This window comes from Neolamprologus multifasciatus, chromosome 11, assembly GCF_963576455.1.
Source record: "Neolamprologus multifasciatus chromosome 11, fNeoMul1.2, whole genome shotgun sequence".
NCBI lineage: Eukaryota > Metazoa > Chordata > Actinopteri > Cichliformes > Cichlidae > Neolamprologus > Neolamprologus multifasciatus.
In genome coordinates, this window is record NC_140449.1 from 13,438,813 (window position 1) to 13,510,901 (window position 72,089).

At 43.4% G+C, this 72,089-nt stretch overlaps 2 protein-coding genes across 5 annotated transcripts; one reads left to right on the forward strand and one right to left on the reverse strand.

The window, feature by feature from the left end:
* Positions 1 to 820: 820 nt before the first annotated feature.
* Positions 821 to 18,286, reverse strand: LOC146507956 (prostaglandin reductase 3-like). 3 transcript variants are annotated; one of them, XR_014876858.1, is made up of 4 exons: positions 17,665 to 18,286; positions 14,678 to 15,396; positions 13,157 to 13,318; positions 821 to 5,459 (listed from the first exon to the last, which is right to left on the reverse strand). XR_014876858.1 is itself a non-coding variant. In XM_085177320.1 (3 exons), the coding sequence occupies exons 1-3, from the start codon at positions 17,946 to 17,948 to the stop codon at positions 13,230 to 13,232; spliced, it is 1,092 nt and encodes a 363-aa protein (XP_085033446.1). In that variant the 5' UTR covers positions 17,949 to 18,286; the 3' UTR covers positions 11,961 to 13,229. The 3 variants fall into 3 exon arrangements, 2 of the variants coding, with proteins under 2 accessions (XP_085033446.1, XP_085033445.1); XM_085177320.1 differs by lacking the exon at positions 821 to 5,459 and having other exon boundaries at positions 11,961 to 13,318; XM_085177319.1 differs by lacking the exons at positions 821 to 5,459; positions 13,157 to 13,318 and having other exon boundaries at positions 14,276 to 15,396; positions 17,665 to 18,284.
* Positions 17,147 to 53,075, forward strand: LOC146507957 (teashirt homolog 1-like). Of its 2 annotated transcripts, none has more exons than XM_085177318.1 (3): positions 17,147 to 17,499; positions 19,662 to 20,239; positions 48,150 to 53,075. In XM_085177318.1, the coding sequence occupies exons 2-3, from the start codon at positions 20,200 to 20,202 to the stop codon at positions 51,683 to 51,685; spliced, it is 3,576 nt and encodes a 1,191-aa protein (XP_085033444.1). In that variant the 5' UTR covers positions 17,147 to 17,499; positions 19,662 to 20,199; the 3' UTR covers positions 51,686 to 53,075. The 2 variants fall into 2 exon arrangements, with proteins under 2 accessions (XP_085033444.1, XP_085033443.1); XM_085177317.1 differs by lacking the exon at positions 17,147 to 17,499 and adding an exon at positions 18,868 to 19,442.
* Positions 53,076 to 72,089: the final 19,014 nt, after the last annotated feature.

The window sequence follows — 72,089 nt, forward strand, 5'->3', positions numbered from 1 at the left end:
TTTTATAGGCTACCTTTAAGTAAATTTCTGCTGTAAGTGTGAAAGCAGTAGCAAACGTTAATCCCTTACCTGCACATAAATGTATATGTACATATGGGCGACTTATTAATACCTGTTTTGATGATACGATGCTAAACTAACTACTACTGCAACCAAGTTTTTGGATTGAGCTAAAACTCTAAGCTAAGATTATGCGCTACAGGCAGATGGGAAAAAACAAAACATCTTTGCAAGCATCTGCACAGACAGCATGCTAATGCTAAGCTAGCCAACCCAGAGTAATGATAAAGCCGAGTGTATGCTGATCCCAGCTGAGCAGTAAGACCCTGAGCTTCACCAGGTATTCTCTTTGTGATGGTTTTCAACTTTGTGTTATTGACCTTAAACACTAAAAGATCCTCATTAGATAGGGATTCGTATTGGTGTGTGGGACTGTAGCATAAGATTTATATTGTTTAGTGCATTTCATGTCATTTTACGGAAGACTAAGAAAATAATGAAACAAATTACTTTCTCCAGAGACTAATAAAGTAATGTACCGCATTACTTTTAAGTAAAGTAACAAGTAATGTGTAAAACGTTACTTTTTGCGAGTAACGACCCCAACACTGCTAACAATATAAGACTTGTGGTTCCCTCTGTGTTTTATAGGCTGGCTTTAAATAAATTTCTGTTGTGAGCGTGAAAGCAGTAGCAAACGTTAGTCTCTTAACCGCACGTGAACGGCTAAGGACACAAATCTCGGTGTGCACATCGTGCAGTGAAACGTAAAAACGACTTTCCATTTTTGCACTCAAATGAAAAAAAGAAAAAAAAACACAAATAAAGGGACGGCTCAAATAACGAGAATAATAGGTTTTATTTAAAGTTGGCAACAAGCTTTGACAATATTCCCTGCGACACACACATGCATGAGGTGGGGGTGGGTGAGAAAGAGAGAGAATTACACAGAATACCATTCCATAAAAAGCCAAACAAATAATCTTTGCAGTGCTGGAAGCATAGAGGATCCTGTTACAGTGAAAATATAGTTGAAAAACAAACAACAACACCAAAGCTGCAGGTTGGTGGTAGTGTTGGTAACTCCTATATCCTCTCAGAATTAATAGATGTTATGATATGCCAAAGTTAGGCTGAGGGACTGGAAGTATTCCTGTACTTAAGAAATAAAAATTAGTTTTTAATATATTGAAATTTTAATGTAATTAATTTTATTGGGATGCCATCCTCTCATGAGACCACTTTACCCTTGATAATACCACCCAAAACTGCCCATTTGTCATATGAAGCTGCACTACTGAAATCAGTCTTACAGTTTTAAAGCTTGATGTGAAATGACTAAAAGTCATATCTCTTTGATTTTCTCTTATCTCTCCTCTGCCATGGAAGTGTAAAACGAAACCCCGGAGCTTCGTTTTGTCCTGTTTCTCTGTGTTTGTCATTTATAACAAGGTTGTGATCATAACTAACGGCGCGTGTAATATTTTTCTTTCAACCTTGTGATGCCAGAGAATGTAAATCTGCTGTACATGTAAGGATCAGTAGCAGAGATGCACTTCCTGGTGCCTATCAAAGGAACTTGATTTCCCCGTGGGATGCGGCAACGATGATGAGGGATAGTCGTCAAAAAAACGAGTCACCTGTCAGTCTTTATGTCTGCTTTTCTTCTTCTTACTGTTGATTTCAAAAGCTGATGTGAACACCAACCGGAAATACCAGGCAATGAATGATCAAGTTTGAAAGGAAAGCTCGCTACCAACAGTGTGCAAATTTGGGAAAGCAACACATCCACAAAACTCTTTCATCACATTTTCTTAAATTGAAGTGTAATCACTCACTAATCAGTAAATAGGTCATCACAGAGCATAATAAACATCAAAACAGAGATACATAATAGTTCCTCAGTTGTTGATACTTGACTTTTAGGATCACCTGACTTATCTGTTTTTATTCCCAGGCTGAAAATATGTTGGGTGTTGATGTCCAGGCTGTCGGGATCTCTGAAGAGTTTTCTGTGCGCCCATATGTGTGTGTGTGTGTGTGTGTGGGCTGTGATGAGACCCTGTCTCTGACACAATGTTGCTCTGTTAAGGTCAAGCCCTACAGAATGTCAGGGATGATGACACGCACTGAAAGGTTTCATCTAATCCCTCCATTTCCCCTCTTCTCCTGCGTCCCTCCAATCTGTCTACCCAGCTTCCATCTCCGGCCCCGCTCACTCACAAGACAAGACAGACATACACTGGCCTTCACCTACAGTCTGCATCAAAACTCTTCGTGGGTGTGTTTGTCCGCGCGCGTGCGTGTGTCTGCATGTTTGTATGTGTGTGTGTTTAAATAGCGTCAAGCCATGCCATCCCACTAGTAAGGCCAAATCAGAAATGCCCGAGGCCACTGTCTCTGTGTCTGCATGGCTTGCCTGGTCTTTACAACCCGCTGTCAAACATCTTTGCTTCATTCCTCACCAGCAACACATTTACTTATCTTTTTTAGGTCTTCAGCTTATGCTTTAATATAGTGGAGGGCTGCAGTGGAATAACCGGTGGTGGCAAACAAATAAATGTACTTTCCACGTGAAACACTGAAGATTAAAATAATTACAGAAAATGTTTTGAAGTGAGAGTAGAAATTGAATTTATTCCCCATTTACAAGTCAGCAGAGGGTCGAGATCCTTTTTAATGCCAAATGTTTTGCATTTGGGGGCATTTATGTGATGCTCTCGCACAGATAACAGGTCAGTTCTGACCTCTGACGTGCTGCAAACATTACTGTAGTCCACACTGGTTTCTTTTGCAAAAGGCAGGCAGCACGAGTAATCCTCTGTTATTTCAATTATTCTCATATCTGATCCCTCCAGATGTGTTTGAAATACTAAACTTTAATTCCAATTCGATTCAACTTTACAAAGACCTCCCTGTGACAGTCTTTAGTTTCATGTGAAAGCAAATCTAATTCTGTTATTTCTAAACAGTGTCAAATGAATTCAATTAAGCTGCCATGAAAAAGAATGTTATTTACACCTTATGAGATTACCTGGACTTAATTTCCTGGGGTTTTAAATAATTGACAAACAGCATGCGCGTACTTAACTAAGCCTCATATTATGCGCACAGTTGAACATGTCATCATTTAATCTTAATGCTTTTTACTTCAACATTTTCCCTCCCTTTTTTCTCTCTTTTTTTTCCGCTCCCGCTCGCTTGGCCGCACCATAGTTAACACTTATTAAATTAGCAGTCATCCAGTGATCAAACAACAACCCTTTTCCATCTAGGCGGCTGAATGACGGCTGAGGTCTCCTCAGCATCTGGTGAGACGCCTAGTTTAGTGGAGATAAGCACAGAAGCCGTGCTAATTATGATATTACAATTCCAGCAAACCGTTTTTCTGAAAGCGGCGCGGTTTGGATTTAACACTGGTAAGCAAAGAAACATTGTTGGATTCAAGATGCCTGGCTTCCCCTGCACCTTCTCAAACTGTCATTTATCCTCACATCTCTGCGGATTGGGTCTGGGAAAACGGAGGAATGGCGGAGATGGAGAGAGCCGAGGGAAGGGGGGGAATGAAGGATTATATAAAGAAGAAGCAGCACTTGACGGTAACTGGCTGAGATTAGCGCCTTAGGGGTACAGCAGTGGCTGTGATTTTGATACTGCGCCCCCAGCTAAACGCTGAAGGCCGCTTTGCCTAGAGGAGTCTGCCTTCACCCACAGGCAGTCAAAGATTGTTTTCTTACCAGCATCTCCTCCTCCTCCTCCCCCTCCTCCACTCCACAGACACCTGTCATCTCCGATGTCAAAACTCCACACAGAAAGGAAAAGACAACGCAAAGAATAAACAAAAGAAACATGTTTTTTTTAAAGGCACACTCTGCATACAGATCTGTGAGGGTGAGGCCCAGGCTTCACCTGCAGCAGCCCGAGCCGAACGTCATGAGGATCCTACCGGCTCCACGCGGTGAAGCCTAAATGACGGCATCATTCTTTGTCATCTGCAAGCGCGAGCTGGAAATTAATTTAGCACCAGAAAAACTTTGATGCTTGCACTTCAGTCTGAATTTGCTCGACTTTGTGCTTTGCACTCTGCACAATAGCTGGTAAAGAACAATTCTAGCTGAGGCTTTACTTTCAAATCATGATCTATAACAACATCCCTTCATCTTTTCACAAGACTGCCACTCAAGAGGGCTATAAAATTGTTTATGGTTTAAAACTGTCCTAAAATGTACCTACAGCACAGTTTCCTGCACTTTATAGATTAAATGTGAATGAATTTAGGACTTAAAGCTCAGTTCAGAGTTATAATTTATCCACATTTCTCATCTTTCACTCTAAAAGGATTTTCAACCAAACAAACAAATCTCTCTTTATAAACTGTCCGTTTGTGGACCAGCCGAGCTAATCACGAGGTCAACGTATTGTCATTTGGTTTGTGTGATAAATGTTGTAAAAGTGAGGGTAGCCAGACATCATCAGTTTAGACAGAACATTAAGATGCTCCAATTAGCCTAATGAGATAATCAGACTGAATTGCCATTTCATGAAGAAATCAGATATTTGGCAGCGAGCTAGAGGTCTGGGTCCAGGCTACTGTGAAGCGTTTGAGTGGAATTTTGCGGGTATACTTCCTTTGTTTTCCCCTTCATATAGAGAGAGGGCGAGGAGAAAAAAAAAGGGATAAAATCTAATTTGAACTCATGCTGGCTGAGGAAAATTATTTTTATCAAATCCACTGTGAATGACCTTTGCCACCTTGAGCAAACACGGCTGCCTGAGAAATAGTAAACTGATCCTGGTGTGAAGTGGCCCTTGTTGCCCGTGTAGTTAAGCAGAAGTATGAGATGACGTGACACTGGCAGCAGTGCCAGGCGGTGTTGTTGCAACCAATGGGGGGCAGAGGACACAACAGAGAGTAATGGCTGCTACAAGCCATCAGCCCTCACACAGATAAAAAAACACAAACAAACAAAAAAAAAAACACCGCCACATTTCATCTGCCCTGTTTTTCTCCATTTTAATTCCTTCTGTTTGTTTGTTTGTCGACCTTGCCATGTCAGCTGACCTTCCTCTGTCCAGGACCCTGAAGAGAGAGGGGAAGGGGGGGAAAAAAAGAAAGAGGAAACAATAAGCAAGACGCTGACATTTCTGTACAGAGAAGGAACAAACAGCTCATACAAAATGCCCCCCACTCCCCTCAGACAAATTTACTCAAAAATATGTGTGTGTCTTGAACGTCCGAGGGCTGTCCGGCTCTCAGCCACCATTGCCAAGGAAGTGTCACGGTGTCGTGACAACTTCAGCGACTGCAGTGCGATGGGTGACCCTCGGCCGGCAGAAGGGGGGCGCTGAATCCCCCGCCCACCCTGGATCCTGACAGATGTCATATACCTCCTCCATGGGCACCTTCTGTTTCCTGTTCACCTTTCTCCATCCTGCAGCGTTAGGGCTCCTGTCGCCACCTCGTCAAAGCACACACACACACACACACACACACACAAACAGAGGGGAATCAGACAAAGAAGGAGACATAAACTTGACCGGGATGGATTTTTAAACTATGTTTCTGGATTGACAGCAGATGATTATGACAAGAAGCAGTTTCCATCTCAGTTCCAAGTTACATTCCCATCATCTGTTTGCCCCATCTATTTATGCTTTTTTTTTTTTTAACCATTTGCTTTTTACTTTACGTTAAAAAAAAGGCAAATATGGATTCCACACTTCCTGGCATTCATATCGCCTTCTCAGAGGATGTTTCCTGTTATTTACCAAAGGCTTCTCTCCGAGAACAGTTGGTATTTTAGTCTTAGCACACCCCACTCAAAACCTGTTTGCACAGATTTTCCCCATCATCCTTCAGACCATAGTTTGACAGAAACACTTCAACAAAATGAGATTCTGCCTCGTTACATTGTCTTATACTGTTACATCAAAAGTGTCACCAGCCCACTCCACGAATAACAAGTCTAACAAACCAAAAAGCCTTATGATATTAGATTTCCATAAACCTTCTGCTGGCTGCCTCCTCGCGTGGATTGTGTATCATCCGCTCAAAAATGCTCTCCTAGATGGAAATGTGTGGACTAAATCTGATCATGGCGCTAGATAATGTTCACTTCTCACTGCTGAAACACAGACTTGAGGAGGAAACGGAGGGGATCCTGTGACTAACCCATCAATCACGGTGACGTTTCGCTCAAGTGATGGATATTCTAATTTCCCTTTTATATACAGGTGCGCAGGATGGATGGATGACGATTAATGGACGGGCAAGGCTGTTTCCACAAAACAAAGAAAAAGACGTAGCATGGCCCGCGGCGTCGCTATGGAGGGCAGAGAGCTGCACTTCCCTCTGTTTTGAAGACGATACTTCACATTTGGGATTTGATGTCCCTGTAAACACGCAGAGACAAAGTATACATCCCGAGGTGACAAAGGTGTTGCTAACACAACAATTGCCTTCCCTCTACAGGGACCTACAACAGGTTCTGCAGTCAGTTCTGTGACAGCCCTCGACACCTTCGCCTCACCTCATTTTCACACAACCTGTTTCTCGCTTTCTGTCATTGCTATCACCTCCATAATTATTCCTTAACTTTCACTCCGCCTCAGACTGCTTAAGACTGTAATTTCTTGAAAAACATCCTCCTCCTTCAGCATCTCTTCCAGTGGGGGGCACTTATCTATCAAACTTTTCAAAGTGAAAATTGTGCTAAACGTCCTTTTGGTGAAGTCCTCTTGCATCGTCCTGAAAGTCTCATTCTTACTTTCCAAGCACAGTTTTTTAAAAAAAAAAATTCTTTCACTGTTAGGCTTTTAAGCTTGCACATCTTTCATATCAGACTTGCCGTTTATCTGTTTTCTTAGACCGCACCCACCATGCTGAAGGTGTTTCACTGCACTAATTGGCCAAAGTCATGACTGAAATAGAGTTAAACTAACCAGGAGATTAAAAAAAAAGAAAAGAAAGGAAAATACAAACTCTTAAAATTAAACTTTGCATAAAAAAACAGCAGAACAGCATTTCAGATGTATTACAAATGTTAAAAACTGGTGTTTTCACTGCAATGAGACAAAATAATTTGCATTCATTTCTGCATATCAACTATTTCACTGGGCTATTTTGCACCGACTTTGCTCATTTGATGGCTTTTTGTCGGACGTCAGCTGCGAAGCATTTCCCCGGTGGTTTCTAGTTTTTCCCTTCACAGCTGACATTGAACATGGGCATTCATAAACCATCCAGCACTTGAGACTTTTCCTAAGACTTAACAATCCAGCCTGAGATCTCTCTTCCAGCTCTGTCCTTCTACCTCTAGCTCACTTTATCTCTCGCTCTCCATCCCTCCCTCCCTGTCCAAAGCTGTCCTCCCAGCCATCTGTCATGTGATGTTTATAGGCCCTTTTGCTTTTGTGTCCTGATGACCACTGTCACAGAGAGCTACCCATTACCGATGCGCCCTGATGAACGATGTTACCCAGACGCATCGCTGACACCCTTGTGTCCTTGGCCGCAGAGATGCTGCCTCACTAGCCAACTCGGGCCAGTAAAGAATGAGGACGGGGAGGGACCTGGGGGAGCTGGGCTGAGGACCTGTCCGTCATCACACCGACAGGGTGTTCATATTTCCCCTTGTTCCCAACCGCCATCTTTTCTTTTCCTCTTTATCCAGCCAATAGAAATGTGGGGCTGGTCAGCCTGGTGACGATGTTGCCATTAATCCTGCGGTGGTGAATAGCGCCCTTGCCTTTCACCTGAATGTATATCTACATCTGAACAGACCCAGCGAGGGACCCTCACTCCCCTCCTGAGGCCACAAAAGATGCCCCGAAGGGTCAATGTAGGCAGAAAGACATGATGAATGTTACCGAGTGTGATTTTATCTGTCAAATAGAAACATTAGTGCCTGTTTTGATCTTTTATGCACTATGTTTAAAGGTGGCACAGTGTGTTAGAATAATGTTTTATTACACTGCTATGATGGTTATAAATTAAAACTGTTCAGATGTTTTTTTAGTATTAAATCATCATTGTTAAAAATTTGTGCTTTTTTTTTGAGTTGCTCTTGAACTTGACCACTAGCACACAATTATCATTTGTCAAAAGTTACCTTGGTTACCATGCTTGATCTAAAAGCTTTTGGTTGTCCAACTCGGTGCTCTTTATTTAGGCAAAAATGTTCAGTTCAGGCAAAGCTTTGTGTAAAATATTTGTGCACTTCTAGTTTATGATATAAACATTTTAGCGTGAATTATGTGAATTGAACCTTACAAAGCGCAGTAAATGGAAATCATCTAAATCAGTTCAATGTTTCTGCCTTTTAAATTATTCTACCTGGTGTTTCGAGGCTTTTGGCAGGTACGTTGCTGGAATCCTCTGGGAGAACTTGCAACAGCTCTTATGTGGATTTAGGATGTCTCAAAGTCTCTTCATGTAACTGCACACAGACGATTCTGAGATAAGGGCTCAGTGTGTGGAGTCTGTGCCATGTTTTGCAGGAGGCTGTCATGGTTTGGGGTTTTCATTATGGGTCTGGATCTTGTTTTCATTTTGTTTTTGTGTATTTATAGTCCTGTCGTTTTATCAGTTTGTTTTTTCACTCTTTGTGCCCCGTCTTTGTGCCTCTCCATTTCTACCAGTTTCCTCCTGTGTTGGTGGGTGTTAACTCTTTGCCCCTTTTGCTGCATGCTGTAACACTTCAAATCATCACTCCGCCACCACCGTGCTGGACAGCTGGTATGAGGTGTTTGTGCTGATATGTTGCGTTTGGTTGTAAATTATGGCCAAACATCTCTTCTTTTGTCTCATTTGTCCAAAGGACGTCGTCTAACATATCTTGTGGGTTATTCGTAACTAAGCTGTGTAACCAGCTTCCTTTTTTTAGGGATACAAAAGCTTTCTCTTTCCTCAACCTTTCCAAAAAAGCCACACTTTTTCAGTCTTTTTCTAATTCCTCTAACATGAACTTTTGCATTTGCTGACTGAGGTCTTCAGAGTCAGAGGTGTTGCTCTTGGGTTTTTTGCACTTTCTCATTGCACAGTCTGACCTTGGGGTGAATTTGCTGGGAAGATTGGCAAGTGTCTCAAATGTTTTGGTCTTGTGAAAAATGTTTTTTACTGAAGAATGATGAACTTCAAAATGTTTGAAAATTCCCTTATAACCCTTCATGAACTGCTGGGCTGCAACGATTAGTTTCTTCCTTGGTACTACGTTAACCCACCTGAATGCTGCAGCAAACTACCAAAACCTCTACTCTTATGGAGGTACTCACACTTTCTAACAATCAGTTAATCAAGTATCAAGTATTTGATTATCACCACCTGGCTGCTACTTGACGTTTGCACTTATTTTTTTAACACACTGCTTCTGCCTTTTGGCTTACTTTGTGTTAAATAAAGAATTCTGCAATATAATTTTTTGTAGTTAATCAAAGTTTGTATTTACCTCATTTTAAGACATGCTAAGATTATTTTTATTATGTCGGATTCTTAAAACCTTTAAAGAGGGTTTCCTTTCTCTCTTGTACTACCTCGACTGTAGCAAAAGCTTTATTCTCATCACTAAAGAGACTTCAAGGTGATTCTTTTGAGAGCTGTGGAATATATAATATTGGGTGATTTATAAGAATCTAAACCTCTCAGGTGCACTTATTTTTGTATGGTATTATACAGTATCTTTGACATAAAGTTATATGTTTATAGCTATTGAAACATAAACCAGCAGTTCCCAAATCAAAGATCAGAATCTCAGTGATTGTTGAAAAACTTCTAGTACAGAAAAGAAAGAATTCGTAGGTTTTTTTTTTCTCAGCAGACTTTTGTTTGTTCATTTCATTCTAGGATATTTTAAAAGTCACTTTTCAAAGATTTCATTTCAGAAATATTCAAATAAACAGGATTTTTTATTTGAACTCTTCGGCTGATATATGCCAAGTGTAACTTTTGGTCATTAGAAGACATTGTTCCGTATTAACAAGCCACAGTTAAAATGTCACCTCATTTATCATCTAAAACCCATAAGCTTATTTTTTTATTTATTTTTTCAGGGAGGGTTTGGCATGGAAACCACTGAATCATAGTGACCATACACAAAAAAGATTATCCTTATTAAATGCAGTTGTTTGGAACAGAGGTTAAATGGATAATATGGTACAAAATGGGGAATTCTTAGAGCGGGAAGAAGGCTGCAGATAATCCTTTCACAATAGTGTAACATAATGTGAACAATCTGTTGGACAAAATAAAAACCTCATTTAATCAGTGGGGCCTTCTCTCCTCTTGTGTCACTGCTCCTCCCTTGCTCTCTCTCTCTCTCTGAACGTCTTTATTGGCCGGTGAAGCTGCTGATGAATTCTTAAGCAGATCACACTGATAATTGTATTTCATAACTGTCAGTTGTGCGAAGGCTGCCAGTGTGCCCAGGAGCTATTTGTGTCTCACTATGTCCTCCACAAACCTTCCCCCTCTCCCTCCTCCACACTTTGTCCAGCCCCCCCAATCACCAGGGATGTGCTTACTGTCTCCGGCCCCGAATTACTCAATCAGGAGGACACATTTACGGATGACACCTTTATTACAATTAATCACGGGAACTTGATTAAGAAAGTTATTCCTCCCCTTCATTGAGACTTACACAAGTGGTTCTGCTGCATATTGTAATTTATGTCCCACTGAGCTCTCCCTCCGCTGATAGACAGAGAAGCCGACAGACTGCCAGCCATACTGAGACGCGTGTGGACGCTTGTGGGTCTGTGTGCGAGGCTAGGCGCGGATGCGTGCATGGCTACATATCATGAGACACATGCGCACAGCCACAGCCCTGTCATGCTGTCATGCACAACTCACAGGTTTTGCAAAGAGTTAAAATAAATGACTTTAATTGGCTGTAGAGACGTGCTCGCTAAAGGAGACTTGAATATTCCATTTCCCTTTCCTCTTGTCTTTTCTTTTCACTCTCCCTCTCTTTAACACATCCCCCCCCCCCACCACCACCACCACCACACACACCAACACACACACACACACTTGAATGAAGCCATCTCTTTACCTTTACTCACAGTTCCTGGGTCTGCTGTGGCTAATTAGTTGAGTGGGGTTTTAGGTTTGGTAATTAGGCGGAGGTAGGAGTGATGGGGGCTCAGGGAGTTGGGGAGTTGAGAGGGCCTGACTGACTTGCAGAGAAAGAAACTGGACTGTCTAGATCCTGGCAGCACCGAGCAGCCAGCCAGTGTCCCTTAGGTGCCTGGAGGTAGACTACCATCCCACACTAAAGAGGGTGATGTCTTTGTTATGTGCCACATATTCCAGCAAGAAGAAACTGTGAAAAAAAGAGGATTTAGCAGGGAAAAAAAGGAACAAGAGGGAGACCTTTGAGAATTTTCCTACCCTGAATGTCAGCGTACAACAATAAAATCCGGCACCGCGCTGTTGTCTTGGATGGCAAATTAAAGTGGACCTGAGAGCTACAAAAAAGTTGTGATCACCGCTAATTAACGTAAAGGTGGAAAAAAGAAGCAACGACTGAACATTTTTATTTCAAACGTAGAGTACATTTAACTTTGCTGAGCTTGTGGCCACCATGGTCACAAGTGACAATTACTCCATAATTGCTGCATCAAAGTGAAACTAAAGCACAAATAGCGAGGAAATATAACATAAGGAGACTGAGTGCACAGTGTTATACACTAAAGACTATATTTGGTTTTCTGCCATTAGCTTAAAGAAGTCACACCAGAGTAAATATGACTGTAGTAGCAAAAATAGCCCTCAGTGTGCTTAATTTTCATGGATTCAGCTTTTTATTTCTGAATGTTTTCTCCTTTACTGTTACATAGTAACTGTTGTAGTAAATGTAAAATAAAACTACAATCTTATGCCATCTGAAATGCTACACAGTAGCTAGTACACAAGGTAAATTCCTGGGAATAGATGGCGATCCAATGGAGGCAACACATTCAACTTTTTCCAATGTTATAAATTCCTATGCAATCAGTTTGATAATACTTGCGATAATCAGTGCATTACATTTGCATTGCATGCATTACAATGTCATCCACATTCACATTAAAGGGAAAATGAAGTTTACCCTTCATTCCTTCCATGTACATCTCCTATTTAAGTTTGTGTGTTAATGTTTGTCCCTTCTGAGGAGCAGCAACAAAACTAAAATGAGAGAGACACTTAGCATGATTTCTAATTTCTTGATTTTTTTCTCCTTTCTTTCACCACCTCACAGCAGCCGGTGAATACTTTTCTAGAAGACCTTCACCATCTTTAATGTCTTGTTTACACTCTGCAGTTCCAGGTTGCTTCAATGCGATGCCAGTTAGCAGCCTAGGACTGCAACACAATCCAATTAAATAAAGAGTGTTGTCTCTCCAGGTTCCTGTGTTCTCTAATTGGGGCTGTGACTGCTCACTAATCAGTGGAGGTACAGGTAGGCCCCGGAGGACGGCGAGACAGGGCCTCTCCTGTTAATTGAAGAGATGCTACACCCGGCCTCCTCCTTCTCGCAGTCCAACATGGATGCACAGGAGTACTGACGCATGCTAAATTCGTCTACGCACCCACGTGCATTATCACTCCTCTCACCTTTTGTGTGGCCGGCATGTAAGAGCTTGCTTTTCTTTTTTCATTTTAACTCCTGAGCAAGCAGTGGTGTTAAGAGGTGACTGGCAGTCATTTAAAGTGTGTTTGCTCTCTTGGTCACTTACGCCTATGCAATTCCCAGTACTTCCATTTCTGCTTTAATTACTGTCCATAAAAAAAAAATCTTTAAAAACAATTTTTTAAATTGTGCAATTAAAGTTGAACTGTCATGGGTAAAAAAAAAATTATTCTGACCCGAGAGGCTTTAGATCACAGATGTGGTGCTTTAAATACTGAATAAATGAGTGCAAAAACGTCACATCCGTGATTTAAGTAAATAATTTTTAACCTAAATTTGTAAGAGCAAGCTACGCAAAAAATTGGCAAGCATCGACTAGCGTGAGTCATCCAACTCCAACAGTAACAGAAACAATGATTAACATGCACACATTTTTAAGCAGCTAAAAATAGTTTAAAAAAAAAAAAAAAACCTAACAGCTACTCGGAAAATTAAAAATAACCGTGCACGTAAGACATTATGGGCCTGACTCAAAGCAACAAACATACCTACGGTGTCTCTTGTTGACACAGGCTGTGCCGTACGTGTGAGTGACTTTGAGAGGTGTTCTGACTTGCTCCACTACGGATTCAGAACCGCCTTGGCCTGGTGTGTTTCTGATTTCCTGCACCGTCTGGTGAAGGTAGCAGCTTTGCATGCTGGGGTCACACCTGTAACGTATTTCACACTGGGTTATATTTTGAGTAGCCACCTGGATGAGGAAATAACGTGTTCACGGTGCATGAAGACTACAGCCATTCCTGCCAGGTAGGAACAGGTGTTTGTTTAAAATGACACACAGTACAGTAATCCAACACGGACTGTTATAAGCATCTCTTGTCCATTTCCTGCTTTTGGAGTGGTTTAACAGTACACTGCTGAAGTTGGGACTCTGAAAACTTTTTTTTTTTTTTTAAAAGCTCAATAAGGTTTTCAAAGTTGAAAGAAACACTAAAGTTTTATCTTTGGGTTTTATAAAAATGAGTGCAATGTGATTAAACTTTAAATGGTATTTTTTAAGGCTTTGTTGTTTCAAAAAGACAAATTAAATTCAAAAAAATGGAAATGGAAAAAAAAAAACGTGTCAAATGGTATATCGCAGAGCATTCACTAGGAGTGATTTTTTTTTTTACTCACGGTGGAAGAAAATAATGACATTTTCTAGCTGAACTCCTGGTTAGCTGGACTAATTTTTTTTTATTATGTGCAGCTTCGGGGCATGTGAATGAAAAGATTGATTGTGTGAATGCCGTTTCTGTCAGCCACAAACAGGCAATGAAATGCCAAGCACACCTGGAGCAGCACTCACTTTTGACAAGCACATACCAATGTAAGGCCCTATTAGAAAAACAATGAAGTCTATCATAAAACATTTATGGTAGATAAAGTGCTCGAGAGCGCCAAAAGCAAGCGCATTATGGCAGCAGGTCTAACATGATTTCGGAGGTGGACGGAAGGTGTGGGGGGAGGCAAAAAAAACCTTAGCTTTTGTTTCTGAGTTTCAATATGTGGTGACTTTTGATTAGCACACACTTATTTAAAACTTTAAATATTTTATATTAAATTCTTTGCTGTATATATTCATGACTGAGTGCATGTGCACACAAAAAAGCAAAAACAACCCCAAATCACTTTCCAAAGTTGCTGTATGTTTATTCATGACATTATTTTTAGTTACTGGGCTGTATCATCAGTCATTTTACAAAAATAAAGAGCTTTTCTGTGGTTAAAAATCCTTCCTTAAACTATAAATATACATATATTACTGATTGAATCATTGTAATTTTAAGTGTGATTTCTTAAGTGCATCTACAATCAGTTAAATCACAGCTTGCTATTACTAACAGACGCCACTTCAACCACGACTTTGCCCAGGTTTCTCCCTGCGTACATGTAGTCCACTGCCCGGAAAACCGCATCCAAGCCTACAAATTTCCCCTCCTCTGCCAAATCACCGCAATCCACCTCACACACTAGCTTCCCTTTGGCAAACATCTGAATCATGCTACTCAGAGCCTCCCTGTAGTCACCTAAGAAGTGGGGCAAGAAGAAACCCCGAATGCTGGCCGACTTCTGGAGTAGCTTGACTGGTAGCGTTCCTCCTTTGAAAGGTGGGATCCCTGAAGCGCTCTGGTACCCTGAGATGAAGCCAATCACTATCAGCCGGCCTTTATTGGCCAGACTGTTTACTGCGAGCTCTAAGACGCTCCCTCCGACTGACTCATAGACCACGTCTATGCCTTGTGGATACTCTTTCCTCAGGGTCTTAGCCAAGTCTTCAGCGGTGTAGTTGATTGGCCTGTCACAGCCGATGGATTTGAGGAAACCGGCTTTCTCGTTGGTCGAGCAGGTCCCAATGACATGGCAACCAGCCTGCTTGGCAAACTGCACAGCGAACTGTCCCGTTCCTCCTGCGGCCGCCGTGACCAGGACAGTCTCACCTTTAGCCAGGTCGCCCAGACGTTTTAAGGCAATATAAGCCGTGGCGCCGCTGACCAAAAGGGTGAGGAACTCTGGCTTCACCGCAGGAACAGGCACAGCTTCCTTGGCTGGGACCACCGTGTACTCGGCAAACGCGCCACTGCCGAAGTAGGCCACAGTATCCCCGACGGTGTAGCGGGAGCTCGCGCTAAGGCCAAGGCCGACAACCTCCCCAATGCCCTCAAAACCTGCATCAAAGGGAGGCTTCACCGAAGGGTCGTAACGGCCCGCTGAGTAATTAATGTCTGAGGCGTTGATTCCCACAAAACTGAAACACAAGAGAAAAATAATTGAGGATTAAAAGTTGGGGAAATAAACCTGCTACATCAGCATGTGCTGAGCAAAATGGATACATTAACATTGCATTTCAGTTAACGGGGTTTCATGCGGTTATTAGCGTAAGCACATATTTCCTGAAATCCTGTATGAAGGTCAACTTCCTTGTTGTGCAGACGGGCGCGCACAGGGCCCAAACGCTTTGGTTTGTTTTGGCAATGAGTTATTTTTTCTCTTTTCCTTCTCTTTGCTCGGAAAGTCCTGCACTGACAGGGAAAGGTTTGTATCACAAAACGCATTGCATGATGTCATGATTCATTGTCTTCAGAGACACCCACAACAAACTGCACTTTAAAAAAAAAAAAAAAAAATTCAGATAGCTGCTTCTTGCCTCAACATGAAGACGGTTGTTTTCATCTTACTTTTGTAACATGCTGGAAACAAATATGTGAGAAAGGAACGTATAAATAAATCATTTACTGTCTTTTAGAGCGGCACGCATGCTGTGCCTCATTACCGTGCATGTCACACGTGTACTTTGAGCTCCCAGATAATGCTTCTGTGGTTTATAGATGGGTGGCGACGATATAACACAACGCCTTGGTTTGACTTCTTCACATCTATGGAATCAGTTTCCTCGCAGCGACGTATTATTTTATTATCAAAAAGGTACAAACTGTTTGCATGTGCATAAACTAGCAAGGCTTCTGAGTTTAAAATAACACTCCAAATTAGCAGGGGATCTGTAACAACAAAGTCTCAGTCTGTGCAAGCCTAAGCCCTGGAAAAACTTTTCAAACAGGTAACACAGGTTTGGCCAAAATGCTCTGTTAAATGATAGCGAGCCTAATAATTTGACACTGGTTCCACTGAAATTACAAAATAAGATACAGCGTATTGATAAACGCTACACTTGGGGATAAAAAAATAAATCTCTCTTATTTATGTCTCTCAAGAATTAATGAAAGTCCAGAAAACTACAAAAACTCACATCTTGCAATTTTATACGACTTGTGTCCTTTGCATGTGCGTGACCAGATTTTTGTGCACATGTGGCTCAGATAAGATGCTGAGGGACACATGGACTCGTGGAAGTGAAGGGTTTTAGTACACGTAAAAAATGTCTGCACGCATTTTTTTTTTTATTTACTCATATAATATATATATATATTAAACCTGAGTCTCCTCTTTTCACTGCAGCTATGATTTTTTTTTTTAAATAAAAACCGCTCACACTCTTCTGTATTTTATATTCTTTTAAAATTTCTCTTACACCGTGCAAAACGGGACAAAGTGTCCTCTGGTTTACTTTCCCCTGTCAGTTAAAACATTTTCCCATGACTGTGATGCATCACTGACACAGACGACCCAGACGGTCAAGGGTCTCGGTGCACCAAGCGACTGTCTTACAAGCTAATAAGATCCTAATGTTGTATGTTTTACACTCAGTCTCGGGGAGGACTGTATTTTATTGGCAGTAAATACAACAGTAAACCCCGAGGTGGACTGATGTAAAGCTGACTTAACATTAAAAACCACATAAGGCGCACACAGCCAGCAATGTTGTAGGAACCTGAAAGCAGAGTGAGGTGGAATCAGAAATTTATGCAGAAATCCAACTATTAAAAAAAAGCATTAATGTATGTTTTTTTGGCTTTAATTTCATTTATCTGTTACTGTAATAATGTCGACTCTGTTCAAGCACAACAGAGCCCGTACAACAGACTCCTGGATACACTCTGCCTTCTGCTGCTGTGAATGAAAGAAATGATGCTGCAATTCCAGCGCCGTGTAGCACTCCCATCGCCTTCTCCATCATCTCCATCTCTTGATGCCAGCCTGAGCCCCCCCATGACTTTCTGTTTGCAGGTTGGTGACGTAGAGAGACAGGACAGAGAGAGAGAGAGAGAGCAGGGGAGAGAGAGCGATAGAAGAGAGAGAGAGATGCCGAGATGGATTGATAGACAAATGCAGAGAGGGCGGAACTTGGAATTACAGTACAGCGCTTATTCCTCACGTATTTTTCCATCTTGTGGCGATGATGATGATGATAATGATGAGGGTGATCGCAGGTGCTGGACATGGGTGATTCGAGGTAAGCGGAGCCGTTTAATAACTTCTCAACAATCTCCTGACAGATCGGCATTTTAAAAAAAGAAAAAGAAAGAAAAGAAAGAAGACGCTTCGGGTCACCTAACGCTTTTCCGACCGACAGAAAAACAGAGTCCGTGTGTTCCCACCGTCACCAAAATTAACTTACCGATTTCTGACCAGCAAGTCCGCGTCTCCGGGTGTCGGAACGGCCACGGTTTGCGTAGAAACGGCCTCTCTGAAATTCGGGCTAAGCTTGGTGACTACCAGCTTTTTCATACTGCTCGCTACGGAGGATCCTTTAAAATCCATGAAGTGCGCCGAGTAGGACATATCTACGATGAACCGCCTCGCAGCCAGATGAACTCCTGAAAGTGTGTCGGTGCCTCTGCGCCCCCCGTAGATTAGCGGTAGTGCTCTCCTGCCGTTTCTCGCCAACAGCACCCTGGACATGATTCCGAAATGTGACAAAGTTCACGACCAAACTTGACGTGTGCTCGTGCCTGTGATTAGGTCGATCAGGTGCCATTAGCCTGCACCACAAGCCTCCCCTCTGCACACGCACGGCGTGCAGGCCAGGCCCGGGCCAGGCTGAGCCGGGCCAAACGAGCTTTTAGACCAAAAATTAAAAAAACAAAACAGGGGGGGAGAAAAAAAGCGCGATGCGTCGTAGCGTGACTCTTACGCAAAGCAAACAAGCGGGGGATCGAGTTTAGGATTAAAACATTGCACTGGTGCAGCCCCAGCGTGGAGCACAGCAGCGCCTCAGACTTGTCGTCGGGAGTCCCTCCCCTTCCCGGACACAACACTCACTTCCTACTAAGGTGAAACAAATCAATCCTCGTCTCCCCACACAGGCTATCCTCAGCCGTTTCACTCCCACGAAAAGAACGCCAACCCATCGGATCTTTTTCCAACACCTACAAATAACAACAAAAATCACGGTCCGAGCGTGCACTACGAATGCGCTCCCGTTTGACTGGCGCCTTTCCCCCCTTTTCTTCCTAATACTAAATGTTGTGAGCGTCATAGGGAGATGTTTCTGCCCACACTACACCTGTAACCAAAAAGCTCCCACAGGCGATTTGTGAAAGTGTCTTGTTTTCATCTCATTCCATTATTTGTTTCTTTATTTATTTTGCCTGCTCCTTCCATGCAGCTGTGTTATCGTCTGTTGTCATCTGACTGTCATTTTTCTGGAAGGATCTATTCTTAACAGAGCTGCCGGAGCGCACTGGGGGATATTAAAACGTCAGCGGGAGCAAGAGTCGTGCCCTAACTCGTGCCGTGTCACTACCAGGCGATCTTAAGATGTCACCTGAGTTGCAAAAAGCTCAGACTTAAGTAGTGAGCCTTGTTGTTTTTGATAGTTTGCAAGAGGCGTTGGGATAAGTTTGGTTTTGTTAGCTGATTTCGCATTAAGTTTTGAGAGGATCACATCCTTTTGTCGGAGGTTTGGCTTCTTTTTTAAGCAAAGGGAGAAGGAGAGAGAGAGAGAGAGGGGGGGAAAACAAGACAATTAAAAAGATTGACAGGTAGGCTCCTCTGTCAGGGGTGACGCTTGTGGAGAGGGGAGGAGTAAAAATGTAGCAGGAAAAGCCACTCGATGCGTCTGTCTATCAGTTGAGACTGTCTGAAACAGCTTCTGGATCCGCCGCGTTCCCATTTTTTTCTTTTTTTTTGAGAGACCGCGGATCAGTCCCTGGAGTTTTTTCCCCCCGTCTTGTTTTTTTTGGTGGCTTTTTCAAGAGACAAATATTTTAGTCCATGTCGATCTGATCTGTTGTTGGCGAAGCTTGGATGCGCCTGCGTCTTGTTTCCCCTCTCTCTCAAGTGATATCCTCTCCACCGCATCAACCACCCCTCCAAAAAAAAAAAAAAAAAAAACGACTCTGTCCAACATGCGATCAGATGAGCGGTGAAAATCATTTTCGCGACTCTTAAAACGTAAGTACGAGAGAAAGCCTACTCGTCTCCATTTATTTTATTTAATTATTTTCCCCTTCTGTGGGAGAGAAAGAGGGCAGAAGGGGAGGGAGGAAAAAAGTCTCCGCCGGACTGGTGAGGCTGGATCCGGGCTGAGGTGGCGTGGTGGTGACGGGATTGACATTAACCCATCTAATGCCTGTCTATCTCTCTTCTCCTTTCCCATTCTCTCTCTTTCAGGTCTGTGGCAAAAGAACGGAAGGAAACACAAGGATACATTACTTATCAGAGGTGTGCACTCGGGACTTATTTGTTTGGTTACCGCCAGAAATCTCTTTCTTTTCTTTTTCTTTTTAGTTTTGGTGTGCGTAAAAGGCGCAGCAAACTATCGTCCCCCTCCAAACAGCACTGGAGATTAGAGGGATTTTTATTTTTTTTTTTCCCCCAAAGGGAGTGAACCGAAAACTTGGGTTTCAAGGTGCTGATTTTTTTTTGCTTCTTTTCGTACTCTGCCACGAGAGAGATGAAGGAAGATGATTTTTAATGGACGTGAAGGTGTCAGGAGCTGGCCGAATCCCTTCGTAATTTTTGAGCTCAGTCTCGCTGAAGCCGACCCAGCTATCACATCCAAAAAAGAGCAGCCGGTTTGAAGAGACATTCTCAGCTCAGAGATCAACAACACCCCTCCCCCGAAAAACGGGATGATTTTTCAAAACTGATAAGACTCCATTTGTTTGTAATTCCTGCATGAGAAGCACCGTGGAACGCGACGGTCACTATGCCGAGGAGAAAGCAGCAAGAGCCGCGGCGATCAGCAGGTATAACCCGCCCCTCCATTACGACCATTTCCCATCCCAGTAACCAACTAGTTTTTATTTCCACGTGCCAATTGGAAGTCTCTCCTTCCACCTTTTTTTTCTTTAGCAGTACTGCATGCTGCGATTTATTACTATTATTATTTTACAACTTATGGTTTAAATCAATTTATTTGTGTTAATAACACAGCGCACAACTCACCCCTGGACACACTGTTGTGTTTAAAATGTATCTAATTGCGCAAATGACGCACGTATCTGCGCAATGCCACTTTGAGATTTTTTTTAAAATCCTCCGGTGCCAGGAAAGTTCTATTAAGAATGGTGAGATAAACTAAATGGCATGTTATGGGGATAAAAGGGAGTTTTTGAGGTTCAAGAGTGAGTAATGATGAATAATTGACTGGGAAAGAAAGGGGGGAGAAAAACGGGCGAGAGCTGGTTTTTCCTTTCTTTTTTATTTTATTAGAGGATTGCCACCCTTGATTTGATGCGTGATTGATCGTCTGTCATGTGGCAGTCTTTGATCTATTCATCCCTGATAAACATCAATAAATCCCTCCATGAAGACAAGCATGCTTCTGGTAGCCACTCAAATGCACAACCCTGCTTTTAACCAGGAACTGAAAAGCAAAGAAAAAAAGGAAGAAAAAGAAAAAAGGATAAAGAAAAAAGTTGGGAATTGTGGTTGAAAAAATCACCTTATTTCTTCAAATGTGTTTGCACAGAAAGCAGATGAAAGCACCGTGTGTATGTTCAATTGCAAGAAATTCCCCAACATTCTTTAAAAAGAACAGGTATTTGAATTCTCCTCCTCTTCCTATATATTCTTAGATGAAAATATAGAAGGTTCTGGCCGTCCTCGTCCGAAATATTCCTCCCTTATTCGCTGCAAGAATCAGCCCACAGTTGAGGTCCACTGCTGGATATGATTTTTATAATGTGACCAACTGATAAAACCAGGTGTTGTCAGAGGACCGACAAGGTTGACTTCTAGTGGTTTGGATGTGGACTCCCCCTTTTTCCTCTTGTCTCCCTGCAGCCTTTAAACAAATGTAAATGAGTGACAGGGGTTTCTACCTCTGTGCTAATGAGGCCGAGCCTTTGAAGTTAGGCATTAACAACTGGAGTGAACAAAAGACAGTTACAGAATTTTAAAGAGATTTTGAAATATGAGGTGCAAAGCGGGTCGAACAGGAGGGCCAGCCGACGAAGACTTTGAACTCAGCAGGTTTTATCATTTTAAACAGAGAGCTGGCGATGATGAAGATGATGGTGGTGGTGATGATGAGGATGAGGAGGAGGATGAGAAGGAGTGTAGGACGGATGAACATTCAACCGGTGCTCGCTGTTAACTTCGCCTTTTCTCGTTTGCCTTTGTGGCAACCAGTAATATGTTTTCTGGCACACACTGCGAAGCAAGAATCGAGTTTTATATACTGAGTCTCGCTGTACCTTTCTGCATTTGTGTGTGTGAGACGGAGAGAACAGTCACCGCTGTTGTTTTGGCAAAATATCCCCCTGGAAAAGGTTGGCCACGATGGGAGCAGAGGGACTCCCGTTAGGTTTCTGCATGTAGATGGAGGCATGAAAAACATGACATCTCTGTGACCCCTCCCTTCCCCTCCTTTCTCCTGCCACACACACACCACACACACATACACACAAACCATTGATCCATTACAACGTCCACTGAGTGCCATGCACATCATGGGTTGTAATGGTCAATCACAGCTTGGCAAACGGGATGTTTTCCATTCTTTCACGAACACGATGGCCGGTTAGAGATAACGCCCTCCACTCCACGCTTCCAGAAGCGACTGACTAACACGCAATCACGCTGATACGCGTGCACACACCGACTTACACACCAGGCTAGCCCGATGCTCCACTGGGAGCTCGTACTGACCTGTGGCTTCCTCTGTGTGCTACTGCTCAAAGAGGAAATAGCTCATAGTGGGACTAGGCATGGAAATCAGGAGTCAGACAATTAAAACAACAATAGCAGACTTGTTTGGACGGCCTATTTTTTTCGTTCTCACTTTGTAAAGCTTGTGGAGACTTTTATTAGGTGCGTTATGTTTCGAGGCCGCACCATGCAAAGTTCTATTTTGCAAATCAGAAACAGCAAAAGATTTTCTTAACAGTTTCATTTTTTTTAGTTACATAATCAGATGTGCACATTTCCATGTTAATTTTCATACACAGTGCACTTCTTAGGCAGCTTCTTGGCAAAGAGCTGAATTTTCGGGTTGCTTGAGCTTCCCATGTTAAAACTTTTCTTTGATCAGGCTGTTAATCGATTGCTTTATTTTGCAGTAAATTTTACAGTTTCCGCAAATGTTTTTTTAAACAATAATTCTTTTGTTTTGTTTTTTTTCTTTTTTTAAAGAAATTTATCACAGGATTTCTTAGGATCATTTTGAAGTATCTGCATGTGTGTGTGTGTGTGTGTGTGTGAGACACTGCTGTTTAGATAACAAAAAAACCCCATTAATGACATATTCCACCGATGCAATGAAAACGCAGCACTCGTTGTTACGCTTCCTGTTGCTTTATAATTTTCATCAGGAAATTCACACACAGGAATTCCAGAACATGGAAACCAAAACGCGAAGAAACTTTGCAAACCTGAATCAGCAAGTTTGTGAAAATATATATATACACACACACCCTGGTGTTCTTGTTTGTGCAAAGATGGATGCTCCTGTTGTGCATTACTACGTGCACCTCGTACAGTCGATGCCTCGATTTAAAGGTAAAGAGGCCAGGAGGAAAAACCAAAAAAAAGTAAAGGACAGAAAGCAGTGACGCCGCCTTTCATGGTAGGCAGGCTTGCATAGTCTTACATGAGGAAGACGAGGGAAAAGAGACGACGAGATAGTCGCTCTTGTTCCGTTGCATGATGGTTAATTATAAGAGAAACGGTGAGTGTGTATAGAGTGGGGAAGGGGTGGTGTTGGTGGTGGGGGTAAGGTTGCATCCCGTTGGCTTCATTAGAGAGAGCCCTAATTATCTGTGGAGCTGATGGATTTGTGACAGGCCCTAACGATTAATGCTGACAAATTCAGTAAGGTGTCAAGTCCACAGCTGCCTTGATGTAATCAAGTTGATATTATACAGTCCCCATAGCCCCTAGTGCAGCACCAACTCAATTTGCCTGTGCAGGTGACAAATGGACTTTGCTACCTGACTAATCACATCAGGAGACAATGCCAGTTAATGACCTCAGTAAGCCCCCCCCCCATACACACACACACACACACACACACACACGCCCCCATCCTCACCACCTCCTATAACCTTGCAATAAGGGAGCCAGACCAGCCACAGCACATTGCAGCCTATCCCTCTGTTCTCTGCTAATTTTCTGCTTGTCCCATTGTTTTTATTTTCATTTGAATTCTTTCGGTTACGCCGAAAATCGTTTTCGGGTTGTTTTTTTTTAAAAAAAGTACTATTATTATCATTAATGCAGTGCATTTTTCGTGAAGTTTCCTCTTATTTTCTGCTGTAATTTCCTCAGTGGAAATTTCTCAACTCTTGCGAGAGCTTTATTTATTTTTGTATTAATGACACGGCTGAGGCCTGTTCTAACCGCCTGATGCATCAGCGCTCCAGAGTAATCCCGGGAACCATTTTTAAAAATCTCGACGTTCTGTTGAAGTTTTTACACTTTCGCGTGTGTTGCGGCCCCACCAGCCCCACCACCCCCACCCTTGCCAGTAAATCACTGCCACTTCATAGAACGGCCTCCTCGTATTTTGGCTGAACGTTCTCCCAGCTCGGTGTTGTAGCCGCCCGCCTCGCTGAAGGCCTCCAGTTTATTCCGAGCTGGAGAATCACAGTGCCCGGGGATTAATGATTTTGCATGCCCGGGGTAGCTAAGATTACACAGCGACCTTTGTGCTCTTACTTGACGATGCTGTTATGTGATATTCTCCCCTCGAAATAATCAGCACGCTGAGATTTATGTGACACCCCCCTCCACACACACACACACACACGCACAAACACACACACACACACACACACACACACACACACACACACACACACACACACACACACACACACACACATCAACTCACCCTTCTGTCTGTCCTGAGGAATACTGCACTGCATAGGCTCAAGGTGTGTGTGTGTGTGTGTGCATTTTATTGAAAAAACTCAGTGTTGCCAGATTTGAATCCCCCCCCCCCCCGAGAATTAGAACAGTCTTGTTTTGATGAAAAGTTTATTTTTTTCAAGAAAGGAACTAGTATCTCGCTTGAAAGTTGGAAGACTTAACTTCCGATGGCTCAAAGGCTGCACAGCTTCTGAGAAATGAGAAGTTTATGTTAGATTTGGATGAAAAAAAGAGGAAAAAAAAAGAAGTGTGTGCATGTTTGTGTGAGTGTGTAAGAGGAGGAAAGGGAGAGAGATGAGGTGAGAGTGTGTGTGTGTGAGCTTGTAGCTTAGCACTGACCGGTGTTAGTTTTCCTGGAATGAATAACTCCAACGAGTGTAACGGCAACCACGCCATGTTAGTCATCCTTTTTAGCGTGGCCTGCCCCTCTGCCCCCCCCCCCCAACCCCCCACATCACTGCAAGAGCAGGAAAACAAGCTCCAAGAGCAGTGCCATGTTTCTCATATCTCAACTGTTATATCTCTGCACTATTCCCAGTCAAAAAGGAGGGATATCAGACAGAGCGGGAACACTTATCGATCAACCGCAGCCTTGTTTCATCTCAGCCCCAACACCCCCCAACACACACACACACACACACCTCGCATGTACTGTATGTTTTCTGGCCATTCTATTTAGCCCGGTGTGTGCGGACTCAGCTAGAGGTTACACTAATTGGAGCGGTGGCGTCGTTAGCAGGTGGCATCGATCGACTTCGTCAATAGCCACTTTTGCTCCTGCGCCACCCTCCCAAACTAGCAGTTAAATTTACATCTGGGATTTGAGCCAGTCAGAGGTCAAACTTGCTCAGCTCGCTCTTCTAATGCCTCGAGTCACCACGAGTGCCCCTGGTGTTTGTGTGTGTGTCTGTGTGTGGTATTAGTTTCTTACATGGTTTAGTTTCATTTATCATCCTTGTAATTCTTTGCATGAATGTGCAAATATTAGTTGTGTAAGCATTACCAAAACGGTTTCAAGATCAACAGGTTTTTTGAATGTTTAAAAAAAAAAAAAAAAGGATTATCAGGAATAACTAATTACAAGATAGATGATATTAGCAAACTTGTAATCATGTATTTTTTTTGGTTCACATGGATAAAAGATAGATTTCACGCCATACCGCTAATGTCCCTCCTTGTCTTTTTCCTCTTTTTGATTCTTTTCGGGGCATTCGCAGCAAAAACCTGCCCTCGGGGCACGCCGCTACCATCACTAGCAGTGTGTTGCCCTCGCTGCACTTTAAACACACACATGCACACCGTCTACCATAAACACAGACAGTCAGACAGACGCGCGCACGTACACACACAAAAACGCACGTACACACCTACACCTAATGCTTAAGTGCAGCCAGCATGTCTCTGTGGGAGGTCATAATGGAGGTGGCTTAGTATGATGGGAAATCATATCATTAAAGAAGCCAGATGTGCTTTGTTGCCTGCCTTGCAGCACATAAAAACAGCAGCAAGTCATGGGATCCAAAAAAGAAGGAGGAAAAAAAAAAACGCTAGTCTGAGAAAATCAAGTCTGAAACAGATAGAAAGCAGCCCTCTGGGACTGGGCTGACAAGCAGTCTTATTCCTGACTGCCATAGAAAAACAATTTCCCCCCAAATAAAGAATTTTTGTTCTCATTTTTCAATGTTGCAGCAGCATAACAAACTCGTTTTCTTAACTTTCATGAAATTTCAGAAAGGACTCAAAGCTTTGATAAACGACTTGCTGTCGCCATTATCAGCTCTCTGTTAAGTGTGCTTAATTACTATGTAATATTTGTGTTGTGCTGAGTAATTACAGTTTGTTAAGGTTCCACAGTAGGGATGTAAGACCTCCGAGCTCATTAATGAAAAAAAAAACTGTTGATATTTTGTGTGTGTGTGTTTTTTATTTATTTATTTTTTGCTTTCCTCTGGCACATAATTTGAGACATGAGGAGGATAAGAGGGGAAACGTTCAAGAGAAGTAGTCATGCAACATTTACAGCACAAAAATTGACATCTTAAATTTTCTTAAGTAAAGTATTACATTTGCCGAGGGTAAATTTGCTCTCTTGATCAGTGCTGTGCCTCCTCGAGAGGCTATGGGAAAGTCTGCTAGAGCCAAATTTAACATGTTACTACTATCAATAAAAGATGAGCAATTACAGAATATTTTGTTTAATAAGTATTTGAATTCCTCGGCGCAGGAAAAAAACAAAAAAAAAAAAAACATGTAGCTTACCCACTCATTACATCAGTTAGCAGGGGGAGTGAGAGGCAGCTCTTTGATGCCAACAAACAAACAAGACAAACGAGATGGGCCCACTACAGAAGAGCAAAAACCCCATCCAGGGACACCCAACCCCTGTACACTCCTCCCTCTCCTCCCTCTCTTCTTCTCTATCTCCCTCTACCTCTCTCGCTCTCTCTCTTTGACTCTTTCACATATCTCCTCTCTCATTTTGCAGCACTATGTCTCCCTTTATTTCTTCCTCTTTTACCCTCTCCAGCATGTTTCTCATCTCAACCCTGTCCCACCCACCCCTTTCACTTCTGGATAAATACTCTTCTTTTTTTCTTCTTCTTCTTCTTCTTCTTTTGCCAATCAAAAGCAAAGAGAAAAAAGGAATTCTGGTGTTGGGGCTAAACAAAAACAAAAAAACAAAAATGAGGCTGGCTAAAAAAATATGTTTTTCTTCTTTTTTTAACTCCTCATTTTTCCCGTTGGTTGTACCTCGGCGGACAAACTTAGGTGGAGATTGTCAGGGTTAGGGTTAGGCTTAAAAGGAGGCAGCTGGGGGAGTGAAAGAGTTGAAAAGTTTTTTGGGTTTTTTTTTTCTCGTCTTTTAACAAATACTAAATTATCTCAGCATGGCTTAAATCCATACAGCAATGTAATGATTAAGTGTGGGGGTTTTTCCCCCCTCTGTTATGGAGTGTGTGTGTGTGTGTGGGGGGGGGGGGATGGATGTGTGATGGTGTGATGACAGCGGTGGGCACCGATGTTTAACCAAGCAGCAGCACCAAAGAAGATTGGCCGTGTGGGTGAAGCTCAAGAGAGGTGGATATTTAGGATAGGGAAGGGAGATGAAATCTGTGCGTGTGTGTTTGTGTATTTGCTGCATGGGGTGGAGTGGTGGGTGGTGGGTGGGGTGTAGCTTTTAGGATGGGCATTAAAGCTGACAGATGAACGGGACGATGGACAAATTCTCCCACAACAGCTGTGACTGCCGCCATTATCCTGACAGGTGTCAATTAAGAATTACTGCCTGGCCGGCCGAATTGCCCCTCCCGACTCACGCACATGTCCCTCCATCCCTACAACATTCCCCTCCAACGCTCTCCACTGCTCCCCACCCCTTGTCCAGCTGTCGGTGTGTGAGAGAAATAACACTTTACCCTTGTCAGGGTTGTCACAGGCCCTGCAGCCCCTGTTCTCTCCCCCTTTGAAACAGCAGCCAGCGGCAGGCACTCATTGATCAATAGCTCGCTGTATTAGCAATCACGGTAAAGCGAGTGTTGGGCAGATGGGTGGAAGGTTTGGGAGGTCCGGTATTTTCCCCATTTTAACCTCGATCTGTAGGCCGGTTCGCACTCTGGTAGTTGAATAATATCAGAACGATGCAAAGACGGTAGGCGAAAGCAAAACTCTAGATCAAGCTCACTATGCAGTTTGTTCCACAGGTTTAAAAAAAAGCATCTTCATTTCGTCCCTGGTGTGTGTCATACATACACAGTGTATGTTAAGTTCACCTTCTGCAAAACAGCAGCAGCTGCAGACTAACCTAACCGCTGGTTCTTCCCTCCGTGTTCCTCGCGCTGTTGGCTAACACGGGCCCATTTTTTATTCCACATTGTAAAGTGGGGAGCTGAGGTCAGCGAGTGAGAAAATGAACAGTTGCCATTGCCCATCTTGAGGGCTTCCTTCCAGTAAACTCATTGGCTGACAAACACGTTTGAGTCGACAGGCTTCTGGCATTAAAGTGGAAAAAAAACAAACAACACCCCCTCTCCAAAAAAAACCCTCAAATTTAAGTGGCGTGTGTTCCACATTTGCCATATTTTCTCAATTTTTAAGGGTTTAAATCAGTGCAGCGGCATGTAGGTCATTTCCCTCGGTAATTGGTAAAGTTTAATCGAAAGCATTATGTGCACAGGCTTCAGGCAGCCAAGTGGTGACTGCGCACAGTAAGTAGCAGAGCAGGAAACGCAAAGTTCAGTTTTACATTTGCCATTATTTCTAATTGCATATCACCTAATTTACCGTTACATGCATATATATGAAGTTATTATACGCCTATGCGTAACACTGTTGACACTGCGTAGTTTACTGCTCGGCTTCTGTAATGTGCAGTTTTCGGCACCGGTGCAGAATAAACATGGGAAACTTCAGTCGGTTAAAGGAGGGAAGCAAAAACAGCAACGCGCAAGAAGCAACATGAGAGCGAATGGCGAAGGCTCCCCAGGAATACGCAGATGGATTTGCATGTTCACTTGGGAGTTACAGTTTTGGATTTCCTCCCTAGAAATAATTTGCCACAGAAAATAACCGGGGAAGATAATATCAGTGTTATTTTGCTACTCCTAGCCGTATTTGCATATCTCTTGTTTTAAATAAGGCAACCCCCTCGGAGTGAAACTCTGTTAGTTTTTTTTGTTTTGTTTTTCCTAAGCTTCATTCAGCATCACCTCTTTTTCCTCCCCTCATCCTCACAGATCTAACACCTCTCCCTCTCTCTCTCCTTCTTTCTCTGTTTATTTCGCTCTTTCTTTCAGGCCTACCTCCTCTCTGCTGTCTCACACTGGCACTAGACTGCTCTGAGCGATTATCAAACCTGAGAATATTTTTCCATCCCCATGCAAATCACCCCACCATGCTCTCTCTTATCGTTCCTGCTTTGCCCCCGCTACCTCCTCCCCGCCCCGGCCCCAGCCCCAGCCACCCCCAAATGGCTGTGTGTAATCAAAGTAAACGGCAGCTAAAGCTAAAAGGGAAACGCTCTTTGTGGAGATGGATGGAGGGATTAAATATTAACCGGATGCGGCTGACTTAAGGCAAGTGTTTTACATAGCTGCTCCCGCCATGGATGCCGCACATTGATCCCTTCGCCCTGGTGCTTTTACTTGTTTGGCTGCCTGCCGTTAATTTTTCACCATCATCTCGCTGGCCGGGCCTTTAGAATGGGAACGGGGGTGGGGAGGAAGCCAACAAATGGTTCAGCCATCTATACCCCCCCCCCACACACACACACACTCACACACTCATACACAGTCTCCCCCCCCCCCCCCCCCTTTGGTGTGTGCTTTTAACAGGGGCAGGTGAGATGGATGATAGCAATTTGAAATTTTGTTTGTGCGTGTGATCATGGAGATTGTTTTCAGTATTACCATGGTGTAACAATTCCAGTGATTAATTGAGGTGAATGCTTGGCTCAGATTAGAAGGATCAGGGAAACTAGAGTTTTTTTTTTTTTTTTTTGCCCCCCCCCCCCCCCCCCCCCCCCCCGTCCTTGCTCCTGACTTGTCAATGTCGTGTTTATCAACTGACCTCAGAGTCCAAAGTTGCTAGCTTTTTATACGCGCTTGCAACAACACACTCTCCCGGATTCTTGCCTCCACACACACACTGCCCCTCTTGTCATATCCCTTACTTCATTTCCTCGTGCCTCTTTCTTCCTGTCCCCCAGCTGTGATTAACAGACAAAATCAAACCACTCAGGCCGAACTTTGTCCAAAGAGGAGACTAAACAAAAACAAAATGGCTTACAGTGGCTGCACTATTCCAGGGGTAGGGATTTTCTTCCAGTGGCAACAGCGCGGTGTTTTCATGTGTTTGTTGTCTGCATGTGTATAGCAATATCCTGTGGGGGTCACAGAGTCGGCCTGTTAACGTGGAAGGAGGGGGGGGGGGGGGTTATACCAGTGGTCCTTCATCCCACCCCTCCTGCACTGGTGCTGTTGACAGCGTCATGAAGGCCTTCTGGCATTTATAAATGTGTGTCCGTGCTCCAGCTTAGCTGCCCCCCCCCCCCCAACTCCTCTCCAAACACTTCTGCTGCACACACTCCCACCCCAGCCAGAGTGCACATCCGACGGGGTCGCAGGCAGGTCGTGACCCCCAGGTGGCCACGGTCCGAACGAAGCAGGTTCTTATTTGCTCTCTTTTCTCTCTTTTCAGCCGGCTTCATATTCTATTTAAGTTCAAAGAGATATGAACCTTTTTATGCAGGATATCAGTGTTTCGCTGCTGGGAAGAACAGATAGCTGGTATTTAAAATGCTTCATGGTATTAATTTGACGATTTTCATGCCACCGAAAAAAAAATGTAAATAATTTTGTGGTTCAACCAGAATTACACATTATTAAAATGCTCTAAGCCAATAAGCCAATATTAATAGCAACGATAATAATAAGAACGCTAAAAATATTGTTGCTCTGTTGTGTAATCCAATCAGAACGCTACATTAAGTTAAATCCGGCTACCTTTCATGACACCATTGTGTTTGATTTCCCCAATAAGCACATGATGATGAAATTGGTACACAGTGTTAGACCTGCCTTATGGGTCATCCTCTAATATGTGGCAAGGAAATCTATTAAATATGTCTGACTCTACTCTTTATTCCCCTCCTTTGTCTATTGGATCCTCACCAACGTCTTCCTTTTCATGCTGTTTTCTTTCTCTTTCTCATCTCCCTGTCTTTCGGTGTTTCAGGCTCTTTTGCTCTCCTTTAGTCAAAGTAGCCCTAGTCCCCATAGCAACACACAGTGAACTCTTACTCATTAGTGTGTGTTGCAGCCCAATGAATGGCCTGGATCCTGCTCCTCATTCCTGTGATTTCGTACTAACACAACCATCACCTCATCGTGATTTGTATTTTCTTTTTTTGTACCTGACTGCAAGGAGTAAATGCTAGTGAAGACATTTGGATGATTTCAAGTCAGTAGTGGGTGAATATGTGTGTGTGTGTGTGAGAAAGAGAGAAAGCACATGAAGATTGAGAAGCGACACTGGGAAATGTCCCTCCGCCACGCCTGACTCGCGCTCGGCTGTTTTCTTTTTTTTGGCCGTTAAATCTCCAGTGTACTGATAACAGGTCAGCCGTTGAGAGAGAAATGAAAGGGAGGAGGAGTGTAAAGAGAGAGAGAGAGAGAAACTGGAAGGGGGGAGAGTGAGGAAGAGGAAGACTGGGATATGATTAGAGAGTGTGTGAGTAAGGGAGTGTGTATGCAAGAGGGGGGAAAAAGTGAAAGAGAGAGATTGGTCTTTATGCTGGCTCACCCATTGCGTGGGCGGTGCATGGAGTAGAGAGGTCAATAGGATGCCGTGATAGGCTAATCTGCCAGGAAGGGAGGGCTAGGGCAGGCCTCACGGGAGCAGCTCATTGGCTAGACTCATTTGCCCTGTGAAATAAAATCTCATCATGTCTTTGTTTTCTTTTTCTTTTTTTTCTCTCCACCATTTCAAGATTGATAGTGCGAGCATTTGCTCTGAAAAGTCTTTTGGCGTGTGTGAATATTTATCTGTTTGCATATAAACTGTATGCATCTGTATAACGCTGCGTGTGTGTGTGTGTGGCAGACCTCTCTCAGTTCATCCCAGTTCCTGTGGGAGTGTGCGTGCATGCGCAACATTTCCTGAGCTGTGTGTGCTCGTACTCCCAGTCAGACACATGGATGACAGATGACCCAGTGGGAGACACCAGCCATCCTGCCCAACCGGAATCTTGCTACCCCCCACCCCCCCACCCCCACCCCCTTGCCTATTAAAAAGTGCGCACTTTGTTTACTTCCTCGGCTTTTAGCCATAAATCCTGGATCTACCTCCAATGTGGCGTTGCCCTCTTTTCCTCAGGTTACGGCTTTGAACACGATCATAATAGCTGCGTCACCGCTTGTGTGTCTCTGGGTGTGTGTGTGTCTGCGTGAGAACAAACCAGCCGCAACCTGGCTGCATGCATGCCTGTCTGTCGCTGCGTATGTGTGTGTGTTGGGGGGTGGCGGTGGGGGCTTACTGGACCAGAGGAAACCTAAATCCTCATATAAAAGGGCCATGCACTCAGGCTGGGCTGAGGAAAGGAGGGAGGGAGACAGAAGGAAAGAGAGAGAGAGAGCGAGGGAGAGAGAAGGGGAAAAAAGTTGATTTCCTTTTTCAGCAGAGCCATACATCACAGGGCCTCCCAGCTGCAGTGTCACAAGCTGACAGAATGACATGTGTCATTTATCAAAGGGGCCAGGCGGGGGCCTTGGGAAACGTGCACCACAAAGCCTGAGAGAGTTCATTCCAACGCTCAACCCACCCTCCTTCCCTTCCTCCCTCCCTTCCTCCCTCATCTCTACTCCTTCAGCCCGCCCCCGCTGTTCACTCTCCTCCTCGTTTTCTCTTCTCCCTGCCTCCCCTCCCGACCACCTCCACCCTCCTTACTCACTTTGCCTGGTTCCAAAAAAACGGGCCCTGTAATGTTTCTGTCTTCCCTCTACTCTCACACAGCCGCTTTGTGTGTGTTTGTTTGTGTGTTTGTGTGTGTATACAATTGTGTGTTTGTGTATGCAGGGCTACCCCATTGAGTACAGGCACTGGCTATATCTTCAAAGCCAACTTTTGAAAAAAAAAATCTGAAAGAATAATTAAAATATTCAATAAGTTGGGACGGCATTCAGAAGCACTTACAAGCGGTTTGACAACATCTACCGATATTTTTATACATTCATTCACAAATTTCTCACTAAATGATGCTATTAATATTTACCTTTGTTTTTCTGACGTGTTTAAAACCCGCCTTATCTTTCTGAAGGTCATTATTGCACCCTCCGTACGGAATAGCTGGTTCCCCCGTGTCATTCTTTTGCTGTCGTTTTTAAATTCACTGTGTCGATGCAGTCTGGAAACATTTATATGCACAAACACAATCCATACTTGCCACTGAAGAGTTGTTTGACAGAGAGATTACAGCTTTTTTGGCTGTTCGGGACCCAGTCGGAGGTCCGCGGGGGTCACGGCACTGAACGCTCTTGGCCTGTTTAAGAGCACATTACTCTGCAGAACAGCTCGTACATAGGAAAGCCCGTTGTAGCTGATGTGTCAGTTACTATAGCAAACAGTGTCGGTCCAGTTGTGGCATGCCTATCTACTACTACTTTCTTCCATTAATGTCTTACCTCACTGCATGCATTCCTTTTTCTTGCTTCCTCTCATCAATCATCATCTCACCTTTCATCCCAAACCTTCATCCACCCCCATCATAACCTCAGCTAGGGTTAACTCCATTGCAGCCACTTCCCGAATCAATGAACTATCTTACCTGGGTGCCCTTCCCTTCCTCCAATCAGGTTATATTATGTATTTAGAGAGGCCAGAGCCTGATTATCATCATCTGTTTAGATGCCCTAGAGTTTCATGTGTTTTTATGTGGTATATTAAACTTTTTCTTTGAAGAGAAGAAATATGGTAAAATCAACATTAAATCATCGAATGAGTAAAAGTTTTTTTCTTTGGTTAGTAAGTGACAGGAATTTATACAGGATATTTTTAAGGCATGCTAAGGTGTCCGGATAAATACAGTTTTGATGCATTTGGCAGCACGTGTCTACTTTGAAAGCCGTGCCCGTGCGCTTACTTTCGCTTTCCAACAACCAGACTAAACAGGGTATATGGCGCTAACTGTGCAGACTCCAGCCAGGTCCTGGCAGATCATATAGCCTGAAAAAGAGCTGAACAACTCTCTGGCTGGAATTCTCTGTTTAATAATTAAAAATCCAACTCTGGGTCGTACAACTTGGTGAGCAAAACGGCGAGAGTGAATGAGAGGGGAAAAAGATGGGGCGGGGAGGGAGGAAGAAGACGTGGGGGAGCCCTCCTGACGGTGTAATGTTTCCTTACTTTGTCTGCTGGGGTTAAAAGACGTGGTACATCATTAAGAAGAATATTGAGTGGCAGTGTCACCGACAGATGACCCTTCTAACAGGTCATGGATAGTTCACTCTTAAAAGCCCCCCAGCCCGCTAAATACTTCCCCTCCCCCCGCCTCTGTATCCTCAGCCATAGGTGTGAGTTCAGGGCTGAGAATTTGCACTCACACAGTGGCCGTTTTAATTTCTTTGTTTTCCCTTTTTTTTTTAGTGCAAAGAGCGCAGTCAAGTTTAGCTACTGTATGATAAAACAATCATTTCAGGCAGCATACGCTACACCACCATAGCTTTTTTGGCACCCATGGATCACTCAGCTCATACTAAAGCAGCATATGCATTCATCGACACCAGAACTTCATCACTATCCTTGTGAGGTCATTACATCGGTGAATACACTCGGTCTCTTCTCAGCTCTTCTGTTTTGCTTCTTCCTCTGTCTTCTTTGTCTTTTTGCCCTTTTTTCATTCCTCTCTGTGCATTTCTTGTCTGTCTGAGTTTGAGTGTGCGTCAGGGCGGTGGGGTGGGGGGGACTGGGGAGACAGCCCCTTTTCATTTGTCTTCATAAGCCTCATTTATTTTTGCAGCCAGATGTGAACTGACACACATCACTCAGTGCAGCCCTCCCAACCTGACTCCCCTTCTTCCTTCCATCAGCACCCTCGAGCCCCACCCACCCTCCTTCTGGGAGGTCAGGCAAGCACCCAACCACCTCCTACAACCCCCCCCCCACCCTCTCATCTGCATCCCCCACCCCACCCCCACCCCTAAATCCATTCAGCATTGCACAAGATGAATGTGTCTTTAAAGCAGAGATTGATTGTGGATATCAGAGTTATGGCGCCATTCATCACAGCAGATATTATTCAGACGAGCAGGATTGAACAAGGAGGTGGGACTCTTGAGCCCACGGGTGAGTTCTTGGGGGAAGATGGGCTTTAAACTTAGAGGGAGTTTAATAGATTTTAGATGAGTATGTGTGTGTGTATGTGTGTCATTTTGTGTGTTTGGAAATGAATGGGTGTGTTTATTCTCATGTACTTGCTTTTACCTTCATAAGTCTGCCACACTTGGGAACGCTGGCATGTGTTTGCGTCTGGCTTTTTCTCATCTCTATTCTCGTCAGTGTGCGTGCATGTGTGTGTGTAGCTGTCTGCATTGATCTCCACTGATGTGATCCTCCTTCAGAGTCTGTTCTCATCAGACTCTGATTTACGGCTTCATTAGGATCCTTGCGCTACCTCCCCTTCTTTTTGTCTCCCTCCTTTCGCCAGGTCACTCTTAGAGACACACACAAATACACTCGGCCACAGTCAACACACACTCTGTGAACGGAAAGCTGTAGCTAAAGGACTTTTCATCGCAACACTTTGTATAGTTGGTTTCTGTTCTGTTTGTCATCTTTATGAATAATCTCTCATTATTCATCAAGGCTTAGCACTTCATTGTGCCTTGAGAGTTGAAGTGCTGTGGCGGTTTTGGAGGTGCTTCCCTACCCCCAGGCAGCCCCACTCTGCTGAAAAGAGCCCTCATTGTGTGTGTCGTCTTTTATGGTGCTGTCTGAAAGAGAGGGATGCACTCCAGTCGGCATTCAAATGCACGCGGTAAAGCAGCCAGTAGAGCAGGACAAACACCACAGGTTGTAAACGCATTGAAAAGAAGTGTGTGTGTGTGTGCGTGTGTGTGTGTGTCTTCGAGTCTGTAAGGGTGTGTGCGTGCATGAGGATGTGTTAACGTGAATGTGAGCGTGTGTGAGTCTGGGCAGGCTCTTGACTGAAAGGTTTTCACTCTCTTTACCTCCACTTTTTCTCTCCTGATACAGTTTGCCACTTACTTTTACTCTATTTTTTCTGCCCACCTGTCTTCTGTAGAAATGACTTTCTTCTTCCACCACGAAGAAAAGAACCTCAAAGTTTCTACTTCTCGTGTTTTCACCCCTCCCCACCTCCCTACCGAACTATTATCAGGAGTCAAGTCATGCAGAAATGTAAAAAAAATAAGAAGGTAATCACACTTTGTGCTGGTGCTTTTGTCGTCAGTCCGTGATGGAAATGGGTCTAAATATGAGATTAGAACCTGCCGGTGACTGATGCTATTAGGCAGATATGCCATAGACTTTACTATCTCCCATGAAGGATTAGCGCAAATTATACTGGGAGACAGGCTTGATTTCTCCTCTGCCTGGGTGGATGTGGGCATTTGAGGCACTCTAAGTTGACAGCGTCTGTCTCTGCTTAGTTCTCTGAGACAGGTTGTGTGACAGCTGATGCCAGGCAAGGGCTTAAAAAGTGTGTATGTGTGGGTGTCTATTTGTGTGTTGGCCGATGTTTGGTCTGTATGTATGTGTGTGTGTGTGAGTGCGTGAGAGTAGGAGACTTATAAACTGACAGGCGAGTGTGTTTGAATGTGATTGCACGTCAATGACTTCTTTTTTTTTCAGAAAACAGGTTCTCTTTGAGTAGGGTGACAATTGGGATAGGCTAATTTTAAGCCTGGTGGCTTCCTCTTTAATTCTACACACACTCTTATCTGGCATTATATTAAATAATTAAACTGTCTGTTAGATTGTCCAGGTGAAGCTGCTGTTTTTGTAGATTTAAAGGAAGAAACGTGGGTCAGACACCAGACCAAGTGCTAGTTTCAGTGTTTAAATCCACCTTTAGGGAGGCTGATTAAAAACAGAAGCTAGATAAATATTTCTGTCTTTACTTTCATTCAGAATGGTGTGTCGTGACAGAAAGCTAGTTGACTCCTTCATGTTGTGCGTATCTCAAATTGTATGAGCAATCTTTAACTGCAGGATATAACAAAAAGAAAGTGGTCAAGCACTTTGTTGAGCTCTTAGGAATGTTTTACTGAACATGCAAATGCTCCCCATTTTAGCCCGTCTGTCTCCTCTTGGTGATCTGATTTAGGAGGGTGACATGTCCTTTAATGTTGGGCAGTAAACTGGAGGGTTGGATTTATAGCCTGAAGCCTTGTTTTTCCTCTGGCTGTCTCTGCCTGTTGGCTCCCATGACGACAATTCAAGTTTCTGTTACTGCATTTAAGGTGGTTTCAAAGGTGCAACCGTTCATTTCTACCTTAAATCCTGCGTCTGCGTATGTCAGGACATTGCCCGACACGAGAGAAGTTTCACAAATGACTTTCTGTCAAATATTACCTGATTCTGAACAATTACAGCAAGCTGAGATCATTTTGGGGTTAAACTTAAACACAAAATGTTCTTGTTGCTCTTGTTCATTGAGAATAACTAATTTTAAATTCAATCAGTGCAACACATAAATGCAGCAAAGTAGTAATTCAACAGTTGGACCCAAAAAAAGCTGTCTCTACTGCAACCATTCACATCCTCGTCCTCAGATTTCTGCTCCGTCTCCCAACTCATCAGATTTCTCTCTTCTCTATCCCCCTGTTTAGTTTGTGTGGTGTGATGCAGAGTGGTGCTCTGCTGTGTCAGCAGGACTGAAACAGGTCAAAATCTGCCTCCGATTGGTGTCGAGTTAGACCATTATGTACTGTAGAGCTTGTAATGGAGTCCTCTTTTAATATAACGTGACTAACATACCTCAAATTTACTCCTGTGAGTTTCTGAACGGTCTGCCTCTGAACTGTACTTTAGAATCATGTGAAAATGTTGGTGTTTCTAAAAAAGAAAGCATTTTTATTTTGCAAAGGAAACTTTTTTTGCATTAAAAGTCACGTCAGCGCCAGCTTTGGTATAAGAAGCCATTATTGGTCTCCTCTACAGGCGGATGTTCCAAATCAGTCTCATCCTCACGGCACAGTTTGAGTGATCAGTCCGAGGCCTAGTTTGCTGCTGCCAGCATGGGACACGATGTTCTATTCTTTATTTATTTCCACGGCCCATGCATTTTTCCCATATAAAGACAGTCTATGTCCGACCGTGTCAACGTGTGATGGATTGCATAGTCCTCTTCTCTAAGGAAGAGAAAAGGGGGGGATGGTGGAAAGAAGGGAAGAAAAGAAGGAGTGAGAGAAGGAGGAAACGGAGTGGTGCGGTGCAGCAGTGAAGGACATGGCAGCTTAGTGCTGGCCAAAAAGACTGTGCTGAACACCTGCTCCTGTCTCCAACGCCCCTTCAACCTCCTCATTACCTGTCAATCTATCACAAGGCAGCCAGATCAAATGTCTGCAGCAGCCAGGACTCGCACAGGGAGGGAGTCGGGGAATGAGGGAAGGAGGGGAGAATAGCAAGGAAAGAAAGAAGGGAGAGAGAGAAGGACAGATTGCATGTCTGGGAGAGCTGAAAATGATGGGGAAGTAAATGGAGCAGCTGCGTGTGCATATCGAAGATCTGTTGATAATTTGGAGTAAACTTTGTTCTTCTGGAGGTAGTTTGTCATGTTGCTATATTTAGAATTCATGGAATACAGACTGCATGTCAGTAGTTGGATGTGACATTATGTAAATCTGCTTTATCATTGTCGGTAGGGGGTTTAAAAAAATAGGAATGATTCTCAAATCAGACATTCGCTTCCAAATAAAAGAAAAAAAGAGCATGTTTGGAGAACTTTTTGGCATCCATCTGGTCAATATCTTAAATCAAACACTTCTCAAACAAATCAAAGGCAATCATGTTGTCAGAGTTTCTAAGCAGCAGCCTGCTGTTTCCATTCCTAACTTTGCTCTAGAGCACTGCGCAGACTCACCGTACAGCACCCTCTGGCCTTTGATAGGCACCTTTGTGCAAAAAGATGGGAACCTGTGACAGACAAACTCCTCTATAGGAAGGTGGGGCCTGTGGTTTCAGATTACAGCCACAGCGCTGACACTGTGTGACTGTGTTTGTGTGCTGCACACACACACGTTTATGTATACGGTGAGCACCTTTGCATGTGTGTAGGAGAGCATGCTGTCTGAATTAAATGTATACGTGTGTGTGTGTGTGTTTGTGTGTGTGTGTGCTTTAAAAAGCAGATGAATTTGAGCTCATCAATGTGCATTAGTGCACACATGACCAGCCCCAAGCCCTCGAGTTCTGATCCCTCTCAATCCCCGCTCATTCCCTCTCTCTTACATTTTCAGTCTTTCTTAAGCTCCCTTGCCCCTCTCTCTCCTTTAGTGTGTGAGCTGTGGTGATTTACGGTAATTATCCATCGTTGGGTCATCTATCAGGCTGGCTGTTGCTAGGAGATGGAAGCAGCTGCTGCTGGCTGTTGTCTTGTCAGGGACAGTGCATGTGTGTGTGCGTGCGTGTGTGTTTGTACATACTTGCGTTTGTGTGTGTTTCCTGGGATCTGGGTAAGGACGTGTAGGTACTTCTGTGTGTGTTTACTGGCAGTGTGTGTGTTTGTTCAGGTAAAATGGGCCATCCTGATGTAGGGATTTAAAAGCGCAGGTGTTGCAAAAGAAAGACGGAAGCAATGAAGTCAATGGATGGAGAGAAGGATTATAAGAAGGAGTGAGGGTGGGGTCAGAGGTTGAAAGAGTCCAGGTGGAAACTTAGTGTGTGTGCATGTTTGGGGAGGGTGGGCAGCTTAAAAGGCACAGGTGTGTGTGTGTGTGTGATAGACAGGGGAACTGAATGATAAATTTATCTAGGCAGATGGAAGTTAGAAGAAGTCGGGCCTTGGGGAGTAGTTTTAGTGGCTGTGAAAATTGCAAGATTGCATGTGAGTGTGTGGCTTGTGAATAAAGTACATTTTCTATTGGCAGGTGATCATCCACAGATGGGTGCCGGTTCAGATCCCCACCGAGGGTCCTATTTCTCTTTATTTTGTCCTTGTAATCCACCTTAACCCATTGTGTTGACACCGTTTCAGGTTTCATGTTCTGTGCGCGCCATTCATGCTGAAGCTGAGGGAACCAATCCTCACACGCAGGGAAAGGTCAAACTGCAAATAGTGTAGTCTTAACAGTAGGCTTTCAATAGACATATGAGAGGGAGTTTTCAAAAGTACTATCCCCACAGGTAAAGTGGGACATGTTTCTCTTTCACAGAGACTGCAAAAAAAGCAGCACTTAAAACAATTTACTGCCAGTTGTAATAATAATTCAGGATGCAGTGTTCCACATTTAGAGGCGCCAGTGGCCTGTAGTTATCCGTTGTGTCCCACCAATTTTGCACAGTGTTGTATTGAACAATTTTACTCTCTTTCTGCAAATAAGTAAATATTCACATTCTAATATAAGTGAGCTATTCAAATATGTATTAGTTACTCTTGCGCACAGAAAATACCATAAATGTACCATGCATACTGAGGCCACCTCGCACTGCGGCCTAAAAAGGCTGCTGATGAAGCTGTCTTCACTACCTCTTAGCCTCCTCGTACTTTCACTAAAGTTTTATTTGCTTTAACCTGTTGGCAGGTCTGAAAGAGGCAGCTGGATACAAGCCACACATCCATATGAGCCACGGTAACTGTAAATACAGCCTCCACTCTCAGCTCTCCATACCAGCCTAATTAGTGCCAGTTAGCATTTGTCATTGCATTTAGGGGTGAAGATTAGGAACACCTCTCAATTAATCTGCAATCAGCCTGTTTGTTAATTAGCTAACCTGTTCTAAGTGGCCTTCAGGGCTCTTGTGTAATTAGCTAAGCTGCTGAGAAACAGGTCTGTGTGTTGACATTGACCTAAAGCTTACACACGTGTGCACAATACACACACAAACACACACATTTGTATATGCTGTATGCTGTTGAAGACCGTATAGGTGTCTCCAGTCATACTCAAGAAACTTGGTTTCCCCGTAAACTACATATAAACACGAGCGTACCATCTGCATCTTCTGTGTGTTCATGGGAAAAATAGGCTTAAAAAAGGCACAAACACACACACACACACACCCAAAACACCCACTCCATTACTCAGTTTATTAGTAGTCGCAAGTGTACTGTGCTCATCCAGACATACATATTTGCACGTCGTCATGCTTGCAGCAATGTGCTGATTGTTTCTTCCTTCACTCTGAGACAAAACTGCGTCCCTCAAAAGTATTCCTAGAAAAGGCAGGAGGGAGGAAAAAAAATACATACTGTACTCCCCGAGCACGTACACTCTTTTTAACATTTCATCCTTTTCAAGTGCAACAACATTCTCACCAAAATGAACAGCTTCTCCATTGCTGTGTCGAACCTTTTTTTTTTTCCCTCGCTCACTTCAAAGCCATTTGTTTACCCTGCTGCCTCCTGACATTGTCTGTGGTAATTAAAGGAGCGCAGTGAAATTTATGGTTTAATTATACAGGCCTTGTTATGCAGAGAGGACCAGGATGGGCTGATATGCTCAATAAAAATAAATAAATTCCATACGGGTTTATTGAACACGCTTTTGCAAGGGGCCGGGGGGGGGGGGGGGGGGGCATCATTCCAGCGGCTCAGGTGTGTGTGTGTGTGTGTGTTCTTCTGTATGCAAATGTGTGTATGTTTATTTATGTATTGCCTCGCAGGGTTGCTGCTCAGCGTGCAGTGTGAGTGGGTGAGAATGAAATGTAAAAAAAAAAAAAAAATAGCCAGATGAATTGCAATCGATTGGCGCTGGTTCACTGTATTGATCCCTGAGCATGTTAAAGCCTGCTGTACTCCATGAAGAACACTCAGTCAGTCAGTGTGGGCTCACCCCCGTGCACCCCCACCCTCTCCCCTTCCTCATCCACCCCTTTGTGAACGAATGCATTTGTGTACCGTATACGCACTAAATCACTTTGTTTTGTTACTGTGTGTATACGTACAAAGCAGATATGATGGCAACCGCAGCCCCACCTCGCATATAGGCGAGAGTGTACGTGCGTGTGTGTGTGTTTTGGTGTTAAGCATGCACCGTAATGGAGAGTGATCTTGGCTGTGGCCCACAAGCAAGCTTCTCTGAACTGATCTTTGAGTTGGGTATAAATAGCGCTGGCTCTATAAATAAAACAGCAGCACCTTTCGCACTCACTCTCTCTCATTTGCGCACACATTCAGCCCCTCTACTTAGACATTACACCTGCCCAGGCACTTACATGGCACTCGTGTGCATAAACACTCCAACACGAGCTGCCCATTAATCCATATATCATTCTTTTTAAGGTCGTATAGAAGGAAGTCTGCGGGACACATTTACACGAGAGTGTGACCTGTAGCAGGTTAGCGCCTCTTCAGCCCCACATTTATAGGACAGTAATCTCATCAGGTGAACAGAATTTAGGCAACTAAGTGGACGCTTTGTATGCATTTTTATTCTTTCAAAACACACTGAACCTGAGCTCCTTTCTCTCAAAGACCAAAAGGAAACTCTTACAACTTCCAGCTAGCATATGCTTTGCTTTCAGTAGCTGTCGACCAAGAACTTAAACAGACAGACTGGCAAATAAAGGTCCAGCGTTGATATGTATACACTCAGCTCACTGAACACACAACACTATCTAAAGCATCACTGCAGTGAGTTTAAATAATGCTACTAGCTCACCGTAACGCAACACGACTTGAGGTATTTGCCGGTGCAAAATGATCGCTAAGAAGGCCAGTGAATATCTGCCAATAAAACTGGATTTCAACACTAGTACCGTGCGCACGACGCTTAATCACTTTTACACCACTTTCTGTGTCAGTCCATTATGTTGCTATGTGTCTGAAGAACAACATGTCCCATCCGCTGCTGTCTGCTGAGCTCAACTCAAGCTAGAAGTGTTTTGAAATGGGGTGCAAAGAGGAAGGGGGGTGGGAGGGGGGGGAGAGAGATAAATTGGTACAGCGAGCTGGAATGCTGCAGCAGTTATTTAAGGCCCTGTAGGTGCTGCCTAGGCCATATGCTCCCATTATTCCGCTTGGGAGGGGCCCATGTGGGCGTGTGAGCAAAGCCGGAGAGGGGAGGAGGAAGAGGAGGAGGGTGGGAGAAAAAGAGAAAGAAGGGGTAATGGATGAGAGTTAAAGGAGAAAGGTAGCTGAGGAATTATTTTAAGGAGAGAACCCCTATCAAGCGCGGGAGGAATTTTTAAGAACGGGATACCGTGGAGAAGCCTGAGATGAGATGAGAACGAATTCGCTTCTAAAGTAAATGATCGCCTTCACCCTCAATATCCGGCTCTTTCACCGTCACCTTTGCATAATTCATCTCGTCAAATTTTAAGGTGTGACAGAATATAATTCATGAACTTTTTGGGTCGATAACTTCGCTCGGGCATCTCTATCATTTTCACATCACCAAGCTGAACTTAATAAGATTCTGTATGACACACCTCCTCACTGGTGTTTATTTTGTTACTTTCTACACCTCGTTGAAAGTGAACTATTTGAAAGTGAATAGATGACTCTAGGTCCTCAATCCATCCAGGTGTATTAATATTTATCTATTAAGAAAACAAGGCCCTACCCCTCTCGCTTTCTCTCTGCCTTGGCCCTCGCTATTTCTTGTTCTTCCTATCTGTTCAGTATCTTGTCAAACTGAGGCCTGTGTTCCTGATCAGGGCATTGCTCTCATGTTAGCCGCTTCACAGGAAGCACATCCCAGCATTCCCTCTGACACGCTGGCAGCAGCATTACCATAATTGGCTTTTCTACATGACGGGACAGAGGAAATAATAATGTCATTTTATTTACAGCCCTCTTGTCCCGGTCCGAGAGCTATCACCCCCCCTCTTTCTCCAGCTCTGCACCACGCACTGACATACACCCCTCCTTCTCCTCTTCTGTCTCATCTTCTCTTCTCCCTGCGCAGGACGTGAGTCTCGTTCTGCCACGGCGTGTAGGTCAAGCGATGGCTTTTTGATCAGCTCCTGTCCAAAGCCATCAGGCTTGGGAGGCACGTAATGGAGAGCGGGGTGACAAACAGAATCTGGGGAAGGAATAAGACTGCCAGTTTCCTATTAGGGGCCGGCCTAAACGGCCTCTGCCCCCCACCTCACCGCCGCCTTCTACACCCTCCCAGCACCATTCTGCGCCGCGAACCCCACTCCTGCACTGCCTAAATCACATGAGTGAAGGGCCCCATGATTGGACATTAGTGCCGCAAATGACTGCCGTGATTGCCCCCTCTTCCCAAACTCACATCAAATAAATAAAGAAATGTGTGTAAATAAATAGAAGGAGGGGTTGCTGGTGAAACGGAGGTGGTGGCGAGGGGAGGCTGACTGGTTTCATCCCCTTCTTCCCCCCCCTCTCTGCCTCTCTCTCGCTCGTTTCATCGCCTTTCTGCCTTTCTTATCTGGTTTGTTTGGCTTTGACAGCGGCCAAATGGTGAAGCTCTGCGAGCCTGACAGAGAGTTTTATTGATTTAACAACCAGCAGACTCGCAGCAAAGAAAAAGGAGAAAGCAAAAAAAAAAGGAAAAAATGGGTAGGGCGGAGAAAGATACAAAGTTTTGAAAAGGAGTGATATGTTTCTGTTCTGCTCCTCGCCAAAAAAGCTGACGTATCCCGCTGGTTGTATTTCATTTGCTATCATTTACAAAAGTCATGCACGCACACACACACAAAAGTTACGCTGCGTGTAGACGGAGAAAATGTTTAAGAGATGATCTGTACATAGGTCCATCGCTCTGTCTCGCTGTGAGGCCCAGTGTTGTGTTGAGGCAGCAGGCAGGGCGTTCACCGCAGACTTTTCATCAGAAAACATGATATCAAACATAACAGGGCACTGCACAGACTCGTCTGGTGTGGTCCCTGAGTGCTTGCGTTAAACGCACAAACTTGATCACGGATTGCGATAGCAAACATCTGTAATGGCGCACGGCGCTCTGCAATCTTTACATATTAGGCAGAAGTTAGAATCAAGGGTGCTTCATGGGTGCATTAGTTTGGGTAGTCCTTCAGGAACTATCTCATTTAAATATGAATAATAATAAATGAGGCAGATGGGAACAAAACACATACTTGAGCTCTTTTAAAGCTCTTATCTCTAATCAAATAAGGGTCTGTGTTCCAAAGTGTATTTGGTAACCAGAGACATGAAAACCTTTGATAATGCATGCATTACAGCTCTATTAAGTGTGTATGTCAATCTATTTGTGCATTATGCATTTTTAAAAGAGCTCTTTACAACACTTAAAGGGGCTTCTACAAACCCATTTTGCTACTTTACAAATTTTACAAGCCTTTTTGTTAGTGCTACATTAACCCTCTGAGCAGGTACCAGGAGATCAGAGACACTGGGTGGATAAGTCTTGCTTCCTTTCCCCGTGTTGTTGCTGTTGTTGTTGTTGCTGGTGATCTGGCGTGGCTGGTGGCGGGCTTGATTGCTGCTGCTTGTGACAGTGAGTCTGCAGTCCTATCCTGGCCGCACTGCCGCCTGTCTCCTTGATGCCGGCACGTCCCCGAGCAAAAGTGACAGGCGCTTTGGCGCCCGTGCAGATGGCCCTGCTCACAGCCATCACCCACTCGGCAAACCAAACCGCCAGGGACGGCACGCCAGCCCTTCCCGGGCCCGCCCCTTGCTGCTGGTGTTGCTCTGCATATGTGCATCCAGGAGAAGAGAAGGGGCTTAATCTGGCCGCCAGTCACAATCGCACTTCTTCAAGTTGCGGGTGATTGAGTTGATGCGTAGCTTCTAATATTTGTTGGGTTTTAGCATCCTGTCAGAATTCATGCGGCATCTCAAAACAGATGGAGAGATCATTTATTTCAGACTCAAGTTTCATCACGAACGTTGTACGTTTATGGCTTGCGAAGCCGTCCACTTGCTGCCTGTGATTTTTACAGATGTCTGTCTCTGCCAGTCTTTTGTCTGTGGGCTTTTGATATCTCCCTCTTTGTTGTTTCCATGACAACATGGCAGGACAGGAATTGATTGACAGGGATCGTCAAAGGGTTCCCTGGCGACCTGCTCATCGTTCGAAGCCCCTCCCTGCTGCAGTCTGTGTTTTGTCACTCACCCAGGGATATTTCTGATCTGCTGCTTCTCATTCCTGCTGTCTGTGTATCTGCGTGTCTACTTATTAAACACTGCCAGCTATTGGGGTTTAGCTGGTTTTTTTGGCTGCAGCTGATGTGAGTGACTCACATAGGTAATTCCTACTGTATGCTTGCGCCGTTCCTGTGTGCTTGAGAAGAATGGATAGCCGTTCTGCAGGATGCTTTGTATATTAAAAAGGCTGATATGTATTGATAGCCTCCTCTTTTGGAAGCGGGTTAGTGAGAGGGAAGGCACTGTAGCAGAAGACACTCTGCAGATGTGTTGTAGAGAGTACAGCACATAATGCTAATCTGCTGTGTTAGGGATTTTCAGGAGTTTTAGAAACTGTCTCGGTCTCAGTCTGTCAGTGGGATTGAAGCGCAGCCAGGTTCTCCTGTAGTGCTCTCATTTCACAGAAATCCTGTCAGGCGTTAGGGGAGTATGTTGCTCATTTGGAGAAGGGTGTATCAGTAGCACACAGCGAACTCAGACTTATAGGCAATATTATGGTCGGTGGGTTTAGCTTTGCGCTGTAAGAGCAAATGTGTACGAGTGGGGGGAAAAAATGCATAAAGTACACACATGGGCACGGAAGGTGAGCATGCGTGCGGAGTCGCAATCGCAAACAGGCACTTACGGAGGCACTCACACGTACGCACATGCACATCATCACATACTCACAGTTGATGGTGCAGCTGCTCACCTCCTCCCCGCCGCCACCCACCACCCTCCACCCTCCACCCATCTCCTCTCAGGCAGCAGTAAATGGTGCCAGTGTATATATATCAGGTATTATGTCCACTTAGATTATGATATGACAGGTTAGCGTGCCGTTTGAAGTTGACAGCACATCTGTTTCATCGGGAGAGACTGATACTGGCATGTAGGACACACATCTCACCATGCAGGAAGGAGATAAAGGAAGAAGCTAGGGGGCCGTCTTTCCTGTCTCCCTGCCTCACTCACCCTCTTCTTTCTCCCTTTTTTTCCCTCTCATTCCGCCTCTCCCCACCTAACAAACCCACCGCCTCCTGCTCACTTTTTCTTTCTCTCCCACGTCTTCTTCTCATTCACTTATTCTCCCCCTAACCATCTCCTGTCTGCGCAACTTGCTAATGCTTACTGTGCCTTTCTTTGCATGCACACACACTCTGCACTCCTCCAAATGCACATAGTCTGTCTTTCAATCTCGTTTGTCTTTACGTTTTTTTTCTTCCTTAAAACCTGTTACATCTTAGTTCTGTTTCCACTTGGCTTTTTTTCTTTGATCGAGTGTTTGCCTTCCTGTTTTAATTAGTCTTTTTAAGACATTGTCCGTGTTGTCGTGGATCATCGAACAGCTGGAGTGCAAATATATAAACTGGTTGCATTTGTATCGCTCTCAAACCAGAGAGCATTGTTTTTCCAGTTCCTGCATAGTAGCACAGTTGAAAATGGCCGTCAGCTAATTGGAGTGGGTTAGGAAAACTGTGATATCTCCAAAGTGGTAATTTTTTTCTTCTGTCCCTCTCCAGTCGAATAACTTGAATGGGAGAGGAGCTAGGCTTCATGGAGTAGATGAGTGAGATGCAGTACAGGCTTGGAAAAGTGAGAAAGAAAGAGAAGGGAGGGAGCTGAACATGTAAGCATGCAACTGGCTAACAAGGCCAAACAGCCAGTCATTTCCTGGGGAACATGAGGCATGTGTGGAGGAATAGATAGATGGGAAGGAAAAGGACAACTGTCAGAAGCTCAGTGATTTATTTTTCCCTTGGAGGTTTTTTTTCACCACTGGCTTTCAGAGACACATGTGTGCAAAGTACACACAAAGTCATGCATGCATGCATGCAAACATATACGCACACTCACATTGGGTGAGAATAAAAGCCTGCCTTTCCCACCATTGAGCATTCATTCCATGTTATTTTGACAGTGGTCCTGTTAGTGTGCTGTAAATCTTTAATTTCACTGAGCTGACCTCTTTTCTTCTCTCCCCCCCCCCCCCCCCTCCATTTTTATCTCCTCTCTCTTGCTGTCTCTCTGTACTCCAGCGTACATGCCCGAGGACGAGCTTAAGGCAGCTGCTCACGATGAGGAAGAGCACCTGCAAGATGACGGCCTCTCATTAGACGGCCAGGACACTGAGTTCCTCTGCAACGAGGAAGAAGAAGACGTGGATGGGGGCCGACCACCTAGCTACAGAGACTCCCCACTCAGCAATGGCACTAACCCTGACGCTGGATACGGGTCTCCGCTTAGTGATGCTAGCGACCGACTTGCAGACTTCAAGAGCACCTCTTCTAGGGATGGTCAGGAAAGGGAGGGCTCAGCTTTTCCCTTCCGTCCCAACAACGGCCTCTCTTTCCAGGACAGCCTGGCACAGATGAAGGCCGTCTATGCAAACCTCATCTCAGATGCCTCTTGGTCTAGCATCACAATGGACATCATGAAATCTAAGCCTGCTGCAGCTGGCAGTGTCAACAGTGCCCTCACTAGCCCAGAACCTGCCTCTACTGCCTCTGTGGCCACAACTACAACCATAAATAAGAGCAGTGGGGTCAACATGGCTAGCAGTCACCATAACGGCAAGACCTCCAGCACCACTGTCAACCACACAGGGAGCACAAGTGGCAGTACAAATGGCACAGCAGCTAGCTCTGTTAGCAGCCACAGTGCAACCAGCAGCAGTGGGAGCAGCAGTGCTGCTGCCAGTAATGGTAGTGGTGTAGCCTATGACTGGCATCAGGCAGCACTTGCCAAAACACTTCAGCAGACCCCCTATCACCTTTTACCAGAGCCTAGCCTCTTCAGCACAGTGCAGCTCTACCGACAGAACAACAAGCTGTATGGCTCTGTTTTTACTGGTGCGAGCAAGTTCCGCTGCAAAGACTGCAGTGCTGCCTATGACACACTGGTGGGTTTGACGGTCCACATGAATGAGACGGGCCACTATCGAGATGACAACAAAGACAAAGAGGAAGATCAGGGAAAGCGCTGGTCCAAACCACGTAAGCGTTCCTTGATGGAAATGGAGGGGAAAGAGGACGCCCAGAAAGTTCTGAAATGCATGTACTGTGGCCACTCATTTGAATCTCTGCAAGATCTCAGCGTTCATATGATCAAGACCAAGCATTACCAGAAAGTGCCTCTCAAAGAACCAGTGCCAGCCTTGGCCACTAAACTGGTGCCCACTTCAGCTAAAAAACGTGCTATCCAAGATGCTATAGTCTCTCCATGCTCCCCAGACTCTATCCATGCTGGTAGTGGTGGTGGCAGTGTCTCTCTTGGGGATGTTGGCAAAGACACAAAAGCTGCAGCTAACCCCTATGTTACGCCAAACAACCGCTATGGCTACCAGAATGGTGCCAGCTACACATGGCAGTTTGAAGCTCGCAAAGCACAGATTCTAAAATGCATGGAATGCGGGAGCTCCCATGATACATTGCAGCAGCTGACTGCCCACATGATGGTTACAGGTCACTTTTTGAAGGTCACAAATTCTGCTTCCAAAAAGGGCAAGCAGCTTGTCTTTGATCCAGTTGTGGAAGAAAAGATTCAGTCTATCCCATTACCGCCAACCACCACCAGACTCCCTGTTCCCAGTACGGTTAAGTCCCAGCCAGTGTCTCCTGCACTATCCTCTGGCTCAGAGGAAAAGAGGGAAGCGGGTGAGGATGAAAAAGTCGAAGGAGGCGAGCAAGTGGAGAAAAAAATCAAGGAAGAGAAAGACGACTCAGGTGAGAAATCTGAGACTGACACCACGTCGTATAAATACCTTAGAGAAGAAGACCTGGAGGAGACCCCTAAAGAGGGTTTAGATATTCTCAAATCCCTTGAGAACACAGTATCTAGTGCTATCAGCAAGGCTCAGACAGGCACGCCCACATGGGGTGGCTACCCTAGCATTCATGCGGCCTACCAGCTGCAGGGTGCCGTGAAAAGCTCAGCTACTGTTCTACCCCCGACTGTCCAGAGTGTTCAGATGCAGCCAATGTTTAACAGTGGTCTACGAAGTCTTGTGAGCGACCCCAACTCAGTCATCCACTCACCTCGGAGCCCTTCCTCTCCTACTCCCCTAAGGAGCAATGTCACCGCCATGGAGGAGCTCGTGGAGAAAGTGACAGGAAAAGCTGCCACTGTGAAGAAAGAAAAGGAGGAGAAGATGGTGAGCCTGGAAAGATGCCGACAACCATCGCTGGGAAAATCCCCTTCCCCTGCACTGAGAGAACAGCGAGAGCATTTGGCATCTCCAAATGACTTTTCCGTAGGTAAACCATCTGGTATGAGAAGTAGCAGCCCGGGCAGTGTAGATTCAGAGCTTATCTGCAAGAAGGAGCCCAAAGAGAGCCTAGTAGATAGCCACAGCAACCATTCAAAGAATGGCTCTGAGACGTGCCAATCCCCAGTAACTAACGGAAACAGTCTTGGCATCATCACCGATCACTCACCTGAAAGTCCTTTCATCAACCCTCTTAGCGCACTCCAATCAATCATGAACACACACCTGGGGAAAGCCTCAAAACCAGTAAGTCCCGCAGCAGATCCACTGTCTATGCTTTACAAAATCAGCAACAGCATGATGGAAAAGCCAGCTTTCAACCCAACTCCTCAGGGCAAGTCAGCTGAGCCCGTCAACCACTACCAGCTGTATGAAAATAATGACCAGCCCATAGACCTGAGTAAAAATAAGTCCGCCACTAATAGCAACAACAACAACAACAAAAGCAGCAGTGCACTTTTGACCAACAGTAGCGTAAATGGTAACAAACCCCTTATTTCCCTCCCTGACACAGTCTCCTCACCCCTGAGAGAGAACGCTCTGATGGACATTTCAGACATGGTAAAGAACCTCACCGGGAGACTTACGCCCAAATCTTCAACTCCCTCCTCCATCTCAGAGAAGTCGGACGCTGATGGCAGCGCGTTTGAGGATGCCCTCGAGGACCTCTCCCCAGTGCAGAAGAGGAAAGGGAGACAGTCAAACTGGAATCCCCAGCATCTCCTCATTCTGCAGGCACAGTTTGCGTCTAGCCTGAGGGAGACCCCAGAGGGCCGCTACGCCATGACCGACCTGGGCCCTCAGGAAAGGGTCCACATCTGTAAATTCACGGGCCTCTCCATGACTACCATATCCCACTGGCTGGCTAATGTCAAGTACCAGCTGAGACGAACTGGGGGCACCAAGTTTCTCAAGAACATGGACTCGTGCCAGCCCGTGTTCCTCTGTGGTGACTGTGCCTCTCAGTTCAGGACTCCCTCCTCCTACATCAGCCACCTGGAGTCTCACCTGGGCTTCAGCTTGAAGGACCTGTCCAAACTGTCAGCTGAGCACCTACGGGAGCAGCAGGCTGCCTCGAAGGTGATCACAGACAAAATGACATTCGGCAGCCCCCTGTCAGCCTTGACCACGCCAGAGGACGACACAGGCTCCGTGTACCAGTGCAGACTTTGCAATCGGACATTCGTCAGCAAACACGCAGTCAAACTGCACCTCAGCAAGACCCATGGCAAGTCTCCAGAGGACCACCTGGTATTTGTCACCGCTTTGGAGAAACTGGAGAAGCTAGACAAAATGGAGAAGGTTTAAACAATGTCTCGAGCTGAGAGTAAAGACTGACAGCTGTGGAAGTGACTCGATTTTCATTGCACTAAAAATGACGTTGTTCACAGTTACTGCACTGGGCCGAACTGAGCCGCCAGAAAAATAAAAATAAAAATCAAGTCTTATTATTATTAATTTTTTTTTTTGTGATAACTGCCTGACTGGACCATGTCTTTTCATGTCAATTTGTTTTTGTTTTGCCAAGCTTTTTTACACTTATTTTGTAATATATTTATATGCTATTTGTCTGATCTGTGCATGTATTTTAGTGAATCAAGGTTAAACACGAGATTTTAATCTTTTCATGGCAAAAATACAACTACTGCTTCAACGGTAAAAGTGGCGAGTGGACAGAATTGGTGGAAAAGATAACTGTATATTACTTGATATGAAGAAGGTGGAAAATTCAATGTATACACCAAAAGAATGAAAGAATACCCCGAAAGACTGAAGTAGCACCTTAGACAGTTGAATTTGTAAAGAGAACATGTTTTGAAATATCTTGCATTTGTCAAAATCAGATTTTAAAAGATCAAGGATTATCAACCCCCCCCCCACCCCACCCCGCCCCTCTTTCCTTCTTGGGTTTCTGTCACGGCAATGTTTTTGATGATGAATGGCCTGCTCATAAATCTGTCAGTGTAAAAAAGAGAAAAAAAAAAGATCACATGAACATTTGGAAAAACTGAAATGCTGCTTCTGGTTCTGAGTCAATCAGTGGAAATGAACGGCCATCGGTATGCAAGTTTGCTGAAGAAACTTTTTCCTTGTTGTGAAGTATCACCTCATAGCAATTTTCCAGGTGTATGGTTTGTTACAACTTTTCTCTTTCTAAACTGTGTCGCTTTATTCAGCTGTAAAGAGAACAGTCCGTCACGTGTAAATGATTACCAGTGAAATGTCAGTACTCCATGAGACATATCTTACCATTTGAAAAACGGCTCAAAATTGTTTGTATCTTAAGGTGTGTGCATTCTTGAACTTTTATATTGTCATTTTTATATACAAAAAGAAAAAGCTAAAAAATAAAAACAGATGGTGTACATAGATATATGCTGTAGAGCTACGAAATGACCTTTTTTTTAAAGAAAAATACAAATTTAGCTTCTTTGGCTTGGTTTACAGAAATGATTTTAATTATTACTTGCATCCAACTTGATGCATGAAATGGTGTGGAAAATAAATAAGCGATGCACAATGACTATACATTTCAATGTTTTATCGACAATATTGTAAAGAAAGAAAAAAAAAACACGACTTTTTAGCACCGATTAGTTTGTTTCATTTTTCTTTTCTCTCTCTCTCTCTCTCTCTCTCTCTCTCTCTCTCTCTCTCTGAATTGTAAAATAAACCCCAAAGCAGTTGTTAACAGTCAGATTTTTGTGGTTGTGTGTTCTTTTGTCATGGCGGTGCACCAAACTCAAAATGTAAAAACTCGGCTTTGTAGAATTTGCTCTCGAGCAAAGTCAAGTGTGTACACCCATGTCAAATCCTAACCCAGTGTAACAGGATTTCCTCTAGTGGCTATTCTTAGCAAACTGGAGGTGAGATTCGAAACGTCTCGCTGCTGGTACATATTCTGTGTTCTGTAACAGGCCTGCTTTTATGTTTTTCCCAAATTGTTAGACAAAATAAAAGTCACTGGTGTCATACTTACAACTGATGACTGAGCCGCATCATACCACCAATGATTATAATGATGAAGATGACGGGGATGATAAGCCTGTAAGGGTGCCTATTGTACAGCAAGAAACCCATGCTAGGCTTGTGACTGGCCTTCGGAGGGCCGTTCTGAAAGAATCAGTGTTGTATTAATGACGGCAGTGTATTTTTTGCATGTCTACTTGGAGCAAAATCAGATGGCTGTCTGTTCTGCTTAAGTTTAAAAAAAATGGGGCAATAGGGAGTCTATAATCAAAACTGAATAATACCTTTTATGCGATTCTTGAGACGCTACGGGTGAATCTGCGGCCTGCGTCACATTAATCACAACCAAATTGAATACATGTGTGTGATAAATGCTACTATTTTAGCACATTTTTTGGTTGATTTGTCCAACTGTATTCTTTTTTTGATAAAGTGTCACTTATCACTGAATACAGGCTTTTTTGTGTGTGTGTCAGTCAGATATAGTGGAAGTTGTTGCAGTTTCTCGTTCCACTTTACTGATCGTTTTCAGATATTTCGTAATATCTACTGTAATATATTACTGTTTTGGACAAATCACACAGCTTCTGTGTCATCAGGGCTCCTTTAGTTTTGTTTTGTTTTTGTATGTGTGTGTGTGTGTGTGCGCGCAGTTAACTTTTGTTATGTTTCACATCCAGCTTTATTAAATTTATAGAACTGCCTCAGTATTCAGCCAGTGTGAAAGCTGAAAGGAGATTTATTAGGGGCCACGACCTCTGCGTGACCCCCAGCCAAAGGTATCAACAAGCTTTGGGGTTTTCTTCTCCGGGCAGTTCCGCAGGTGAAGCGTCTGCATCAGGAATCCGATCTCTCATCTCGCCCTCATGTCTCAGGTTTCTGATAGAGTACTTACAGTACCAGCCTTTGTATGGATGAAGCCATGCTGCAGTGTTATGACTTCCATTCCTCACACTCACAACATGTCTTGTGTCAGCTGAGTCAGTCACACATACTCAGTCTCCCAGCTATATTAGCACGAGTGTCTTTGTGCAATTACACACCTCCTCAATCTGACTGCACCTCACTGTGTTGATACATGGATTCAGTGACAAAGGAAACACAGGCAGAGGGCAGATTAGCCCTGGCTGAAGATGCAGCTTTCTCAGAGAGGGGACTGCTAGAGTTGGGTTATAAAACAAACAAGGCAGATAAACAAGCAACATTTGGAGGAGATAGTGTTCCCTGCACACCAGAAATAAAAAACACCTTGTAGGTTTAATACCCCACAGCTAAACCTGTAATTTTGCTGCACCGTCAGATAGCTCCTGAGCCGATAGAGACTCTTTCTTGCTTTGTTAGAGATCAGTGCACTGTTTCCTGTGCGTATTCTATGTAAATTACATGCGATAATCGCCACGCACAGCACAATGCTGGTTCCCGCGGTGCAAACGGAAACCGAGGGTAGATAAACGCAGGCTGGGCAGATTTGCATAGCCTTTGTGTTTTGGGCGCTCCTGAACGTGAGCCCTGAGGATTGGTAGGGATTTCCTCAAGGTTTTGTATAAGTAAATGCCTGCTTCCTCCCAGGGCTTGGACCATTATGTACAGCAGACAGGGGTGGGTGTAGACAGAGGGCGCAAACGGAATAACAAAATTACCTGGGCTGGTGGGAACATGGGGAGGGAGTATTAACCTACACACACACACACACACACACACACACACACACACACACACACACACACACATATATATATATATATATATATATATATATATATATATGTGTGTATGTATATATGGGATAGCATGGGAATGTGTACTCAGCTTTACACTCTTATCCAGCACATTGCATAAAGCACACTGTTATCTGTTAAAGGCAGTCATAGAGAGGTGTCACTCTAGGGTTAGGGATCACAGAGAAATGAAGCCGAATGAGACAGGGTATGTTGATCCAAGTGCTCGTGCCGTTTGATCTCTTCTCAGAGGTTCACCTCTAAAGTTCCGAGGCGTGTTATTACTTCAATATGTGCGCATGCTCAGCGGAAACAACACCTGTGGTTTTCCCTGACAAGTCCTTTTGAACAGCTTCGCATGTTCCTGGTCGTCGTTCCAGGTTTTGTGTGTGATAGCGACGCGGAGATCATCGTCAACCACGAAACAAAGACAAATCTCCCGCTGAGGATCCCGGCATACGTCTGCAGTGTGCAAAACCTCTAACTTTTTGCACACAACTCTGACGTATGGTTTAATACCCTTCCAAAATACCTCAAACCAAACAAACAATGTCTGACAGAGAATCAGCAAACAAAGCAACAACGACTGAGAGCCTTTGTACGGGATCAGAAACTAAAGTCGGAGAAATCTGTTCGGATCCTGATAAGAGGCTTCATTGTGGAAATTGCATTCGGGAAGAAGTTATCAGTATTCACGTTTAGCTGAGGATACCTGCCTCTGTCTATTTTTATGTTCATCTAAGTCACTTCGTGGACTTGATTCATTTTTGTTGCTAGGCTTCTCATTGTAAAATGTGAGGCAACTGTTACACGGATTTAAGAACCTTAAGTCATATTTTTGTCAGTCAGCTCTTGGAGCAACTTTCACTTTATATTTTGAGACACTTTGGAGTGTCTATTATTATTATTACTGTTTAACTTTTCACCTGTAACCTTCCTCATATCGTTCATAGCTCACTAATAAGATTTTAAATGTATTAAAATGTGTTGATTTTATTCATTAAAGCTCACATGCTACACTGCTGCTCATGTGCAATACCCCAGCTGGTTTGAGTAGCAGTGTATTTGTGCACACATATATTTTTTTTCTTTGATGGACATGCAACAGTCTTTCATCAAGGTGAGTTTATTTTGCGGTGGGAGGGTTGATGTGACAGAGTTGTCTTTAGAGAATGATGTTGTTTGACAGTAGCAGGCTAACGGATGTAGGAGATCATCTCAGTCTGCCAAGCCTTTAGTTATGATTTGGTGGTGGATGAGATCTGCAGGTGTGTGTCGCCAGGCCCTTCATCCATCACAAGCCCGGACAAAACACAAAGCATGGTGGGGGTGGGGGTGAAATGTTTCCTCCAGCTTGGTGGATGAAGGATGTGGTTTTACAAAACAAGATACGATACCTATCCATTCTGTTCTCACTGTGTCAATTTTTTCCTGCCCTTTTTGGTCAGGAGCGGGTCTGTTTTGTTGTAAGTCTCTGCCGTTTTCAGTTTCATTAAGGTGTACGTTAAAAGGCAGGCATCTTTCCATAAAATATGCATTTGAATTGTTAATCCCTAGGATATAAACATGCCCTGTGCCCGGTACGTGTTTTTCTATGCACACCTTCTCCATGTAGCAGCTAATAACTATCTGTGTTTGGCTGTTCACCTGGGAACTTGTCTATAGCTGTAATAATAATCTATATATGAAAGATTAATGACATATTTCCCCTCATCCATTGTGTGTATGTATGATTTAATCACTGACCTCTCAGGGTTTTTCTTTTCTTTTTTTTTTAACACGAGAACTACCATGTTCCTGTCGTTTCCTATTTCAAATCAAAGAGGTCAACATAGAAAATGTCTCAAAACCAATTTGTGTTTCAAAAAGACCCTTGAGAAATAGTGGCTTGTGCCGTGTTTGATATGCACAAAGACACTTATCCCTTATCTATCTTTTCAGAGAGGAAAGAGAGGGAGATGGAGGGTGAAGTGCTCCAGGAATCAGTGCTGCCTCCATGAGATATGATGCTGCTTGATTTTGATCATTGACATTTGCTTTTTCATGCATCCTGAAAAACAAGGCCTTCCTTCCATTAAGGAATTATTCAAATGACCTTCAACAGTGCATGTTTTCCTACAGTTTTGTTGTGGGAATATGAGAACACATACTGACATCTCAATTACTTATGCAAGGCTCAGAGTGGGCCCAGTGGATGCAATCACCGTGTGTGCAATCCTCAGTCACTCCGAATCACAGAAGCTCCCGGACAGACACACATAATTCAGACAAGTCAGACAGGATTTGCATACAAAGACCACAAAAAAAGGGCATAAATAAAAAATGCACCAAGAGAAGGTAGAGATTTGAGAGGAGGGGAGAGGATGAGGACGGGGGTGGGGAGGAAGGGGAGTCCGGTAAATTGTTTTAAAAAGGTCTTGCATGTCATGCTGTGTATATCAAAGGATGTACAGAACTGATACCAACACTTGGCATTTGGTTTAGTGCTGCACACCACTTAATAACAACAAAGGACAAAAGTCTTTGTGTCGATTATGATTTTTATTGTTTATTTATTATTGTTTATTGTGTCAGTTTATGACGGTTGACTATTTTATAATATTTCTCGATATCCGTGGACTCTACACGAATCCAAACACATTAAACACTTACTTTCACTGCTTTTTAACCAAAAATCCAAATTGATAAAACACTGGACCAAACATCGTTGTCCATCTTTATCCCCTTAAAAACATTTTTTTTTAAACATCCACCCTCACAGAGGTGACACACTGTCTCATCGCTGGTGATGAGTGGGTGGTGGGGGTGGGTGGTGGTGGTAGGGGAGTGGTTGAAGGGGTAGAAGGTGGTTGGGGGCAGGCGGAGGGGTGGCGTGCATCGGAGGCTAACCCGGCATCCCGTCATTAGCGTTGTGCAGCGGAGACGCAGGGGCACCCTGACACATGTCACGGACAGCCAGCCGAGAGCCCACGTATGAGGCTGACACGCTGCGCATAATTTATCCCGTGACACGATCTGCATGTCGAGTTGTTGATCTGTTGTGTTTGGTTTGGACATGGGCGCTCTGGCAGGAAAGACAGAAGGGGGGTGTGGGGGTGAGGGTGCGGGGGTTTATTATGCAGGTGGGGTGCGGGGGTGTGGGGCACGAGGAGAAGAGCGAGGGCGAAGAGGTGGCAGAGTGTATGTGTGTGTTTGTGTGTTAGTGTGCTTGCTTGTGATGGGCGGTGGAAGGCGGCATCTCGTTGTAGCACACACTGAAGGGGGCGACACATTTGTCATGTCCACTGAGAAGCAACATATACATAAACAAGTGCATTCAAATTCACTAATGCAGACACCCCGACTATCTCTTTCTTTCTTTGTCGCACACAAACACACACACACACACACACACACACACACACACACACACACACACACACACACACACACACACACAAGCACATTCACACTGTAGTGATATGAATGTTGAGTCACAGTGAAATCACAGCCATAATCTCGTCCCTTAAGACATCTGCTCGTGAGTGAAAATGACTAATATTGTTGAAATGACCCCGTGTCACACCGTTGGATGTGATTGTTTTCCGGGCTTCAGCTGCAGTGTGTTGTTAAAGCACGGATGACACCACATCTCATCAGCCTCACATAATTTTTGCTTCACTGACTCAATAAAGCATTTCAGGGTGAACATGTAGGTGTGTTTGTATTTTCCTTTAAAGCCGAGCAGTGCAATGAAAGAAAAGTTTAATTAATCTAATTTCAAAGTCTGCAGCAAATACGGCTTCATTATGATTTACCTCGAATATGTAGACTTAATGTGTTGCATGTACATCAACACTGCAAGGAGGTATCCATGAGATAGTGGTTAATTACATGTGTATATGTCTAAGTGTGTGTGTGTGTGTGTGTGTTCTATATATTCTCATCAACCATCAACTTCTCATGCTTTCCTCCTAGCCTGGCACGCTTACATGAATTATGCATATGACCAGACTCGTTAGAGGAGCCCCTCCCTTATCACACTCCTAATCCCTGCTGTTGCTGCGGTAACCAGATTAGACATGACCGTGAGATACAGTAGGCCCTCGAGGCCTCTTTCTGGACAGGCCTCATCCCAGGCAGACATGAATGAGGGTTGAGACATGTTATAGGCCTGCAGGTCACCTGTCCAGTGGTATTACCAGACTGAAGCTGGTGGTTAATGGGATATATTCACTTCAGTTAGGTTAAGACAGTTGCCATGTAACCCACGGGCTATCTTCCAGCGGGAGATGAGAATTGGAGTGTTTAAATTCCTTCACCATGTAAGGAAACAATCTCGGTAATCTTTACTTGTCAGTGTAACCAAATGATGGTTGAGATTTAAAAATTCAAGCCGTAAATTTTATTTTTGTGTCACTGCATACATGTGTGTCAGCTGCGGGTTATTAAAAAAAACACACAACAGATTTGACCAGTGCTCTCTGCTTAAGACGAGCTAGCTCGTTTCCAAACCTTCCTCACACTGTGGTTGCCATGGAGAGATACTACAGAAAGAAAAAAAAAGTTTTCATTGGGTGTTAAAAAAAAAAGACGACTTTGTCAAATGTATCCCAATGACCAATATAAAGACCTCATCTGGTAATAAAGTCCATTTCCTCCACAGGACACTAAAAATAATCTTTCACCATGTACGTGAACTCATATGCAAAAGAAACTTACACTCTTCTAATCACACTAAATTTAAATATTTGGGGGTTAAAGACAAAGAGCTTGACAAATATCAAAGTTGTAAATGTGGCCCTGTCTGACTGTAGTTTACATGATCACCCAGTCACTAAACTAGGAGGGAGATTTTACCATTTGCATTACAAATCTGCTTTCAGTCCTAAAAATATACTCTTTTCACAAAAAACGGTTAAAATGGAATGATTACGCACACACACACACACACACACAAATATGTATATGACTAGCAGTGATGGAAAAGCAGAGATATCCATATTGTTAATCGGGAGGTTGTTCTATTGGAGTGGATGGAATTTGGAAAATTAGCCGTAGGCTTTTTATAGGCCACAAACTGGGCAATGTGTACAAAGCTGCTGTTGTTCCTCGAGCAGATAAATGCGGTGCCAACGGAATAAAAGTTTGCTTGTGCTGAATACAAAAACACAGTAAGACAGCTCGATATCCATTTAATGCAAGATCTTTATTGCACAGGACAAGATATATATACTGAGACAGGACAGGACACAGAAGATCTAACCTCTCGTGCCCTGATGGTGGTTTCTCCCCTGACCACAACTTGTCAATATGTTTTTGTTAATATTGCTTCAAAGAAAGTATGACCACAGAAATATTTCCAGTGTGGCATGGGATTTTTTTTCAGTCTGGAAACCCTGCAATGAACACTTTTTATATAGATTTTTAATGGAGATTTTTTTGTGTCCTGTAAAAGACTAAATCATGTTTCCAAGACTTGTATAAACTGATCACTTCCCAGAGGATTTGAAGCTCAGGGGCATGTGTTGCACATTCTTCCCCTTTCTTTAAAGGACTACAATGTGTTTGCTTGGAAGCAGTTTCCCCTGCAAACCCCACACCCAGCTCAATCGCTGCTCCCATGTGATCCCCCATTAATATTATTGGTTCAAGTTTTTGTAGCCAGAGGTTGCCAGCAGGGTTTTCGGGAGGGGGTTGCAAAGATGAAAGAAGGGAGAAACAAGAGAGGCGTATCTGTTGCTGTGTGTGAGTTTTTGCTTGGCATAAATACTGTGATTGTTCCATCTGATTCCATGTGTCAACCATAAATGAGTACTAATTTGTAAGTAAAATTTAAATCCAAGCGAGCACAACACTGTTGTGTAAAGCACTGATCAATTGCTGTTAATGTGCAGGGGTTTTTTTTTATTAATGATTACCACTATTTGCTGAGGTTATGTCATGTGAACCCCCTTGACTACACTAGGTAATTTTGTGGAGGACCACCTAAGAGCTTCTAGTGGCCTGGAGCCCTAAATAAGACGAGCCCAGACCACTTTGGTATCAGTTTGAAGGAACAAAAGTAAAATTAAGGGAAAAAGAAACAGACTGGCATTGTAGGCAGCTTGCATGTAATCGTACTGTTGTTATTTCAAGCCTTTTAATTTCACAGCACCAGTTGGAGTTGTCCATCTGTTTATTAAAGGTTAACTGCCTCCACACTTACGAAGCGCACGTTTCTCATGCTCCTCAGAGTGTACAACATGCGGTGGCTTGTCTCTGACGCATCTGAAAAGTTTGTCTTCTTTGCTGATAAAAGAATAAATGACAATCTTTGTCACAGTTAATCTGGCATAAATAACTCAGGGAGGCGACTCTAAATTCAACCCGAAAATACACAGAAACTGAAGCAGGTGAATGAGAGGTAAGGAAGTATTAAACAAAATACACTTTATGTATATATAAATACATACCTTTTATATTTTGAGTTTACTGTTAATATGAAAACAATGATCAGGACAGACAATCAGCAAACACTAAGTCCTTGTGAGCTACTACTCACTTCTTTCCCCATGAAGAAGTCTCCAGGTGAGATGGGCAGACAGTCTAGTTAATAGTCACATAACCTTAGTGCTACTAAGATAGGAAGCTGGAATTCCTGGGTGTTGACTTAATGGACAGCCTGTCTCTTCATTTTCATTTCATCGAGATAATTTACTTCAGCCATTGTGTGTGCGTGGACTGTATGTGCAATGAACTGGACTAGTTTCAAAGTATGCCAAGGCCAACCTCACTGGGAGCTTTTGTTCCTAGATCTTAAAGAGGAAATATTTCCATTATGAATCCTACTTTGGTTTAACTTTTCATATATAAATAAGGTAATAACTAGGAAAGAAAGAGGCTTTTTGGAGCATTTCCAAAGCAGCCTTAGACAGAAAAAATCATGTGATCTGTCTCCTTGAAATTTCGCCCCTGATGACTTAAGGCAAGTTATTACAAAAGCCCTTCCCCTTATCAAAAATCTAACCAGAAAATGAAATGACTCCTTTCACAGGAAACTTTTTGATGTTGTCAGATTGGATAATTTTTTTTTCTGCTTCCTTTTACAAAACCAGTACAAAGTAAAACCAGAGCTGTTATAAGGGACATGGTACTCAAAGAATCCCAGATAGAAATCTGTGGGATTGTTTTGTGAGACTGATGTTGTAATAGCCAATCATCTGCTTACAAAAGCTGAACCAGGAAACATACAAGCCAGTCTTTTAGATTTGACACTAATGCACAGCCATATCTGATCATTTTCGCAGTGTAAGTACTCAATTACTGACTTTCTGTATATGAACTAGCACGGTATTTGTTGGGATGAGCCAGAGATCGTGCTACGAAATACTGTGCTTCTGTAGCAGTCTTTGCCTCTCTCTGCTCACATCCAACTGGTCATGGCAGATGGACAGCCCTTCCTGAGCCTGGTTCTGACGGAGGTTTTTTTCTGTTAAAAAGGAAGTTTTTCCTTCCTACTGTCACAAAATCCTTGCTCATAGGTCTCATGTGATTGTTGGGATTTCTTTCTAATATATTAGAGTCTTTACTTTCCAACACACACCCAACACACCTTACCACAAGATAAACTCCAAGGGTTGCAAACCTTCACCAAGGCAATTCACTCTCTGGGCAGTATTTACTTTTAAGGGAATAGTATTGTATTTTGCATGTATTCAATTAATTTTCTTTGTAATTTCTAAATGCTTTTTAAGTTTGCTGTTCACTAAAAATCAGATAAGGGTAGCATGACAGATGTTTACTTTGATTATACAAATGTTATGTAGAAGTAGATAATAATAGATTATATTCTATATATTATATCATTATATAATATTATACTACAGTGTTTCTAACTAACTAAGCAGCTCATTCTCTTTTTGTTGACATTACTTTTTTTTAAAGACATAACACATTTGGGATCAACTTGAAGGGCAGATGTGAAAAGTAAAAGGTCACAGGTCGGATGTGACATAACATCTGGATGTACATGTATAATTTACATATATTATTCCCTATATATATCTGTATGTGGACAATAAACAATGACAGTAAGAAAAATAGTTTTAAAGAGCTCTGTAGAGTATTATTATTATCACTTTGACCTTTAAATCAATATACTGACCTTGAAGGAGGGGTCAGAGGTCAAATGTGACGTGCCATTTTAAATCTTTTTATGGTACTTTCTATATGCTGATAATGCACAACACACTTGTAAGAATCATGGTTTCTAAGTTCTAAGGTTTTTCCCCTTCAATTTTCAAATAATAAATCATTGATTTGGCCCTGAAAACCTTGGTGGATAAAGGCCAAATTTTAATGGATTATTAACATGACCCCATTTTACACCCCAACAAAATTTTCCAGTCAAACCTTTTTGAGTTATTGTGTTTACAGACAGAAAAATGACACACATGTACGCAAATGCTACCAAAAACAAAACCTCCTTGGTGGAGGCAATCAAAGAATTTAACATTTTTCATTAGATTTGGCTGCTAATTCTATACACGAGTTTTTATGTCCCAGTCACAAAAGAAATGAAAGCAATGGCTTTCTTACAATTCATTTAGAAAAAAAGGTTTGGTCTTGCTAAACCGAAGTAACTGCTTGGAGGCTTTAACAAGATGGCTAGCAAATGGCAAGTGAACTTGACAAACCTGCAACAATCGAAATTACTCAAGCATGTTAAATGTGACTGATAGTTAGCTATGTTTTTACTGCTTCAATGTGCAACCATACAAAAAAAAGTTTAAAAGGAGCTGGTTGCCATGGTGACTTTTTTGCCCTACAGATTCTGTGAATTCTGCTTCCTGTTCCTGAACCGTGGGTGGAAGTGACACCATGTGACTGCAGCTACTATCACAGTGTCTCAACGGCTAGCCCCACCCAGCCTCCGACATCCAGCACCGAGTACTCCCCCTCCACCTCGCCACCCTGCTTCTCCTTTGTTAAGCCAAGCTCGGAGTGCCATAGACACAGATGAAGGCGTGGAGAAATCACATGCCAAAAAGGCCCCCCTGCCACTCTCACTCTTGCACAGCGACAATGATAGGCTGTCATCACACAGCGATCAGCACTGTCACCCACAACATTGCAGTGCACAAACACACACACATGTATACAAGTGCATGCAAGCACACACACATGCACGCACACACACACGCATATACACAGGCGTATACACTCACACACACACATACACAGGACCCATGGCTGTGAAAATCCGCACCAGCCTCGACAACACTGACAACCAAGTCACTGCTGTCACTTCAGTTATTTTTACACTGGAGCCTGACAACACATCAAAAATCCCTCTCGCTATGGGAACAACATGAGACCACTGCATCAAGCCCATTAGACGCCACGTGTCACATCAAATATCTAATTATCTGCTATTCAATATTCCCAATTAAGTTAGAAATGTTCACTATGCACATTCACACGATAATTTACCACAGTGTTGTGTATGCAAACTGAGATGATAAGGCTGGTCTAGCTGCAAAAAAAGAGAAGAAAGAAGAAAAAAACAAAAACAAAAACAAAAAAAATCGCTGCTCTGCTGTCGCAGTGACAGTGAGGAGGCTGAGGTGGATCCTGGAGAGAGTGATCGCTCGCTGTGGTTCAATCCTGGTTTGTGCACATATAATCTGACCACAAACAAAGAGAAAAAAAGACACAGAGAAAGGCCCAGTCATTCCACTAGATTTTCTGTCCAGTTTGGTGGAGCAAGAGTTAACTTTTCTGGCCCTGGCTGCTGTCAGCAAGCAGAAGGCAGCCATGTGATGAGTCTGATTGGCGGCCGATGGCGGTGAGATCAGTGGCAGGGCTGTGCGATGGATGCCATCTTGGCCGGCTTGTGATGTGCAGTTTGTCGCCCGGGCTTCACTGGGAAGGAAAGCCTTGAAAATACTGCTGGCTGTCACTCAAAGAAAAATGTGGTGTTGTTTTGCAAAAAAAAAAAAAACTCTTTCCAAATACTCCTTTGTTTTCTATCACTTCCTTTCACAGTGCCCGCAAGAATATTAATTTTATAGCAGTAATTAAAAATGTATGCAAGTAGCTTTAATGAATACCCCCCTTACACACACACACACACACACACACACACACACACACACACACACACGCACACACACACACACACACCTTACCCCTCACCCCCCAGTCCCTGAGTTATCTGAAATTATTAAAGTAATCTAAGTTAAATAATATGGATACCATGGAATAATATAAATCTAATGCTTAAAGTACCTGTTTTAAAAATCATAAAAATCCAGATATCTTCAATGGATTCTATAAAACAATGTATTCAAAGTACTTTGTTTGAATCACAAATTAAAAACACTTTTTCATGTTCTAAATGGAGGCTTATTTGACTGCATGGAAGAGGCAAATATCCAAGCAAATCACCAGTCAACTGGTCCCCCACAACTCATCCACCCCGACTCCCTCACCCCATTATTTCCCATTAGCCCCTTGTATGCCATGACAGAGAGGGATTAATCACATTGTAAAATATTACACTTCCCAGCATCTTCCTATTTAAATTTAGTGACAAAACAGGCAAATTAAGCCTTTGCCCTATGCAGCCTTGTACTCCCCTTTCTCTCCTCCAAACATGCATTCCCTCCTTGTAAGTTTGTAGCCTGAAGCGAGGATCGGCACCACAGACAGTCGGAGGAGAACGGTGATGGGGTCAGCTTTGCCTGCAGGCACTGGGGGTCCTTTGGAGAACCAGCCGCCTCGAATTTCAACCCTCAACCAACATCTACAAGAACTGAGTTCCCGGCTGCGTCTGCTGACCAGGAAGTAATGCAATAACGCGAGCAAACCAAAGCAGACAAATGAGAATGGGCTCAACATCTGGCAATCTGAAAGAGGTTACTGTGCCATTAACCTAACATGGTATGTGAATGGAAATTTTTGACATTTGAAAAAATATATATTTGGTAACACTTGAGGTGGTGCAATGAGTTGAGCAGCTTTGATTGGTTGCTATGACCCAACTGCTGCACATTGCTGCCAGTGACCAAAACACTGCAGAACAAATGTTCCAGTCTCTCTATCTGTTGCACTTGTAAAATATTAACAAATTCATTTGTATAGTAACATTCAACAACCATGTCAACAAGGTTTTTTTTTCTTCCCTATTCTAAGCAAGCAACAGCCTGACAGAGTTTCACTGCAGTATTTCAGCTGTGTTAGTTCTCTTACTGTATTGTTAACACCTGACAGGTTATTCTTCTTTGTTTTGCCCAAACCAATTCCTAGCAAGTGACATTTTCATACTACTCACTGTAATTCAGTACAAGAGTTGTATGAGTGTTAGGAGATCAATATTCCTCTCACTGCATTTTGATAGTTGTGGGGTAGTTCCTTAGATAAGATGATGTTCCCATTCAAAATCCGATGTACACAGCTCTGACTGCTTAAGTGTGTCTTCAGTGAGTGAAACAGTTGAAAAGGGTATCAGGCCCTGATACCTAACTGCTGAGTCTGATTTCTGAGGCCGGTTGTACCAACTGGTCTAGACAGACAAATACACAGGAGTATACACTTGGCATATATCTCAAGTCTGTCTTTGTTAAGACTAGTCTTTACATTGAGCCTAACAATGAACATCTGGTTGGACCATCCAAATCTAAGTGCGGTCATAACTATAAGAGATGAACGTTCATGGTAGTGCACTCATGACTAATGCTGTTGCCTTCCAGCATGCACTCTCTAGGTAATTTTTCCTTTTCTGATTCATTGTAACTAAGGAGAATCAAAACAGAAGAAATCTAATAGAATGTGGAGTCAAACACCAACTGCCAAGCATTACAACAATGAATAGATAATCAATCTATTTCAGACCAGTGCAGTCAATCCTTTGGAAAAGCAGGCAAGATGCCGTACAAAGCAAGAAGGCCGTCTCTTAAAAGATAAGCTTGTTCAGTCAATACAGAAAATAACTGTGAGCAAGAAAGGCTAAAATTGTTCATGTCATTATCAGTTGTAGTGCCTACAACGGAACACATGTTCAGAAAACGATTAAGAAACGTAGTTTTATATAAACTACATGCAAATTATTACTTTTAGAAAAAAGAACCAATATGTGGCTAAGAAATCATGGAGCTGATCAAATCAATGCAAATAGTGTAATCAATGAAATGTATTGTGGGGTTTATTGTTGCTGGCTATACAAACTAGACGAAGGGCATATCTGTATGACTTTGGCCTGTTTTGGGTTTTTTTGGTTGTATTTTTTTTTAAACTAAAACAAGGTCCTTATCAGACGCTTTCTCCCTGGGGAATGTCACCCTTTTCGGAGTACGTTTCCACGTAAGAGAGATTTCCCTGACACAAAGGCATCTCTCGTCTATCTGCAAAGCTTCTTGAAGTGTTTATCCACCAGAACTGACAGAGAGCTGACTTTAATTAGCACCATCTCCCTTTTTACTCTCCCCCCCATCCCCACCCCCCCGACTTCCACCCACCATCCCCACTCTCCACTCCTCTTGCCGACTCTCGTCAGATTGCATAACTTCCAACTGAACCATATATTAGGTTTTATTCACTGATGTTTTTGAAGGACCAGTTCATAGAGAGAAGGAGCGCGAGTCGGCTGCTCTCCTCATTTATGGCACATAATTAAAACTAAATGACAATTCCACTCTGCTATTTAATTAACCACTTTAGATAAGGCAAACACACATGCAGTATGGTACAGGAAAGCACACACACACATCACTCACAAACACTCACAAATGAGCTCACGCACACGCACACACAAACACACACACGCACGCACGCACGCACGCACGCATGTCCTAGCTAAATCCAGAAGGCTGTCCAGACACGCACAAGCCATTGCACAGAAGCAGGTCACCCCCCAACCTCCCACCCCAAGATTATTAAACCCCATAATATTTCAATCTGGGGCTTTAGTGACTTTGATAACATTCGAAAGAGAAAGCTGCCCCTCCCTAGACTCTCTTTTTGGGGGGAGGGGGTGTCAGTCAAGTTGACACCCTGTAAATACTCTTTCAAGCTCGCTTTTCAGCTATTCCCCCCTCTGTCCAATCATTTGCGAGTTTTCTCAGTGTTAATGATGAAGGGTTTAATTCATCATAACAGTATTCGCACAACCTCTAATTAGCAGCAACACTCGTACAACAATGCCAGCGTTATCTCCTCATGCAAATGAGCTCTCAGTCTGTTGCGTTTGCTAATTTTATGAAACGGCAGGGCGATAACTACGCAGGCTGTGCTAATCTTTCCTGCGTTTAACCCTGGTTTTCTTTTTAATCCGCCATCCATAACAAACAAACAACAAACAATAATCCTATTATCGGCTTGATGATTCCTCTTCTTTTGACTTTTTTTTTTATTTAACTCTAATTTAATCTAAATTATGAGCAGAGAAAACCACTGACAGGCACGCACTTTGTCTATACGTTCCGATTTTTACTCCAGATGAGCTTATTGAGTTTATCAATACAATCCCCCTGACAGAGGCCTTGTGATATCATCCATATAATATTATGTCACTAAAAATGAATGCTTAATTATTTGCCATGTTGTGCCTCAAACATTTGTGGAGCCTGGAGTATAATGAATAAAATTCAATTAGTACCAGGCTGAGATATATTAAGGCATGTACAGTGCACACTCTTTTTTTTTTATATTCTGAATTAAATTCATGATGTTCATGTATGTAATCAAAGTTAGGCAATATGCAGCCCAGGCAGTGTCATATTATGTGGATGAAGTGTGTCGGTGTGTGGTGGGTAGGGGTCTGGCTTGTTATGACCCTGGGTTCACTAACCTTGTCCATATTGACAGCTCCTGCTATTTGGGGCCATAACTGTGAGGGATCCCTGTGGTTAGATTACTGAGAGATGAATGCTCTGCCTGTATGTGAACATGCAAGTCTGTGTGCATGTGTGTGCATGTGTCTGTGAGACTGTTTTTGCTTTTACTGATTACCCATTTTACCTGCTGGCACTTTGAGAGAAAATATCAGATATCGTCTCGTTTGTCTCAGTGACTCAGTGACAGTGAAATAATACACTCAACAACCATAGTAGTTTATACACTAATACGGCCATTGAAATATGCTTAAATTCACAGTATGATTAGTTAGGCATGAAGATATATCTAAGTCATAATAATTGGGTGTATATCTGTGTGTTTTGTTACATAGATAAAGTGACAGGTCATTTGCGGAGACCTCAGAGACAATCCTACTTTCACAAAGAGATAAAATGACTATTGAAAACGCATATGATCACGTAATATCTGTGTCTATTAAATGTTTAGGTCCTTATCATGTGATGCAATCAGTCAGGCTAAGTAAAGTATCTTATCTAATCTTATGGCGAGAAGAACATGGAGTCCTGCACACAATGTTAAAACAGCCTCCACAGTCAGCAGTTATGAAATGCTGCATCTACATCTGCTTTATCTACAGGGTGGGCCATTTATATGGATACACTGTAATAACATGTGAATGGTTGGTGACATTAAAGTCCTGTTTGTGGCACATTAGTATATGTGAGGGGGCAAACTCCTCAAGATGGGTGGTGACCATGGTGGCCATTTAGAAGTCGGCCATCTTGGATACAACTTTTGTTTTTTCAATAGGAAGAGGGCCATGTGACACATCAAACGTATTGGTAATGTCACAAGAAAAACAATAGTGTGCTTGGTTTCAACGTAACTTTATTCTTTCATGAGTTATTTACAAGTTTCTCTTTGTTCACAGCCATTGACATGTCGAAGAGGCTAACACGTGAGGAGCGGATCGAAATTGTGTTGATATCTGGTGAACGCAGTAACCGGGTCATTGCAGCAGATTTCAATGCAAGACACCCTACGAGACCACCCATCTCCCATGCTACAGTTGGCAAACTGCTTGCTAAGTTTCGTGACACTGGTTCAGTGTTGGATTTGCCAAAATGTGGACGCAAGAAAACTGTCACTAATGAAGAAACGTCAGTGGCTGTCCTAGCTTCATTCAGCAAGAGCCCAAAGCGCAGCACTTGCCGCATGTCACTGGAGAGTGGCATTAGTCGAACATCCTTTCAGCGGATATTAGCTACTCACAAATGGCACCCTTACAAACTCCAGCTACTGCAGCATCTCAACGAGGATGACCCAGATCGGCGCACAGAATTTGCAGAATGGGCAAAACAAAAATTGGAACGCAGAAGTTTTTGTTCAGCGATGAGGCAAACTTTCATGTGAATGGTGAAGTTAACAAACAAAACCACCGCTATTGGTCTGACACTAACCCACATTGGATGGATCCCTCCAAGACTGTTGGAACAACAAAAGTGATGATTTGGTTTGGTATATGGGGTACAACGATAATGGGTCCATTCTTCATCAATGGAAACCTCAAGGCCACTGGATATTTGAAATTGCTACATGATGATGTGTTTCCCTCTTTATGCACTGAAGCTGGCACATTCCCTGAGTTTTTCCAGCAAGATGGTGCACCACCACATTATGGGTTCCAGGTCCGAGCATTCCTAGATGAACAGTTTCCTGGAAAGTGGATTGGTTGTTGTGGGCCAGTTGAGTGGCCCCCAAGGTCTTCCGATCTGACCCCCTTAGACTTTTATCTTTGGGGTCATCTGAAGGCAATTGTCTATGGTGTGAAGATACGAGATGTGCAGCACCTGAAACTATAGATACTGGATGCCTGTGCTGGCATTTCTCCTGCGGTGTTGCTATCAGTTTGTGAAGAGTGGGAGAAGAGGGTTGCATTGACAATCCAACACAATGGGCAGCACATTGAACACATTTTATAAGTGGTCAGAAACTTGTAAATAACTCATGAAAGAATAAAGTTACGTTGAAACCAAGCACACTATTGTTTTTCTTGTGACATTACCAATAAGTTTGATGTGTCACATGGCCCTCTTCCTATTGAAAAAACAAAAGTTGTATCCAAGATGGCCGACTTCTAAATGGCCACCATGGTCACCACCCATCTTGAGGAGTTTGCCCCCTCACATATACTAATGTGCCACAAACAGGACTTTAATATCACCAACCATTCCCATGTTATTACGGTGTATCCATATAAATGGCCCACTCTGTATATAAGTGTCTGTGTGTGCACAGCTTTCAATATGAGCGTATTTATCTAATTACATCCAGCCAAGAATCTGTCAATTACATGCTCTCTCAATAACATCCATCGTTACCAGTCGAAGTCGCGCACTGAAATGATACATTACAGCCTCGCTGTGTTTGTCACACTGGGTCAGATTAGACATTTAGGGACTTTAGGGTGCTGGTGTCAAGGGTGAGATGTTAGAGAGAGAATGAGTTGGAGGACAGGGTTGATTGTTGGGGTGTGGGGAAAAATGGATCGAGTTTGTGTCGATGGGGCTACTGACGATGCCCTCGTTCCTCTTTCTAAGCTCACCAGCCATTCCCATTTAAGATGTAATGACATCTCATAATTAGCATAATGTGCCAACTTGTCTACTGATTTTAGCTGTCACACTGTATTTGTCTGAGCTTGCTGAACTGCAGCTGCAACACGAGGGTTGGGGGTCTACAATGGGTGTAAATAGAGCCTCACACGATCTTCACATCCCACTGACTGTTATTCATGATTTAAGTGTAACACATTGTTAATAATATAAAACCTGACAACAGACTGTAAATCTGAAAGGAAACTCTGTTGAGTGTAGCGACTCTTTCAGATGTCCAGCACAATCTGACATATACCATCACTCATACTGGTTTTGCATACATCTATTATATTGGTTGTACTACCAAGAAATGAACTGATTAATGTGCTGCCTTTCATTATATATTTACAACATAATTAAATATTATTAGTAATTGTGGCTAAAACCTTCGCTGATTTGATTATGAACTAACATTTTACCAATTGTAGATCACTGTCCGGTGAAGGGTTTTGTTTCATAAGTTTTCGTATAATTATTCCACATTAGTTTTGGAACAGTTAAAATCCAAAAAGGTGCACTTTTTTAGGCTATTTAATAGCAAAAAAGAAT

Excerpts from the sequence above, each read along its gene's own strand:
- LOC146507956 (XM_085177319.1), bottom strand. The coding sequence starts at position 17,948 with ATGTCCAGGGTGCTGTTGGCGAGAAACGGCAGGAGAGCACTACCGCTA. Across the intron at positions 15,397-17,664 it reads GACTTGCTGGTCAGAAATCG|TTTTGTGGGAATCAACGCCT; the intron begins GTAAGTTAATTT and ends CTTGTGTTTCAG.
- LOC146507957 (XM_085177318.1), top strand. The coding sequence starts at position 20,200 with ATGCCGAGGAGAAAGCAGCAAGAGCCGCGGCGATCAGCAG. Across the intron at positions 20,240-48,149 it reads AGAGCCGCGGCGATCAGCAG|CGTACATGCCCGAGGACGAG; the intron begins GTATAACCCGCC and ends TCTGTACTCCAG.